The sequence below is a fragment of the Oryx dammah genome, unplaced genomic scaffold (assembly GCF_014754425.2).
Source record: "Oryx dammah isolate SB20612 unplaced genomic scaffold, SCBI_Odam_1.1 HiC_scaffold_6, whole genome shotgun sequence".
NCBI classification, from domain to species: domain Eukaryota; kingdom Metazoa; phylum Chordata; class Mammalia; order Artiodactyla; family Bovidae; genus Oryx; species Oryx dammah.
The window spans coordinates 33,156,291-33,217,238 of NW_024070190.1; the positions used below are offsets into that span (position 1 = coordinate 33,156,291).

General features: G+C 47.1%; 2 protein-coding genes and 1 non-coding gene across 3 annotated transcripts; 1 reads left to right on the top strand and 2 right to left on the bottom strand.

Annotated features, from left to right (window-relative positions):
• The first annotated feature begins 17,135 nt into the window (after positions 1-17,135).
• NODAL (nodal growth differentiation factor) lies at positions 17,136-24,558 on the top strand. The gene is made up of 3 exons (XM_040242140.1): positions 17,136-17,331; positions 21,629-22,320; positions 23,931-24,558. Exons 1-3 carry the CDS (start codon positions 17,136-17,138, stop codon positions 24,081-24,083), a joined length of 1,041 nt encoding a protein of 346 aa, XP_040098074.1. The 3' UTR covers positions 24,084-24,558.
• A 2,735-nt stretch (positions 24,559-27,293) lies between these two features.
• EIF4EBP2 (eukaryotic translation initiation factor 4E binding protein 2) lies at positions 27,294-52,291 on the bottom strand. Its single transcript, XM_040242179.1, has 3 exons — positions 51,855-52,291; positions 34,718-34,903; positions 27,294-33,749 (listed from the first exon to the last, which is right to left on the bottom strand). The coding sequence occupies exons 1-3, from the start codon at positions 51,997-51,999 to the stop codon at positions 33,718-33,720; spliced, it is 363 nt and encodes a 120-aa protein (XP_040098113.1). The 5' UTR covers positions 52,000-52,291; the 3' UTR covers positions 27,294-33,717.
• An 8,092-nt stretch (positions 52,292-60,383) lies between these two features.
• TRNAD-GUC lies at positions 60,384-60,458 on the bottom strand. The gene has a single exon. It is a non-coding gene; the product is annotated as a tRNA-Asp (tRNA).
• Positions 60,459-60,948: the final 490 nt, after the last annotated feature.

Genomic DNA, 60,948 nt, shown 5'->3' on the forward strand with positions numbered 1-60,948 from the left:
GGCACTGACAGAAGGAACCCTACGGTCCTCTTTCCACAGAAAAGCGGGGCTAATGGGCTCTTCGTAGGGATTAACCCAACTCCCCACCTCACCCACAAGTGCTCCCCACAATACTCCAGTCCTTCACTGGCTGCTAAGTGCTAGGTACTGTATTGGACTTCAGAGCCACAATCCCACACCTCACTTTGGAAAAGCATATTCCACTACCATCCTCATTTTTTGAATGTAGCAACTGAGGCACAGAGAGGCTGACGAACTTGCCCAGTGTCCCCCAGCCATCGCTGACTCCAGAGCCCTTGAATTCAGCCTGCTGACTTTAATTGTCCCAGGGACGGGAGCGCAGTCTCGGGAGACTTCTCTGCAGAGCTCTGCTGACCTTAGTGCATCCCTCCTCCTCCTCCTGACATGAATCTGACCTCCACCTCCCAGCCAGTCCCCAGCTGGCCCTGTCTCCCCAACCCTGGGACACAGGTACATAGCTCTTCCTTTCAAATATTTGGGAAATGCCATCTCAGACCCTGATCACAGACTTCTCCAGCTAAACAACCCCAGGGCTTTCAAAGGTCCTGGGAACTTCCGAGACCCAAAAAGGCCTTGGCTATTATTCTGTCTCCATCCCCCACCCCAGGGCTTTTTCCCAAGGGAGTCCAGAAGAGAATGAAACCCTTCTCTCTCTCATCACTCAGCACCTCCCATCGCCACCCCCCACCCCCACACCTAAGCTGGTTTCCCGGCTCTGACTTCGCACCCAGCTGACATCTGCGGGCAGAAACCTGCTGACAAGTCTCCTTCTGGAGCCTGCCCTTCCCCGCATCTCCCAGCCTGTGACCGCCTCATCCTTCAAATCTCTGAAGGGGGTGCAGCCTGAGCTGCTGCTGGCAGGAAGCAGTGAAGCAGTTAAAAATGCCCACTATCTGCAGAGAGAGAGGGAGAGGCCAGGATGGGGGTGGTGCAGGCAGCTAGAGGCTGGTGGGAACAGGACAGCAGGATCAGGACAGGGCAGGGTCTGCTCAGGCAGGCACCCCAGTTTCTGCCACAAATCCCTGCCTTCCTCGTTCATTTGTTCCACATTCTCTTTCTTCCTCTCACAGCTTCTCCCTGGTCACTCAGAGACGCTAACCTCCCAACTCCCCTCCAAAACCCACTACTCAAAATGTTAGTGTTTAACGAGTACAGAATTTCACTTGAAAGTGAGGTATTAGTCGATCTGTTGTGTCCGATTCTTTGCAACTCCATGAACTGTAGCTCATCAGACTCCATGCTTCTGTGAAATGAACATTTCTCCTCCCATATCAATATACAGGAAATGTTGTGTTCCATCCCTGGTCAGGGAACTAAGATCCTACATGCAGCATGGCCAACAAACAGTGGTTAAAATGGTTATTTTTATGTTATGTATACTTTACCACAATAATAATAAATACAGAATGGGGAAAATGACTGCCCCATCCCACCCCTTCCCCCGCAACACACGAAAGGGCTCCCCAAGAAGCTCGAGGTCATGATCTGAGTAGGAAGACCACTGTGTGGAGACAGAAACCCCCTGGAAAAAAGGGCACCTGTCAGGCTAGTGAAAGTCTGGAAATCCTGAGTCCCAACCCCCGGGCAGAGTTGGACGTAACCAGAGGCACCAAGAGGCAGTGCCTGGCCCAAGGTCACTCGGTAACCTTGAAGTTGGGGCTTGAGGTCCGGTGATCTGCCCTAACCCTGAGCTGTCCTCAGCAAGGAAATGCAGACCAGCTGGGGTCTGGAGGGGGTTTAAAACAGAAGGCCCTAGGCTATTTCTCCCCACTGCTTCCCATCCAGCCTGGCACATCCTGTTGATGTGAGGAGCTCCCCAAGTTTCTCATTTCTGCAGGTTCTGCACTTGGCCTTTGCAGCCCTGCCCAGCACATAGAGCTTTCACCACCCTGAGTGGTGGCATGCCATGGAGGATTAGGGATTCAGCATCAGACAAACCTGCCCAAGTCCTGATTCTACCTGTATATATATGCTTCTAGACTAGGCCCCTCGTCTGTGAAATGGGCACAATAATGTCTAATTTGTAAGGTTCTTTTGAGAATTAGAATAGATGATATAATACATTTGAAAGGCCTAAAACACAGTAGGTGCTTAAAAAATATTTTTTCTCTCCTCTTCCCCACCAGGGGCCCAGAACCTTCTGCCTAGAACAAGTGGTACAAAAACGGTCAGCAGTAGGACTTCCCTGGTGGGCCAGTGGCTAAGACTCTGTGCTGCCAATGCAGGGAGCCTGGGTTCAATCCCTGGTTAGAGAACTAGATTCCACATGCTGCAACTAAGAGTTTACATGCCAACTAAAATCCAGTGCAGCCAAATAAATATTTTATAAATAAATAAAGCTACCCTTTAAAAAAAAATGGTCAGCAGCCTTCCCCACCTACCCACCCTCCCACTGATTGCCTGGGTAACTTGGCAAGTCCATTCCCTTCTCTAGGCCTGTTCTTCCACCTGCAAAATGAAAGAGTTCGTTGACCCTTCACCAGTGTATATAACACCCCAAAAGGATGTATATAATACTGGGTTGGGCATGCCATTTACAAGAATGTTCTTAGCAGCATTATTCAGGATAGCCCCAAAATATTCATATGTAGACAACTCCAATGTCCATCAAGAGAAGAGTGGATGAATTGTGGTGTGATGGCATAATGAAGACTTCCTAACAAATAAGATGAATGACCTACAGATACAGCAGCGGGATGGACGAACATCAGACTTGAGAGTGAAAAGAGCTAGATCAAATGAAAAACGTAACGTAAGATTCCATTGTTTGGAGAAACTCCTGGGACAGGCAAAACCAGCCTATGATGATCAAGGGCAGAGGGGTGGCCACCTCTGGGTAAAGGCCAGCAGTGACTGGGTGGGGGCCTGTGGGAACCTTCTAGGGTGCTGGGGATGTTCCATGTCTTGATCTGGATAGGGGTTACCCAGATGGGTACCTCTGTGAAAACTCATCCAGTTATAACTTCAAATCAGTGCACTTTATGTATTATGTTTCATCATCCCCTTCACCCACTAAGTTCCAGCCGAACTTCTTTCAGTTCCTCAGACTAGCCAGCTGTGGTCCCTCCTCCGGGTCTTTGCACACACTGATCCCTCTTCCTAGGATGTTCTTCCTCCCAATTTTCCTTCCTTCCACTTAGGCCTTTGCTCACCTGTCATCTCTTTGGAAAGGCTGCCCCTGTTGCCTGCACCTAGAGCAACCACCCATTCTCTTGCTATTTCATCCCCCTGTTAAAATTCTCAGCACAGCACCCATCACTGATGCTTTCCTTGTTCTGGCTGTTTGTTTATTGGCTTTCTCTCCCTACTAGGATGTCAGCCCCTGACAGTGAGAACGTGTCTATCTGGGTTCAAATCTTGGTTCCATCCAGAGCAATGGCTGGCACACAGTAGATACTAAAATTTGTGGGATGAACAGGCCATTTTTAGAGAAGGTCAGATTATGTCTCAAAAATTTACCCTTCAAGGTGGTGAGAGGGAATTCATTTTTGTGTGTTTTCATTCACCCCACAAACAGACAGAAGTCAATGAGGCGCTGGCACGACCCTCCGGGACTTCTGAGGGAAGACCCAGAGCGAGCGGCTGGCTCAGCCTCCCGGTTCCCAGGGCAGGGAGACTGGTGGGCTCTGGGTGTGGCCACGGCTGCTCATGCCAGCTGAATGTCTGAGCAGCAGGAGAGCCTGTGCCTTGGCAGGAAGCTACCCCCTTTAAAGAGCCAGACAGCTCAGCCAAAGCCCAGCCACTGTCCCTTCCTGCAGGCCTAGTCACCCGCTGCCATGGCAACTGTCCTGCCAAGCCACTGGCACTGAATGCAGGAGGCAGAGTGCCAGGAAGGCGACAGGGCATCTGCTGGGCTCCCCTGTCCTGGCAAAGGAGGCACCGTGGCCTGCCTGAGCCCGCAGCTGCAAGAGGTGTGTGTTGCTATTGTATTTTTCCCTGCATGTGTGTGTGTGTGTGTGTGTGTGTGCGCTATGTGTATTTTTCCCTGCATGTGTGTGTGTGTGTGTGTGTGTGTGTGTATGCTATGCACAAGCACAGGTAGTCTCTCCCACATCTGAAATGGGGATTCCGTAGTGGGTAAAGAATTGTTCAATAGTAAAAAACTGTCATTCACTGATCATTTACTACACACAGGTACCATCCTAAATACTTGCCATGTATTTCCTCATTCTAGTCTCAAAACACCCTATGAGGCAGGAACTATTCCCGTTTTTACAGAGGAAAAAAATAAGGCACAAAGCGGTTAAGTAATCCACCCAAAGTCTCACACTAGTAAGCAGTAGAGCAAGCACTGGAACCCAGAAATCAGGTGCCCAAAACCTTAACTTCCCAGCTGGCACTAATGGTAAAGAACCAGCCTGCCAATGCAAGAGGCATAAGAGATGTGGGTTCACTTCCTAAGTCGGGAAGATCCCCTGGAGGAAGGCATGGCCACCCACCCCATTATTCTTGCCTGGAGAATCCCATGGACAGAGGAGCCTGGCAGGCTACAGCCCACAGGGTCGACTGAAGCAACTTGGAATGGCCTGCAATCAGTCTCCGAGCGTTAATGTTCACCTCCAGGGGCACCCTCTCTCCATGAGATTGAGTCATTTGCTTTTCCCACTGGTCATTCTGTTTCCCGAGTTCTGCACAGGCACCAAGGAAAAAGAAAGGGGTTTGATCTGGCCTCTGCAGGAGAGGCCTCTAGCAGGAGAGTTGCCACTAGCCCCCTGTAGGAGATGAGGGTAAACATAACCATGATGTACAACCTCAAGACTCAAAGAAGTGAGCAGAGTGCAGAGGGCTCCGGGGCAGGGGCTGGGAGGAGGTTGGAGAATGGAAGGAGGGGAGCCCTCCTGGAGTCAGGGGACTGATGAAGTTCGGCCCTGGAACGCCACCTGCTGGAAAGATGGCAGCAGGACAGCCTCCGCCGCTGGCCTCTTTTCACAAGTTATTTCTCTAGCAGCATGCTAAGTGCAGGGATGCAGAATAACCCAGAAGTTAAACCCAACACCCTTGGTGGTGCTTTCAGTCTTCTGAGAGAGGCAGACATGAACCAACAGCCCCCCAAGTAAAGGTGTAACCATAGCTGACAATAAGCACCCTGAAGGAAAAATACAGGGCGCTCCGAGGAAGTGTGAGGAGGTCACCTTTAGACAGGGTGGCAGGGGAAGGTTTCTCCAAGGAGGTTGTATTTAAGCAGAGACTTGAAGGCTATTCGGTGTTTGCCAGGCAGAGTGGGAGAAAGGGCATTAAGGCAGAGGGGATGGTGAGGGCAAAGGCTCATCAGATTCTAGGAACTCAAAGAGGGCTGAAGGCAGCTCAGGTTGAGGGCAAGGGGGGGCCTGAGACCCAGGCTTCAGGAGCTTGTATCGGATCCCGAGGCAGCAGGAGCTCTGGGGGTTTTATTGACAGAAGTGCTGCAGTCCTGTACGCACCGCTGCCCTGCCGCTCCTGGGAGGAGTGGACCTTGGGAACCAGCCAGGGGGCCCAGGCGCGAGATGAGCCCAGCAGCAGGAATCCTCCACCCCCACCGCCCTGGGCAGTGTGGCAAAAGAAGCAGACAGACCAGGTGCCAGGAAAGACCGCTTGTTAAGGGGCCTGAACCTTAAACGGTCAGGGGAGGGAGTTTTGAAGGAAAGAACACAAAAATACAAATGCAACTGAGGCCTGGGGACCTTGGAAGGGTGTGCAACTTACTCTTCCTTAGCGTCAAGGTAACTGAACTCCAGCTGCCTTCACCTCTCAGTACTCGTACCTGCCCTGCACTAAATGAGATAACTGTACCAAGTGTTCTGTTGGTGGGTTTTCAGGTGAGCTCTGACAAACTGTGGTGGTATCTACTGTTAACTGGGCTCCTCTGGGGTCGGGAGTCTCAGACACACTGTGGAGGACAAGAAGGTGGTGGCGACCTACCCCACCCCAGAGCCAGCCTGGCACCAAGTAGGGGCTGTGCAGACGTCTCTGAGCCATAACTTCCTTCCAGGGACCCCAGCTTAGAGAGTGGGCACATGCCCCCCGACCCCAATCCCCACCCGCAAAGCAGGCGAATTGGGCCCAGAGAGGGGACGGGATAGATGGGAAGAGGACACATCCCGCTGACCCCCGAGCCTCGACCACTCGCCCAGGTCGGGGCTCACTCCGGAGGGTCCCTCTTTCGCGGGGCTCCTGTCCGGGACCCCAGGATGCACAGAGCCGCGGAGCTGCCCGAGAAGCGGCGCCAGGTGGTGGACCCGAGGCACTCAGATCCGGGCCTAGGGAGGGGGCGCCCCGCTGCTCGGCTCACCTCCGCTCACTCACCGCTGTCTCCTTTCTCTTCCCTCAAGCCACAGCCTCCTCTGCCGCTCTGCTCACTGGCTGCTGAGCCCTCCTCCCAGTCGCCTCCGCCGGCTTTCCCACGAGGGCGGGCGCAGCGGCCAGACTCGCCGGCAAGACTGGGCACCGCCCCGCACACATCCCTTTAGGACCGTCCTCCACGAACAAGAGAGCAAAACCAGAGGCAGGCACCCACGGTAAAGGGCACGGCTTCGAACCCAAGTCCAGTGCTCCTTTCCTTTGCCTCAGCCACCTCCCCGGGACAGCAAGCAACCTGTCTGGGAAAGCAAGTTCTGTTAAGAAAAGTACTCTTTTTCAGTCCCATCTATTAGCACCTGTTGTACCCCGGGCACTGAACGCAGTGGTCCAGAGGAGACTTCTCTTCCCTAGACGCTCATAATCTAAGAGGAAGTGGGTAATAGGGGGCCTGATATGAGGGTCCTGAGAGAGGGCTGATCTGACTGGAGAAATCTCAGCTGGCTTCCTGGTGGAGGCAGTCTTTTAAAATGAGCAATATTTATTTCTAGATAGTGGTGAAGGATGCCTATTGACCTGAAAACACGTTCAGGTTACATGAAAGAAGCTGTTTACAGAACAGTTCACACAGTGGATTGTTCTAAGTAAAAGATATATGTACACATAAATGCCTGAGGTGGGGGTGGGGTGAAGCAGGACCGGAAGGACATACCCAGAATACTAACCCTGGGTTACATGTGGATTGCCGAATAAGAGAGGGTTTTTCTTTTTCTCTATGTACTGTTATGTAGTAAATTTTCTTCAGTGAATATACATTACATTAATGTATATTACAAGCACAATATATAAGAACTAAGGGGAAAATTTTTGTTAACATTTCATCAACTGGTTAGGATGAAGAGAGGAGGAAGAAGCTGCAAAGCCCACCTGGGCAGGACCTGAATGTCAGGAAACACTTTCACCCACGGGGCTCAGAGCTCCACCAAGTCCAGGATGGCCAAGTGGGGGACAGAGCCAGGGGCCATCCCAGATGTAGAAAGTGAGGCCACCTGGCCATGCTGGTGCGGCTTGAGCTGAGAGGAGGACCTAGTCCCCCCTCCCCCCGCCACACACACCCTCTTGTCAAGTCTAACTGGTACTGACTTAGACCAACACCCTCTCCCCGTCCCACCCTCCTCTTTGGGAGTTTTCTTGACTGATCTTCCAGTCTGGGCAGGGCCCTCTTACCAGTGGGAAGGAACATGGTTCTGAGGGGTACAGTCCACAGGGAGGATGGAAAGGGGAGCCAAGGGCTGGGGTGGGAGTGGGGAGGGCAAAGTGCTGGGAGCCAGGAGTAGGCTGGGAAGGGGCATTGGGCCAGGGTCTCCCTGGGAGGGGAATCAGTGTGGCCAAGACTGGATCTGGGGAAGCAGAGCCTCCCTCAAGCCACATGACCCTGGTCCTCAGGCTCTGACACAGCAGGAGGGGTTGTCAGCTCTCTGTCGAGGGTGACTGGGGTATGAAGGATGGAGGGAAGAGCCACAGGATAAGGTAGGGGCATGGGGGGGGATCGGGGAGCTTGTGGACATAACATCTCAAATCATGGGCACACTCTGTCAGCACTGGATTGCCCAGTGAGTCCCTGTTCTCGAGATGTGAGTGTGGTAAGTGGGCAAACCAAGAGCACTCTCTACACCTCCTGCCCTCACACTAGAGGGGAGGAAAGGTGAGAAGAACACCTGGGGCCACAGCTATTTGTTCTCCTCTGAATGACAGGGAGGAGAATGAAGGTTAACGTCAAAGCAGATCTGGACTCCAATTCCAGCTCAGCTGCTTGGCACCAACTTGACCCTAGGCACGTGTTTAAGCTGGGCTTCCCAGGTGGCACTGGTGGTAAAGAACCTGCCTGCCAGTGCAGGAGACATAAGAGACTTGGGTTCGATCCCTGGGTCAGGAAGATCCCCCGGAGATTCCCACGGACAGAGGAGGCTGGCGGGCTATAGTCCTTAGGGTCAAAAAGTAGGACACGACTGAAGCAACTTGGAATGCACACAAATGTTTAAGCAATTCAGGCCTCAGTTTTCTCATCAGTAAAATGGGAATCAATATACCTATAGAATCCACTTACAATGCAAGAGACCTGAGTTCAACTCCTGGGTCAGGAAGATCCCCTAGAGAAGGAAATGGCAACCCAGTCCAGTATTCTTGCCTGGAGAATTCCATGGACAGAGGAGCCTGGCGGGCTACAGCCCATCCATGGGGTTGCAAGAGTCGGATACGACTTAGAGAGTAAACCACCACCATACCTGCAGAACACAGTGTGAAAGGAATTCCTCAGGCGTGGGTCGACAGCTTTAGCACTATGCCAGCAACAAAGGTAACTGCTGGCTTTCAATGTGGTTTTCCCTCTATGAAATGGACACATATTTGGCACAGTCCCCAGTTCAGTTCAGTCGCTCAGTTGTGTCCGACTCTTTGCAACCCCATAAATCACAGCACACCAGGCCTCCCTGTCCATCACCAACTCCTGGAATTCACTCAAACTCACGTCCATCGAGTCAGTGATGCCATCCAGCCTTCTCATCCTCTGTCGTCCCCTCTTCCTCCCGCCCCCAATCCCTCCCAGCATCAGTCTTTTCCAATGAGTCAACTCTTCGCATGAGGTGGCCAAAGTATTGGAGTTTCAGCTTTAGCATCATTCCCTCCAAAGAACACCCAGGGCTGATCTCCTTTAGAATGGACTGGTTGGATCTCCTTGCAGTCCAAGGGACTCTCAAGAGTCTTCTCCAACACCACAGTTCAAAAGCATCAATTCTTCGGCGCTCAGCTTTCTTCACAGTCCAACTCTTACATCCATACGTGACCACTGGAAAATTCCCAGGTGTCTGGAGGTTCTGTCAGTAACCGTAGAATGAAAGGCTTGAGGGTGAGAATGGATTCAAACTGCTTCCATTGAATTATCTGCTTTGTGAAAATTCATCCTGCCCCATTGGGGCTCTAGTTAATCATATTAGCTCTCTGGGGCTCCCCTGCATGCCCAGCCAGGTATGTGCATCTCCCTCCAAGCTGCCTTTGAAGTCTGAGGTTCTTTGATGTGAATGGGGGATGGACCAGCCTTGGATCCCTCCAACCCTGAGGTCAGTGGCTAAATGATTCCTTATACTCAGTCATATATACAACTACCACTCTAATCAAGATGATGATTATATGATTGGAATCGTTTCAATTAAAAATATATCACTAAATTCACAAAACTAAGTAAGTGTAAAAGGAATTTTTTTAATTATACTATCAATGGATGGTTTTTATAAGTTTCTATCATTTAGACTTTTGAGACTATTACAGCTTAAAAGAGCACTAACAAATAGTACAAGATGCCTTTTGGACTCCCTTTACTTTTAATAAGTGCCCCAGGGGATTATTATGGTCAAGTGATTTGGAGAGACCCTGAGCTCACAGTACACATAAATGCTTGAGCAGAATCAGTACTTAGCCTGCTCTAAGCACTCCCCAAGCACTCCTTACTCCCACAGTAAGCACTCCCTGTTTGTTCTTAGTTGTGATTCTTTTCCTTGCCCTCTACACACACACACACACACACACACACACACACACACACATGCACATAGGCACAGAGCCTTCTCCCAGCACAGGCTCAGCTGGGTCAGCAAAGTCAGTAGCCTTGAGTAGCCATGGAAGGGCAATCGGGCGGTGGGAAGGCAGGGGCAGGGGTGGCGGACTGTGCTGTGGGAATCTCTGAGAAGCTCCTGGTGGTCTCTCTGTTTGTTTCCCAGGGCAGGCTGAGCCTTCACCTCCTGACCCTGTGGGAAGCACTTGTTGGGCCTGGGCTCCACCCAGGAAGGGGCCTCCAGGAAGGGGCCAGGGACGAGAGTCTGGTCACGGGAGCTGAGGGAGCAGGAGATTCAGGCCTGGCCCCTACCTGCTCCACCATGTACAGCCAGTCACTCTCAGAGGGTTAGACCAGCCTGCAAGGATCAGGGGAAAGGATGGAGGCCAAAGGGCAGCATGAGCAATGCACACAAAAGGTGTAATGATGTGAGTTGCGTTCATAAGGAGCCCGGAGCGCTAGGGAAGCGTTCTCTTGCTGATGTCAAGACATCTGCATGCCAGAGCAGGTGGACTGAGCACTTATTGAGCACCTACTATGTACCCACAGGCGTACAGGAGAGTGAAGAACTTGAAACCAGAGAAAACTGGTAACCTGCGGGGCTCACATTGTCTTGGTGGCCACTGGATGGAGAAAGAACTCTCCTTTGCACCTCCATGTCCTTCAGTCCAGGGACTGGGTTAAAAGTGTTCATTCAGCAAATACATACCGAGTTCTTGTATTGAGAACTGAGCTAAGCATTGGGAGTTCAGTGTTGAACTGGACAGACAGGAGTCTGGCTGAAAGCCCAGTGCGGGGGGAGGGGAACAGACAAAAAATCAACAAACAGTACCAAAATAAACAATGTAATTTCCAGCCAGGGAAGTGCTGTGAAGGAAATGAGCAGGGTGACGTGACAGAGGGCAGGAGGTCCGTTTAGACAGGGGAAAGGCCTCACCGTGCGAGGCAGGTGATAAACGACATGTTGGGACATGGTAACATCCTGTCTGGCTTCCAAAGTCAGAATGACTTAGTTTCCACCACAGCCTTACCGTTTGCAAGGCACTCCATCCTGGGCAAGGTGCCAAACTCCTCAGAGCCTCAGTTTTCACACCTGTAAAATGGGAGTAATTATCCAATCTGCTTAGTGGGAGTGATAGGAAGGGTAAATTAGATAATTCAAACAAGTATGGGAAATACTTTTAAGTAATAGATTATTTCTATTTCATCCAGCTTGGGCCAGGTGACCACAATCCATGGGTTAGTCAATGTGGAAAAGGACAATGAGGTGGACTACTCCCGAGTCTGAAATTCCAAACTGATTCTGGACTGTCTTTCCCTCATCCAACATATAGCAGGGGTCTCAAAGTAATTTGTCTTTAGGCCAGGCACATGGGTGCAGTATGTCAAGGAATGGTGGGGACACTTCTCTGGTGGTCCAGTGGTGAAGAATCTGCCTGCCAGTGCAAGGGACATGGTTTGATCCCTAGTCCAGGAAGATTCCACATGCCATGGGGCAACTAAGCCCATGTGCCACAGCTACTGAAATCCATGCACTCTCTGCACACCGCAATGAAGACCCAGCACAGCCTAAATAAATAAATGAAATTATAAGAAAAGAAAACAGGCGTGGTGGGGACTGTGGTACTCTTTAGAGAACAGACCCTGCCTAAATGAAGTAGCTCCTATTCTACTTAAGGGAATACTTGCCTTGATCAAATGAGGGCCTAGACCTTTCCATTTTTTAAATGATGAAAACAAACTATTGGGTTGGTCAAAAAACTCGTTTGGGTTTTTCCCTAAGATGTAATGGGCAAACTCGAACAAGCTTTTTGGCTAACTCAATATTATTATTATTATTATTATTTTGCAAAATCTTATGAACTTTCAGCATTGGTAATTTAAATAAAAAACTTTTCAGGGCTTCCCTGATGGTCCATTGGTTAAGAATCAACCTTGCAATGCAAGGGACATAGGTTCAATCCCTGGTCCGGGAAGATCCCACATGCCTATAGCAACTAAGCCCAATATGCCACAACCACTGAAGCCCGGGCACCTGCAGCCTGTGCTCTGCAGCAAGAGATGCCAGCACAATGAGGAGCCTGCACATCGCAATGAAGAGTAGCCCCTGCTTGCCACAACTAGAGAAAGCCCACATGTAGCAAGGAAGACCCACCACAGCCAAAAAGTAAATAAAATTTTAAAACTAAATAAAAACCTTTCAAAACACTCTTATGAGCAGGTAAAACACTGCAGATCAACCAAGGTGGTTTGGTGGCAGATTTACAAGCTCCGTCTACCGAGGCCAGGCCCTTGGCTGAGCACTGCAGAATTCAGAGCCAGCTTACAGCAGGTTCCTGGTGGGAAACTCCTAGGGCCTCCAGGAACCAGAGCCTAAAGGGGGAAGAAGACCATGTAGAAGAGGAGACCCTTGAGCTGGATTCTCTGGGATAACTAGGTGTGCCTTGTGTGAAGGAAGAGGAGGTGGAAGCATCCTGGGCAGAGGAAGAACAGCTTTGAACTTAGGAGAAGGGCAGGCATTTCCATGGGGCCAGGGTGCTCTTGGGGTACAAGGGAATTGTAGCAGAGAGCTGAGGTCTTCAGATCACAGAGAGACAGCCAAGTGTGCCCACAGAGGCACCTAGACAGTCCCTCCAAGACCAGCAGTGTGGGGTCCAGAAAGTACCGGAGACAAGTGCTAGAGGTGGAGGCCAGGGACCTGTGCTTAGTCCCACCTCCACCATTTGCAGGACTCCATCCATTCATTTAAGCCGAGGATCACAGCAAGCAACGGTCAATTAGGAACCAGGAACCGGAGCTTCAGAGAGTCAGGAGTCATCCTGCTCACAGAAGCTCAGGCTGGTGGCAGCTACTCACGAGAGCTTGGACAACTGCTCTATGAAGTTAGAAGAGGACTCTGCCAAAACCTAGGGAGCTAGTGACAGGTTTGTAGAGGAGGTGACAATGTTTAAGCCCTGTCTTGATAGGTGAGAAGGAGTTTATCAGGGAGATAACAGTGGAAACAGCAGGAGGTTGCATGGAGAAGGAGCACATGAAAGGCAGAGGTGTGATTCGGGAACCTGTTTCGGGAATCTGGACCTCCTTCAGTCATATGACAAATCCTTACTGATTTCTGTGTAGCAGGGGCTGCGCCTGGCATGGGAGGTGCATAATAAAGCAGATACCCTCCACCTTCAAAATGATGATGCTATTTAATTCCTCTGTACTTCACCTTCCCCATCTCTGAAATACCTTATATGCCTCAGAGCTTCAGGGAGGGGTGATTAGGATTACATGGGCTTCTATAGGCTACATATATGCCAAGACAGCCAGGGTCATGCTGGCATATAGGAAATGCTCATTAAATATGTGCAGAGGGACTCCCCTGGTAGCACAGTGAATAAGAATCTGCCTTCCAATGCAGGGGACGTGGGTTCAATCTCTAGTCTAGGAAGATCCCACACGCTGCAGAGCATGGGCCCATGTGCCTCAACCACTGAAGCCTGCACCCTAGAGCCTGTGCTCTGCAACAAGGGAGTAGTCCCTCTTCACAGCAACTGGAGAAAGCCCACGTGCAGCAATGAATACCCAGCGCAGCCAAAAATAAATAAATGGGGAAAAAATATGTGCAGAACCGAAAGGTCTTCCTGTCTTGACTTCCTGAGAACCTAACACCTGCAGCTATCTTGCTGAGACTCCTAGATAAGCAGGTTTGTTCAATGAATGAATAAACAAATGACCAATCGCCACTTTACACACATTTACTGCTTACAGCATTCCTGTCGAGTAAATACTATTCTTTGTTTCCATTTTGCAGCTGATGAGCAAAATCTTCAAGGTGGTAACGATCTAATATGTCCAGGATTTTGCCTCCTGGTGGCCTGACCTCAAAGCTCCAGCACTTAACCTGGCACACTGTCGCTCACAGGGAGGAAGGGTCTAGAAGGCCCGATGGAAAGCATTCAAGAACTTCGAGGTCTTGGCTCCTCACCCTCCAGTTAGCTGGGCTGACCCTCAAAGGTTATCTCCCAGGTCAGGTGATCTGCCGGTCAGTTCGTCTGGGGCAGGGGAAGCGAGAAGGTGTCATTCCTCTCCTGGGAAGAAAGCACTTCTGGTCCTTCTTGCAGGAAACAGGTTCTGGATGAACAAATACCTCTTACAAATGAGAATGACTGTTAACCTCTGTCCTGAAGAGTGCCCCAGCTGGAAAAATCCAGTGATGAACGGGCTTTGACAGAATCCCTCTTGCAGGTCCCCACACAGTTTTGGGCCAATACACATCAGAAATGAGCTCTGTCTGCAGCTCCCAGACTCTGGGAAAACAAAACTTTGAGAGGTTTTCTTTCTTTTTAAGTCTTAGTACAAGGCCGGAGGAGGGCATGGCAACCCATTCCAGTATTCTTGCCTGGAGAATCCCATGGACAGAGGAGCCTGGCAGGTTACAGTTCCTAGTGTCGCAAAGAGTCAGACAAGACTGAAGTGACTGAAGACACACACACACACACACACACATGCCCATGTCCACCTTGTCATCTTTGGGGAAGCCAGAGGGCTGAAAGCATGGGTTTGGGTAACCGCCCTTCACAGACTGGCTGTTTTCATTTGTAATCGTGTGACCTTGAGCAAGTCACCTGGTTCCCTCTGAGCCTCCCTTTTCTCATCTCTGAAGTGAGGATGAGAATAAAATCAATGCAGTGTTTATCAGGATGCCTACTGTATTTGGTGCTCAGTAAGTGTTAGCTATTATTATTATCATTTATTTTAACTGAAGTATTCACCGAGCACCTACTAGGTACCACATAGTATGAGGGGACACGGAATGAATAAAGCTTAATAAAAGATCATCTGTTTTGTTCCTTCCCAATCCTGGTGCTGAATGCCCCTGTTTAATCCAGGGACCCCCTGGATTCTAGGACACGTGGGTTTTGAGGCAGGCTGACCGCTATACCTCTGTGTAACCACAATCTCTTTTTTTTTTTTTCTCCAGCCATGCGGGATCTTAGTTCCCCAGCCAGGGATAGAACCTGTGCTGTCTGCACCAGAAAGTCCCTCATTGCTTTTTATGTATTCATCACTTGGGTGAGAGCATCTTTTGCCTCTGGGGACAGGTCTGATGCAGAGGGACAGGACAGACAATCCCCATCCTGCAAGCCCCCAGGCTGGGGAAGTTGAATGACAACCACAGAGCACCCATAATAATATCTGTGCTTAAGGCTTTACAAAAACACCAGGTTTTAAGGGCTTGCAAAAGATTTTACCATTTGCTTTATTGAATCTGCATGGAAGGAGGTACCCCCAGTCACAGTTTATAGATGAGGAAACTGAATGCAGAGAGGTCGGTTCCAAACTGCAACAAGATCCTAGACTCATCCAGGTTCTCAAAGTTGTCTGGTAAGAATCAAGGGAATGTTTGTTAAATATGTAGGTTACCAAGGTCTCTCTCCAAGTTCTAATTCTGAAGGCCTAGTTGGGACTCAGGAATCAGTAGTTTACACACACCCCAGGTGATACTTATCTTCAGGAGAGTCTGGACACTGTGCCATTCACTAATTAATTTACTCAGCTAAGATTCTTTTCTCAAATATGACATGTACTATAAGGAGATCATGATGAACAAGACATTCTCTAGCTCTGAAAGGAACTAACAGGCATCTGGTTAAGGAGACTGTCCTGTCCCAAAGTCAGCAAGGGTCTACAGCCCACGTCTCTCCTGGGTGAGACCCTTTCCTGCTGGCTAGGCCGGCTTCCACCAGACTTGGGTTTAGAACTCCTGGCTGGGCCTGCTGGGCCTCCTTCCACTGTTTAATACCTGCTCAGCGCAGAGCCTGTGGCTCTTTGGATGGAGGCATCTTGTGAAAGAAGCCTAGGTGTGCCTGGCATGTGTGCCGTGCTGTGCTTAGTCGTGTCCAACTCTTTGCGACCCCAGGGACTAGAGGCCCACAGGCTCCTCTGTCCATGGGGATTCTCTAGGCAAGAATACTGGAGTGGGTCACCATGCCCTCCTCCAGGGGATCTTCCCAACCCAGGGATCGAACCCAGGTCTCCCGAATTGCAGGCGGGTCCTTTACTGGCTGAGCCACCAGGGAAGCCCCGTGTAGTTTCAATAAACGCACATCAGGCCTAGGAAAAGACCAGGGGCACAGGGCAGGTGGGGGAGGGGAGGGTGGGGAAGGCTTCCGGTGTAGAGAACAGCTGGGTGCAGAGATTTACATTTCTTTACAGGTAATTCCAGCTGAACAGAGGCCAGGCAAGGACTACTGTAGTGTAGAGGAGGAAAGCAGGGCCCAGAGAGAAACAAGTGAGCGTCCCTGAGCTGAAATCCAGGTCTCTGGGCTAACTGAGTCCCCAGGGGAGGCAGAGACTGCGGGATGTTGACAACACAAGCAACACCTTTTTCCTGAGATCCCTGGGGTGAAGTGCATCTCGGAAGATCCTGATGCCATCACAGACACTCCCCTCGAGCGGGCCAGGATCACCCTGTTAGCTGTGCCCTGGGCTCCGGCTTCCGAACACTTCCTTTTCCATCCTTCATCCTGGTCACTCCTGCCCTCTGTCTTCTCCAGGAGGGAGCTTCAGTCTTTGAAGCAGTTCCCCTTGGACTTCCACTGGCACTCATCTTTTTTGTTCCAGCAATTCCCGGTACCCAGTACTTTTTCAGAGGCTAACTCTCCAGACAGGCCCTGCCAGATAAAGCCAGGGGTGCTCCCAGAAGCCATCTGGACAGTATCCTGGAAGTTTGCACAGGGCCAGGCTGGGCTGAAGTCTCCTGGGCCAGTGTGGGGTCGCACCCTGCCTGGGAGCCGCTGGTATCCACAGCTTCCTTTCTCCACTGCTCCTGGTTGAGATAGATGTCTATTTGGTACCTGGAGGAAGAGGAAAGGGGAGGGATCCCAGGTCGGGCAGAGTAAGGAAGCTATAATTCTGACCTGGGAGTTTGGACAAGCCAGCTGTATCTGGGAAACAAAGCCTGGAGTAGCTCCGTGCCAGCGTGCCCAGACTAGGCAAACTAGACAGACCCTGAACCTAACAACTCCTACAGATTTGGAGTCTCCTCCCTACCAGGCTCAGGTCTCACCCGCCCTCAGCAGGTGGTCCCTGTGGGGGGGACCACCCCGGGTGACGGTGTGGGGGGGTTGGGTAGGGGTGTTATATGATCTCAAAGCTTCCCCCCAGGGAGGAAGGGCAGGGGCGGGGCGGCTGCGAAGGCCCAGGATATAAGAGGAGGAGGCTGCCTTTGGGGCTCGGCCAGCCTACCATGCACGCCCACCGCCTGTGGTTGTTCCTCTTGCACGCCTGGTGGGCTCTCCTCCAGGCGGGCGCCGCGATGGTGGCCCCGGTGCCCCTTCGACCGTGGGGGCAGCCCTCGTCTCCATCCCCCCTCGCTTATATGCTGAGCCTATACCGCGAACCCCTGCCCCGGGCGGACATCATCCGTAGCCTGCAGGCGCAAGGTAGGCAGCCCCGCCCCGCCCTGCTCCCTTCAACACCCGGGGCGCCTCGGGCACTCCCTCCCCCAGACTCCGGGAGGGCGCTGGAGCAGCAGGGCCTGCGGCTCGGTGCCGTTGCCGGGGACTTGCCATTTGAGGACGTACCCGCACGCTTGAAGGGCACGTCCAGGGGCTGGGTTTGAGGGTCTCTCGGCGTCCACGTTGTCTCGAGGCGCAGGGTTGGTGGTATCCGGGGTGTGTCCCGGACCGAGAGCTCAGCGTTCGGGTCTTGTTTAGGGCGGCCTGAGTGCGGACTATAGGGTGGAAGCCTGATTGTGCCACTTCTTATCTGTGCGGTCTTCAAACGATTGAAATCTCTGGGCACCTCGGTTTGCACATCTGTAGAACAGGGATAGGGTTTCCCAGGTGGCTCAGAGATAAATAATGCGCCTGCCAGGGCAGGAGACATCCCTGGGTGGGGAAGATCCCCTGGAGGAGGAAATGGCAACCCTCTCCAGTATCCTTGCTTGGGAAATCCCATGCACAGAGGAGCCTGACTGGTCGCGAAAGCGTCGAACACCCCTGAGGGACTAAGCAACAACACAGAATAGGAATGATAGTGCCCCCTTTATAGGACTGCGAGGGCTACTGACAATGCACATAAAATGCTTAACACGTAACCAGGCACAGTAACACATCGTCCTTATTGTTGCTACAATTATTTTGTTGAATTTTTTTTTTTTTCCTTTTCACTAGTGAAGGTGAATGCGCCCCTGGGTCTGCCGTGGAGAGTTTCTCAGGCTGAGACCGAGTTTCGAAACAGGATGTCAAGCATGAACATCAGGGATTAGGTTTCAGAAGTTAGGGATTAGAAATGAGGTGCCCCGAAATCGAGAACTGAGGCAGGCTTGGTAGGTAGGTGTCAGTATCCCAGGAGATACAGAGCTCAGGGCCTAGATTTGGAGGGATTGAGGTCATTTCCCACGGTGATTTTGGGAATATGGCACTCGGAGATGGGGCAGCGTGCCTTCTGCCCACTGGATGAGGGTAGATGTTGAGAATAGGGAGCCATTCCCGCGGGGTTCTTCTACGCTGGGCAATCCACATCCTAGCGCGGGAGTGGGGGTGGGGGTGGGGGGGTGGCCCCTGCCTCCCTGCACCTCGCTCTGCCTGCTGGAGCCAGACGGCCCTCCCCAGAGTTCCGGCGAAATCCACATCCGATAATCTGATTTGACGGCCACCCGCCGGCCCTCTGTGATCCGAGGATGGGGACTCCTAGTTCGCTGGGCTGCCGCGTCCGGGGTCAGACGGCCAGTGACCCTCTCTAGAAGGGTCGTCTGGGGACCAGCCAGACTGGGGACACCCCGGGGGTGGAGCAGTTTGAAAATTACTGGCGTGTTCCACCCCGGCAGAAAGGTGGGGGTGAGGTGGGGGTGGGGTTGGTGGCCGCAGAGAGAGAGGTGCGCTTTTCCCATCTCTCCCTCCTTCCAGAGTTCCAGATTTGCAGTAATGTGACAATCTGGGAGTCTAGAAAACTAGATCTGGTCCCACAAACGCTGCTTCCCCACTTACCCCTGTGTCCCTGGCCTATCAGTTGACTTTTCTAGTTTATCCTTTTGTAAAAATAAAGGGCCTGACTTTCTTTCTACCTCATTTGTATGAGTGTGGTGTAAAATACATAAAAAGGGTTAAATTGCAAATTTTATACGGTGTCCTTAAGTATATACACATTGTTGTGAATTGGCTTGTTTTTCAAAAGCAGCAAGAGCCTGCCTGGAGGGAGCCTGATGGAGAAGGGATGTCCCACACTGGCTCCTTTCCATCTTGGGTTTATTTGTAAGCTGCACAGGATAAGGGGAAATGGGTGTTGGAGTCTAACTAAATTAGGTCTTTCACTGTTTAACCATCTTCACCTTGGACCTTAGTTTCTTCATCTGCAAAATGGAGATAATGGTGGGGTGGATTTAAAGAGACAATGCTAGTAAAATACTTGGCATGAGGGAAGCAGTTAATAGTAATTGGTCTCACAATTTATAATAATGTAGGGTGGGAACTTGGTGTCACACCCACCCTCTTTTTCTACAGAGCCCTTAAGTCTAACTCAACACCCAAGGTTATGAACCCAACCACTTCTTTCTGTAGAATTGGAAATGGGTCAAGATTTCCAATTCCAAGGAACTGGAGCTCATGTAGCCAAGTCTGCATTCAATTTCAAGGTGTCCATGAACCCCTTCTTTATAATCACCCTCCAATCACATTTATTGTGTAAGTAGGAAATACAGTTTGTTCTGGGGACAGCATTCTTAGCTTTTATCAGGCATTGGTGATCCTCAAAGATTAGACACCCCATTCTTCTAAGATGAACCAAAACCAGATCTAAGAGAACCGGCTAGCTTTGTGTCCTGGGGGGCCCTTGGCTGCGGGTAGGGTTGTGAGGTTGCAGACTCTTCCAGCAGGAAGGAATATGCTCCTTCCCACCCCTGCATCTGCACTACAACCCCAGCAATAGATGATTTTGTTCCCCTGCCCTGGCCCCTCACTGCCTGGACACTTTCATTTCCAACCTGGACCTGAGTAATGAGATAGGTGATGATGGCTATTTATTGCACTTTTCTGGTTGCACTGGGCAGAGCACTTTACACACATTATCTCAGTAAATCTCAACACTCCTGTGAGGTGGATACTGTCACCATCTCCCTTTTACCCAGAGGGAAACCGAGGCCCAAAGATTGCATCCCAGTCTTAAACAGCAAGTGGCAGAATTTAATCCATCATGGGAGACACCAGGCCCCTGCTCTTAAACACTGAGCTGGAATACCTTCCTCTAGAAAGCCATTTGTGGGTACTTGAGATAATAAGTTTTAAATCCTGGTGTAGGTGGAGTTGTAGAGGAGTTGCTACCTGTCCCACCTAATCCCCAGGTGGCCAGGTGGTGCTGAGATGGGCAGTGGGTAATGTCAGCCTCCCGCCACACCTCTGGGGAGTTGCTAGTCAGGGGCTGGTTATTGTCCCCTGTAGGTGCTAATGAGAAGGGAAGTGGAGATTAAGTGAAAAAGAACAGCTAGGGATGGGCTGGGAGAAGCTTCAGGAGGCTGAAGCTGAGAATTACCTCCTTCTAAGACAGGCTGGACTAACCAGAGAAATCCACTTACTGACTAAAGATGTCCTATGAAACAACTAAAAAAAAAAAGAAGAAACAACTGTTACGTGGTCTTCCCAGAGTGGACCTAACTCAGAGATCACTACCTTCAGGACTGATTCACGAAAGGGTTTCTGTTTTTATTTCTAATGAATAGCCTTTGCCTTTTATTTAACAATCGACTTTGAAACATCATTTCCCTGGGTCCTCATGCCATGCAGGGAAAGGCAGGACATTACTGTTCCCGTTGCAAAGAAGAAACTGGGCTCGAAAGAAGTCAAAGATCACTCTCAGGTGACCCCAAAGATGCACCCATGTGTGCTGTTCCCAGACATCAGACCAACTCGATCCAGGACTAAAATGAATGGACTGTGCTTCCCCATTCCATTCCTTTTCATTCACTTGGGGTTTCACTGAGCTGGGTGTGTGACTGCTGTCTGTTCCAGATGCACAGAGGACCTGGAAGGAGTGAGCGCCCTGCTGGGTAGGAGAGACCACTGGGTGGAAAAATACAAGATCAGTGCACAGTCAAGCTTAGAAATGTATTTGTAAGGTTGCCGAGAACTCTTGGAGTGTCTGCCTCTGTCTTTAGGAATTGGTGGGGGAAGGGTGGCCAGTCTTTGGCTTCTGTTGCCTGTGCCTTCCTGGGGGTTCCAGTCCTTTCCATGATCTGCGTAGCAACCTCATTGTGCCTGTGAAATAGGCCACCTTTCCAGTGAGAAGACAGAGCCAGAAAAGCTGACCTGCTCCAGAGACACAGGGTGGGTGGAAGCCCAGGGTTTCTGTCTGAAAGCTCAGGGTTTGGCCTTAGACTGCACGTGTGAGGGGAGAAAGGAGGAGACGAACTCATCCAGTTTTTACCAATTGTTCTCTGGAGTGTCTGAAGCGGGAGTGGCAGAACTGTGATTTGGAGATTAGGCTTTGCAGTTGGGCTTATTCTTGGCTTTGTGACCTTCCAACAATTGACACCTTGGGCAGGTGATTTAATCTCTCTGAGCCTCAATTTTCCTCGTCTTAAAAATGGATTCAATACTATTCCCAGCTCATAGGGTTGGGGTGAGGATTAAGAGAGACGATACATATAAGGTAAGGGCTCAGTCATGAACTATGGTGGTTGTTACACCAACTCAGGCTGCAGGAGGCCCCCGCTCACAAGCTTTCTTCTGGCTTTTTCTCACCCAGATATGCAGGTGGATGGGCAGAACTGGACCTTTGCTTTTGACTTCTCCTTCCTGAGCCAAGAAGAGGATCTGGAGTGGGCCGAGCTCCGGCTGCAGCTGTCCAGCCCCGTGGCCCTTCCTCCAAACATCCCGCTCTCCATTGAGATTTTCCACCAGCGGAAGCTGGATAAAAACCCACTCGACTGCCTGGAACGTTTTCAGATGGACCTGTTCACTGTCAGTCTGTCCCAGGTTACCTTCTCCTTGGGCAGCATGGTCCTAGAGGTGACCAGGCCACTCTCCAAGTGGCTGAAGCGCCCGGGGGGCCTGCGGGAGCAGATGTCCAGCTTGGCTGGAGAGTGCTGGCGGCGGCCTCCCACCCCACCTGTCACCGACGTGCTCCTCCTGCTCTATTCCAACCTCTCCCCGGAGCAGAGGCGGCTGGGTGTCTCCACCCTGCTGTGGGAAGCAGAGAGCTCCTGGCGGGCCCAGGAAGGACAGCTCTCCCGGGAGAGGGGCACGAGGCACCGTCGGTATCACGTGCAGGACAGAAGCCAGCTTTGTCGGAAGGTCAAGTTCCAGGTGGACTTCAACCTGATCGGGTGGGGCTCCTGGATCATCTACCCCAAGCAGTACAATGCCTATCGCTGCGAGGGCGAGTGTCCTAACCCCGTGGGGGAAGAGTTCCACCCGACCAACCATGCATACATCCAGGTATGCAGCCGAGGCCCGGGGAGGGGCGGCAGTAAGCTGTGGGGGTCAAGTGTCCTTTCTTCAACATCAAGGGGACAGGACTCCAGCTTCAAATGGCTAAGTTCCCATGTTCTTTCACTCACAGTTATTCGAGCACCTATAAGGTTCTGTGCTAGGTTTTAAGGACAGAGAGATGACCAGCGACAACATCCTCAGAGAGCCTACGAGGAGTCATGCCCCGTTGGGTGGCCTTGAACACCTAGCTTTTCTGGGGCTTTTTCCTTCTTTCATAAAATTACGGGTGGGGCATGCAGATTGGAGTGTCTTAGCTCCTTCCCCTGCCCTGACATTCCAGGAAAGGAAGTTTAGGATTTGGCGTTTGGGTATAGATAGGTTTGAATCCTACTCATTGGCTATGTGATATTGATCAAGTTGCTTACTCTGTCTGAGCCTGTTTTCTCGCCTGTACAATGGGGATAGCAGTGCCATATTCTGTAGGGCTGTTGTGGGGTCACATGAGATGATATGTATACGGCACGTGTAAGTTAGTGGGTAACAGGTATGATGTTGTATGATCATTATTAGAAGTCTGTAATTCATTGATGCAATGGGGCCATGATTATGAGGCCAAGTTAGAGATAATACTGTTCCAGCCACTGTACTTTGCTGCCTAAAAACAGGAGCTGACCACCCATTTTGCAGGAGTAGTAAAGCCAGAGGCTACCACCAGGTGCCACTAATCAGCCTATATGGTCTAGAAGGTGGTGGAGGGGGAGGAATGGAAGGAAAACGAGATGAAAAAAGCAGAGTAGAGCCTAATGTGGTGGTCCTGACCCACTCTCAAAGGTCATATGGGACCAAAGTGTTTTTATTTTACTCTATGAACCCTAGACTGAGACTCTTAGACCTGTAATACATCCTCCATACCAAGCCTCAGGCAGAGTTCAGAGGCGCAGCATGTGAGCTGAGTTCATTCGAGGGAGGCAGTGGTGGGGGCCACTGCCCTAGAGGACCTGTCCTGGGCACAGGCCCTCCCAAGCCTCTCTTAGGACCCCCTGCAGCCCACCAGTCTACCTGCAGCAAGGTCAGAGGAAACTAGAGACTCAGATAACCGCCAAGTCACCAAATCTTAATGCTGATCTGAAAAGCCACCGCTGGACCCGAGAAAGGGCCCAGTTCCAGAATGCCAAGAACTTATTACTTTTTCTCCTGTTGATTCTGTTTGCCCTTCTCTAGGCAACAAAGCAAGTCCCCTGTGAATTTCCGCATGCCTCCCTTCTGCTTCATATTTCTGGAACTAAACCAGAAGTTTCGTAGAATATTTTTAAAGCTGGTATTCACTCTAGACTAGAACAATAGAACATACAAGTTAGCTACTGCTTCATCCAGACACAGCTTTCAGAGTCTTCTGTGTAAAGACTGTTTTAAAAGAATTATTTTAACAAAAAGAAAAAGTTATTTTAGATATTAGAGCTGATGATGTATTGGCATTCTGATTCCTTTATGAAAAGAATTTTCTATTTTTGCACATAGAAACTGGTTTTAACTCTGTAACTTCACACTTTACCCAGAAATGACTGTGTTGACCTGACCACTGGGATGTGAATTGACCTTCCTCTCCTGCCTTTCAGAGTCTCCTGAAGCGGTACCAGCCCCACCGGGTCCCTGCCACCTGCTGTGCCCCGGTGAAGACCAAACCCTTGAGTATGCTGTATGTGGACAATGGCAGAGTGCTTCTCGACCATCATAAAGACATGATTGTGGAGGAATGTGGGTGCCTTTGAGGAGCTCCTGGAGGGGTGTTGTGTTTGCCTGTACGCTGGAAGGTTGGGAAGCTCCTGGAAGACCTAGTAACCATCTAATCTAATGAGGAGAAACAGAGAGGAGGAATAGTTGCTCTGTCCACCAGACCTGAGGAGGAATGGCTGCCGCCCTGTCCATGAAGGCTCTGTGGAGTCTGGGTGAGCACAGAGTGGGAGGAGGAAGCCCGTGAAGCAGCCTTGCTGGGTTTTCTCTCTGCTGAACAGATGGTGACACGCGACGGTACTAGTGCAGGAGTCCTTTAGCGGATTTTTTTCAACCTCTGAACCCTCAGAAACTGTATGCAAGAGTTGAAGCATATGTGCATTTATTTTTGAGGTGGGACAAGTTGTCTGTAACTTTTGTGTATTCTCAAACGTAGCCTTTGACATACACCCGCCCTCACCGCCCAAATATTAAGTATCACTGTGTAAAATTGAAAAGAGTCCGTTGGCTCTGGCTGCCTAAGGCTGGGTCAGGGAACCCCTGCAGCTTTCTGGCTGGCCTGTAGCAATCTTGTCCAGAGGCTCTCTGGAGTGGATCTCTGCTAATGAGTTATACAAACAATAGAGCCATTGTATAGTCCTCCTAGGCCAGCTGGTGCCTTTGAAGGGCGAGGCAGGAACTCGTCCAAGAAAACTGGCCACGCTGGACTACAGAAGCTGGAGCCCTGGGGTGTTCCCAAGTTAGTCTGCTTTGGCAGGCACAATCCAAGTCTATTAAAGTTGGTGACAGTTCACCTCAAGTCTGGTCAATGCGTGTTATTAACAAGGGCCCTGAGTTTCCTATCCATAGAGGCGAGGACCCTGCCCTGGGTGGCAAAGACTTGGGGTATGGTCGCAGCTTAGCCGCTGAGCAGCTGTGACCTCAGGTGAGTAATTCATTGCTCAGCCCCGTCTGGTGACATGAAAGCAGGTGGATCCTAGTGTGTCCCTGTGATTCCACTTTTCCCTTAACAGTTGGCCTCACTGAGCACTGCCGAAACAGGGGCTCAATTTTTCTTTTGTTGGCAGGGTGAAGGGGCCATTTTATCGGAAATATCAGTCCACAGTAAACCTAGTCTGCTTTCCAAAGAAGCTGATTGACTAATGCTTCAGCCTTAGGAGAATGATTCCCATCATGTGGGAATACGTGTTGGGTTCAGAGGTGACTCAAATTTGACTTGGTTGAGTCAAGGTAGTCACCCTGGTTCAGGCAGGGCTGTCTAGGTTTGAGCCAGGCCTGGGCTTGAGAAACCTCAATGCCCTGATTCAGCAAGACTGATCTGGTTGCTCATTCCCTGGAGTGGAAATAGCCCCTCTCCCCACAATTCAGAATCACAACAGGATTCTGCATTGGACTCTACTTAGAAAACAGTAGAGGTGGGAGTCCTCACGAGGTCAACTTTTGTCCCATCCTCTTTCCTAAATGAGAGCCCAGTGAGGCCTAGTGGCATGATGCCACAGCTAGGAGTGGCAAGGCTGAGAGCTGAGCTCTGGTCTCTGGAGCCCCGGAGGCGCCATCCTTCATAGTGTCTAGGGGTCTTTGCTCCCTGAGCTTGGGTCAAGGCCTTAGCCTTTAGAACAGGACGTTTGAAATCCTGGTTCCACTACCAAACTTAGATTCTTGGGAGTGAAAATCCCATCCCAGGGCTTTAGGGCATCCCTTTTACCAAGTGGGTTCCTAACTCGTCTTCTGTGGGGCCAGGAAAGTGAAAGGTCAAGCTATTTGTGGCTACAGCTTGTGGGAGTGTTTACAGTTAGCAGCTCCACCAACTCAGAACAAACCCCATTGACGAGAGGACAGTGCCTCATATCAAGCAGAAGGTGTAGGCACAAAGGCGTGAAAGGACATTTTGCTGACCTCTGATGAAAGCTCAGTGTGTCAGCAGCACGGGCAATCTCCTGCCTGGTCAGAGGTATCTGGGGCCCAGCCTGGCAGCACAGCTGTGTTCTGGACCCTGCGCACTGGTGCAGGCTTTAAGTCTGAGAAAATGCTGCCTTTGGGCACGGAGTCCTGCCCTACACTGAGGGTCAGGAAAGGGCTTTCAGAGGCCAGTCAGATGTATTTTAACTCGCTCTCTAGGTAGAGGTCTCCTCCTGTTCCTGTAGCAGTGCCAAGTCAGTAGCCAACTGGCGGAAATTGGATGCATTATTCCTTGGCCTGGGAAGTGGGGGCGCCTGGCCCAGGAATGAGTGGAGAAAAGATAAAAGCAGAAACTGGGGAGCAGTTGTGACTCACACAGCAGCAGTCAGGCTAGTCTTCATTTTGTCATCTCCCCTTTACCAGCAGTAAAGCCTTATCCCTCTAGCCTAAACTGCCTTTTAAGTTGATATCCTATTTGGCTATGGGGCAAAGTAAAGGCTGTATGAAAGGACTTTCCAAATTATTTGCCCCAACTTCCCATGAAGAGATAACTTAGTCCTAGGGGTTGCAAGAACATGCTCCACCCCAAACTTGCACATCCTGGGGAATACAGACCCACCTCTGCTTGTCACACCACCTGAGCTGTTACTGAGCTCTAGACCTACCAGCCACTGGGTTAAGTGCTTTCCATAACTACACCTGAGCTTCACAACCACCTCGGTCCCTACTTATCTTAACCCTATTTTAGAGAAGGAAACCAAAGCTTAGAGACTGAGAATCCTGTTGGAGAGAATGTGGCTGCTATTAAGCAGCAGAGCAGGAATGCAAGCCTATCTTACTCCAAAGCCTGAGCCCTGAACTTCTGTTTTGTTCTGTGATCTTCTGTTGACAACATCTGAGACATGAAAGGACAGGATTCTTGCTCTCAATACTAATATGTGGGCCTCACTGGATTAATAATAGCAAGGAATGTGATGCTCACGCAGCACAGAGTAGTTTCGTTTAAGACATCAGCTATGATGGATTTCTAACAAGTGTTCCTGAGGGGCAGAGGCAGCCCTCACCAGGAAAGCTGTGGGCTGGACTCCCTGCAGGCCTAGTGAAGGGCCTTCTCGGGTGCATCTGGCCCCAGCATGTACATGTTCACTTCCAAGCTCCTTGGGGAAGGGATACATCACCTCCTGGCACATACAGGGCCAGACGGACAAAGGAAGTGCTTTGTAAACAATGGAACTGAGACGTGAAGTGGCCAACTGCCTTTGCCCATCTTCCTTATCAGCCAAGGTGCCCAAAATCTGTCAATAGGATTTCACCTGAAATTTAAAAAAACAAACAATTAAAGCACCAAGTTGATACTCAAGATCTTTATTGATTCAACTGTAACAGCAACCGTTGGTGAAAATTTAATTTTTTCCGTAATTTCCAAACACTTGCTGGTTTGTAAGGACAGTTAGGAAAATCAGAAACGAAAACCTGACCATGGAGTCACACAGGGCTGCCTCAGGACTGCATGGTGCCCTCTGCTCTCCATCCACAACAGTGAGACGGACAGAGGGGAAAGGGGACACCCACATCGAGGGAGACGGAGGGAAGACCAAGGAGAGTACTGGCAGTCTCCACTTTTCCACTCAGAATGGATAGAACCAGGCCACTGGTGGCACAAAGACAGGGAAGGGCATTTCATTTTAATATATAAAATATTTTAAAGATGCTTAAAATGGACACCCGAACATGTGGGTGTCGGTTTACCCCTGGGTAATAGAGGGTCTCCTCACCCAGGTGAGAAGAGATGGGTTCCATCTCCAGGTGAAGGAAAGGCACTGGCTCACAGTCTTCATGGACTGAAACAGACACCAGGAGCAGGACACCTCACCACACAGCTCACTCCTCAGCTCTAGTGTTCCTCCCCACCTCTCCTGGTTTCAAGTAAAAATGACCCTTGGCCTAGGCTTGGTTTTTTTTTTTTTTTAAGATTAAGATGGGAGAGGAAAACAGTACACTGCAGGCAAGAAGAGATACCCTGCTAGATTCACGCAATCTCAGGATGTCTAGAGATTTTGGTTTTAAGCACCGGCAAGAGCTCCCTTTGGAAATTCCAATGTGGCCAAATTTCAAGCACTGCAGCATCTCTCTGCCCGCCTCCCACTCGTTGGAAGGTGGCAGAGTGAAAGTTTAAATACCCCAAGAATGTGTTTCATCTCAGTACTATTTTCCATTCAGGATCCAGGCAGTATGGTCTGCCAGGGCTGCAAGCTGAAGAAGCAAAGAGACACCACAGATCACCTGAAAAGGGACTTGAAAGACTTCTCCTAAATCCAAGCTTTGCCAAAAGGTATCAACTTCCAGGCCCATCCAGAGAAAGAAACGTCAATTCCGCAGGGTGGGCAAGGTGACATGAACTGCTCTCATTCCTTAGACTCCAGTCAGAAACGTCACGAGCTAGGTTCAGGAGAACTCCAACTCTCAACTGGGAAAACACGACTAGAACAAGAAATGTGCCTGGGGTGTAAGCACTCTAAATAATTGTGACCCAGCTGCCTCAAGATTTAATGTCATCTCTTATTTAAAGTGGGGAGGTAAAGAAGTTGGAGTGGTAGGGGTACCACCGTAGGGTCACTATGCCCCCTGTGAAGTCCAGACAGAAACTGCCCTCCCAAGTAAACACTGCTTCTTTAAAACAGACACTAACCCCTCCTAGATGCCATGCATAGGTAAAGAGATTGGGTTTCGCAGATTAATAAATAGCTGCCCATGTGCATACAGTCCAGAGACATGCTGGGTAAGACGGGTAAGTTCTGACCCAGAGAGACAAGCACTGGGATACTGATTCCCCATCAAGTGTCCAAGATGAGAACAGAAAAGGGCTGTTTCTGGAATACTGCCACCAATACAATGAACACCTTACACCAGGTGCCTTGATGCAAAGCAGGCACTGGACGAGCTACAGCCTCTGGGGTAAAGCCCATACATCTAGCAGGAAATGTCTGAACTGGGAAGTTGAGGTCTGAGAGATGCAAAGAGCTGGTAACCCAGACAGCAAAAATAAAGACCATCTATTTTGAATCCACCTTAAAATCAGAAGTAAAAAATTTCATTTGAAGGTGCTTTAAAGACAAGTTCCTTACTTCTAGAAGTACCTTTTCTTCTTTTTTTTAAATGGCTGCCTTAGCAGCATTGCTTTTTATTCAAGTATACTCTAAAGCAAGCAGGGCTATTGATAAGAAAATGCTGGGAAGCGTCAGAGTGTAAATCTAAAGAATTTGCATCAAGATGTCTGAAATCCCCAAAATCTTGGCATCGGTGCCAGGGACACAGAACAGACATTCACTAAAAATGTGCCAAACCAACAAAGCTTCATCGAAGCTTCCCTCAAGGGTGAAGATAGGATTGGTTCTTTTTAAGAACCTGCTTCCATTAAGAAGCCCAGGGTGAGGCAGGTGTGCAGTTAACTTTTACTGGATGTAAAGATCAAGCACAGACAGATATCTCTTATTTCCAGATGTTCCCCCCATTTCCTGAGGTGGATTTTTGGGTGGGAGACCTGACCCCAGTCTGCTTTAGATGGCGTGGTTTGAGAGAGCAGGTGCCAAGCATCAACTGGTGGGGACCTGGCTTCTGGATACTATGAGCTTTGTTACTCTGAATCTGAATGGTTAGCTGTTCTTCAGCCCAGTAACCCACCATCTAATTCATGTTTGCTCCCTTTGTTTGACAACCCCGACTGATCCATTTGAATGGCTCAACAAGAAGGATCCAATGCCCTTTGTCAATTCCTGACTAAAGGAGAAAGCGAGCAAGCAGTATTGTCTTTTAGAGGTATCAAGTCAAGGACTTAAGCATCCTTGGGCCACTGGTAGTATACAACAGGAAAATGTTTAAATATTACCCTGGGAATTGCCATTTCTTGCCAACTCTCTCAAAACTGGCAGATGGTTATGGACAGTCCATTTTTCATCTGTTTGTTGATGTGCGTCTTAGAGAACTATTTTCAGCAACAACACCTCTCTCAGTATAGCATCTAGTTTAAACCTAGCCCTTCCTGCTGATCTAGTTTCACCCTGTTGGGGGAGGAGTCGTGTTAAGGTATATCCACAAATTCTTTGACACTGCTCCATTCACTAGGTGGGGTGTAACCCCAGTTCCCTTGAGTGTAGCTGGGCTTAGTGGCTTGCTTCTAAGGAATGGGATAGGAAGGTATGATGATTTGCTTTCAAAGACTGACGTAAAAGGCACTGCAGATTCCTCCTTGCCCTCTCTGGGATCGTGTGCTCAGGCAACGCCAACTGCCATGCTGTGAGGACACTCGTGCTGCCCTAGAGACCCCCACACAGGGAGAGACTGAAGCATCTTACTCAGAGAGAGAGCCCGGTAGTGGATTCTCAAGGCCCAAGTGACTGCAGACCCTGCTGAAGTCTTGACTGCAACTTCCTATGGTGCCAATACCACCATGCTAAGCTGCTTCCCAGGTCCTAACCATAGAAACTGACCGATAATTGCCCTAAAAAGATTTTAAGTTTGGGGATAACCTGTTAAATAGCAATAGCTAACAAAGATGAAGGATAAAACCCTTGGCTTGGAAGCCTAATAGCTAGAAGTCGGCTTCTCTACAACTGTGCTTTAGAGAACACAGTAGCTATTTACACAGGATTCGAGAGAGTGGTGAACTCAAGTCACCACACTATGAAGGAGGTAGAACCATGAGAATGCACATCTCCTGCTTGAATTTGGAGGGAGGAGGCCATTTCTCATTAAGATGGATTGTCCCCAGAAGTATAGAAACATGGTTTTCCCCTAAGGAGAAAAGTACAAATAATTAGTAAGATTTTAAGAACCGTCTCACTCACATGATACCCTAAGGGTGTTCCCTCTCCAAGAAAAGGCCCAGATAGATTAGGGCTTTAACTGTAGATGATTCCTTCCAAACACTCAGGAGGCTTCCCAGGTGGCTCAGTGGTAAAGAATCCACCTGCTAATGCAGAAGACACAAGTGACGGGGGTTCAATCCCTGGGTAGGAAAGATCCCCTGGAGTGGGAAATGGCAACCCTCTCCAGTACTCTTGCCTGGGAAATCCCATGGATAGCGGAGTCTGGTGGGGTCACAAAGAGTCAGACATAATTGAGCTACTGAGCACACAAACCCACCCAGGAGCAGACCACCTACCAGATTCTGGCTTGCCCTGAAAAATGATTTTATGAGGCATGGCACAAAGGTTTCATCTGTTGAAAGTTTATCTATTGCCTTGTGAGATTATCTTTAAAAGGCCGATTTATGGAGGCCAAGGTAAATCTAGTGGCCTCCAGGAAAGAACTGCACCGAGCGCTATGGAGACTCTTACAGAGATGCCTACAGGATGAGCAGCTGCTATATTATACAGCTGATGCTCCCAAGACATACTAGAAATACAGCCTCTGATTAGGAGGCCAAGGGCAGACTCCTCAAGATAGCAACAAAGGGGATCAAAGCGTCTTGAGACTACTCAAGCTGGTGTTTTAATTTCCCACTATTCAATGAGGGAGCCGAGTTTTCACACACAGCAGTAAAGACCCAACAGGGCACGCACTCTGCTCACTGACAGACTGACTACTCGCTGTAGTGGAGTCACGTTCCAGGTGATGTGGAGAAGGAAAGCTTCATTCCCAAAGAATCAAGCTCCCAGGGGACAATGAAGTCCTGTGCAAGCTTGTCATGCAAATTACCAACACACCTTAAGTTTTTCCAAGAGTAAGTATAGTGAAATCTGGAGTTTAATAAAAATCAGAACAGAGATACATTAAAAAAGCAAGAAATATTTTTCTGATCATCAATTCTGAGACTGAAAGCATCTCCAAAACCGTGGAGATCCAGCTTATTCCTGAGACATCAACCATCACAAAAGGTTTCACTCTTTAAACAATTCACATTTTGTAGCAGAAAACAGAACAAAGTTCCTCAGACATCCTTCCTCTCTTCTAAAATGTATTCGCAAACAGGGTCTTTTCAGAGTTCAAAAGAAAAACAGCTTTCCATCTTAGCCAGTTGGCCTGGTACTCTCACCCTGGTATCTCATCTCTTAAAAAGATGGTTTGGAGCACCAAATCCAACCAGAAATTCCCAGACACCAGTGGCTATTTTACTTGTCTTTCCGTGAGGGGAGTCACTCTCCCAGGATTCCCATGCCAGTCAACAGTCAGGACCACGGGGTGGGGAACGAAGCAGCAGAGGGTAAAGGGAGAGAATGAGGCTACCATGAACAACCCAGGGAAGGCAGAATGGTCCAGTCTCACAGTCCACCCACTACAAACTCCAAACATGCACAGCCAACACTAGAGCGAGAGGAACAAGTTCATAAGGGACCGGGGGAGACAAGGGCTAGTGACATGGAACAGCAGACTCACCAAGGAACAGTTCTCACCTTCCTTACACTGGAAGATGTATAATTAAAAAGTTGCTGTTCAAAATTGTACTGAAAACATATCTAAAAATAGGTCTGTACTCATCTTAAAAATAAAAGGTCACTCCTCAGATAAGAGGAGAGACAGATCTTATCAGATACCAACAGGTGAGGTATCTTGGATGTACATTTGAAAAATGGCCTGGCAGAGAAAAGGGAAGGAGGTAGGGAAAGACAGGGGAATTCAGAGTACCATGGGAAGGGCAAGAAAACGGAAGGAACACATTTTTAAGCCCATGCTTATCTATCTCAGCAGCCAAACAAAGCAGGTCCACAAAGGAAAAAAGTAGTTCTTTGCTAAGAACACTCTTAAAGTCAACTTTAAACTCAGAAATCGGAGACAATAAATAGCACAATGCTCATTGGACTAAGAAACAATGACTACTGAGCCTGGGTAGGGTACGCAAGTGGTTCAGTGTCTTCCGAGGTCATTCTTGGGTATCATCCTGCAGAGTATACTGTTAGGCCTTATCCAAAGTGCTTCTGTCCCGTGGAAGGGACCTGCTCAGGAGCAGGAGAAACCACCTGGATAGCTCAGGGTACAAAAGGACCACAGGCAACAAGATGCAAGCAGGGAGGGATGGGAGAAGGGGAGCAAAGAACAACTGGTGACACAGGACTCCCTTCTGATGTAGAATTAGAAAATGTCTGCACAACTGTGCGAAGTAACGGAACGGGAAGATGAACTATAATACTAAAGACAGAATACATTCCTCCCAGAAGGAGGGGAAGTGGACCTCAAAACAGTGCCCCAGGGTAATGCTACTAGAGTTGTACAAACTGTGTACTTTCCCCAAGGACAAACACCGCAAAGTAAAAGGGAAAGCAGCTCTCTTCCTGTTTACCATTTCCCTCCGATGGTTTTCAAGACCCCCAAACCTAGGCTCTTGCAAGACTGAAACCTGGGCAGGACAGTGAGGAGAGAGAGTAAGAACAGGAATGATGCTGAACCCATCAAACCTCTGTATCACTTCCCCAGACTCCCCAGCCAGTCAGTTATTAGTAGGTTGATACTGGATTTGGGATTAAAAAAAAAATGGGGGGAGGGAGGGGAACCAGAGTTTAACTGTTTTCCTCTATGGGCTGCTTAGTTCTACAGAAATATGTCAAGAGTCTTCAATCTAACTGTCTAACCGGGAAGGGGAACAGCAAACAGGGAGAAGCAATGGTCAGATGCAGCTCATCTTTGCATCCTTTGGCACAAGGGGAAGGAGGAGGGGGAGGAGACAGCAACGGGGATTGCTGGTACTGCCTCTTCTGTTTTCATCGATGATCCTATCAGCCAAATCAGGTACACATGTGTATCAGTGTTGCTGCTATTCTTCTGATCCTCGAAGGACAATCAGATGTCCATCTCAAACTGAGCATCATCCCCTGGTTAGAATGAAGAAGAGGAAAAGTTGGGCACAAAAAGGAAAAGGAAAATAATTTTAACTAACATTCCCTCTGCACAAGAGTCAAAAAAGAATCCAAACTGTCCCACTCTCTGTAGCCTCGAAACAACTATTCTTCTGTGCCTTGGCTGGTCTTTTCAATCTGGGGGGCAAAAGAGTGGCAGTCACATTACCCACGGGCAGGAGCAATTACAGGAAAGGATACAAGTGAAAACTTTCCAGGTTTCACTCTCCTTTGTCCGAGGTTGACCAAACAGGAGCTCCTAGAGAACTCCTGGCCATTTATCGAGTCAGCACACTCTTCTGGAAGCTCTGAACTTTTAGCCCTGCTCGGAATGACACTATGTCCATCAAAAACTCCTTTGGAATTTGAGAAAGTAGAGAGTTGGCTCATGTACAGGGGCCATGGAGTGCAGCCCAAGGCGTGCTTCAGGAGCTGGCCATTTCCACAGACATGGACAGGACTTACTATTAATGCTAAACGTGTGTGTGTGTGCAGGGAGGGGGAGGGGTCTGTGTTTACTGAAAGAGGCTATCATGAAAATGGGGTGAAAAACAATACTGCTTTTCCCTACACCATAAAAAAAGACATTCTCTTTATAAGAAGCAAGGTCTATTTCCTGAGGGTGATGGAAATGGGAGTTACTAAATTCTGCTTTGTGTGTGTGTTATCCCTAGTCCAACAAAGCCCAGGTTCAAGAAGTCATCTTTGGGATTTACCATCCCCTGATTTTGGATTCTTCCTCACCCCCACCCCTCTCCTAGATTAGATTTGGCTATGGTTTAAAACTCGGGTTTCCAGAACATCTCAGTAAGTCTTGGCAAGGGCAGTGGGGGAACCTCAGAGATGTATGACTGAACATCAGTTGTAACTGAAGCATCACCATGTTTTCAGACTGACTCGAATCCCAGGGCTATCTCTTGGTCCCTAACACCAGCATCTCTTACCAACTGCATGCTTCCTGTCATGATTGTTCAAGTTGTTCAAATTGTTGACTTCTACTTTGGAGTCTTCAATTAAGGTGCCAGGGCTGGTGACTCCTGGGATATTGGGCAGATGGCAGGGCGGGGTCTGAGCCATAGGAGAGTTGCGACGATCCAACAAAAACTTTCGATCATAAATGATTCGAGTTCCTGGAAAACAGGGTTTAAAGACGGAAGTTTTATATCCTGTTTCAAATATAATTTTACACCAATGAAAGTAGAAAATTACCTTCCCTTTCTTTGCTTTGAAAAATAAGAACTAGTAACAGTTCAAAAAGGCAGCTGAAATTATGAAGAATGAACCATTCTGGAGAGCAGAAAATTTAGGTCAAGTTTGAATTATTTAGGATGGAAAGTTTTCTAATACAAATTTTACAACTTTTTACCACCTTAAACAGGGAACAATCCAGCCCTTTCTCGATGAATCAGGGTGAGTATGAAATTCATTTATTATACTATGTTGTGACCTAGGAAGTCTCAGGGCCTATTCAGCTGATGATCTGTATTCTCCTTACACCGAACAGGATTTAGAAAGCCGAGGCTGTGCTTGTGGCCCTCCCCACCAGTTTCCTTGTCTCCTCCCTCACTGTTTGGCTAAAAACCATCTTTTTCCATGTCTTAAGTCATTCTGGCTGCCATAATCAAATACCACACATGGAACTGGGTGTCTTACACAGAAATGTATTTCCTAACAGTTCTTGAGATTTCCAAGACAAAGACACCAGTTTAGTGTGTCTCTGCTGAGCACTCTCTTCCAAACACGTTGACACCTTCCCACCGTGTCCTCTCATGAAGGAGAGGGAAGCAAGTGTCTCTTCTGCTGGGGCATTAATCCCACTGTGAGAGCCCCACCCTCAGGACTTCACCTGAACCTAATTACCTCCCAAGGCCCCATTCCTTGGAGAAGGAAATGGCAACCCACTCCGGCGTTGCTGCCTGGAGAATCCTATAGACAGAGAAGCCTGGCGGGCTACAGTCCATGGGATCACAGAGAGTCGGACATGACTGAAATGACTTAGCAAGCAAGCCCCATTTCTAAATATCACTGTGGGGGTCAGTGTGTCAATATATGAATGGGGAGAGCACAAGTCAATCTACAGGACATGCTTTACACTCATTCTAACTTACTGTGTCTAATCCGTGGGGTTTGGAAATTGGTGATCTGATTCCAACACTATGTAAAATAAGAGCCAACAGGCTGGGAAGGAGCCTGATGGTTTTCCCATGATCTAAGGGGAGCAGCTTCAGTGGATGGATTTTGTTCTGTCACCAGCAACTCCCCCCTGCCCCCCGCCCACCTTTTATTCATGGCTAGGTTTCAGAAGGGTAAGATTTTTACTGTGAGATGTTCTTACTAACATTCATGCTGCAAGTCAGAACAAGATTATTCTTATTTCTGCAGTATGCTAAACTCAGAAACTCTTGGGGTGAGATGGTGAAAAAACAGCACAGGATAAAAGCAAGCTTTCTATTTCTAAATTATAGATCAGCAACAGCATAAACATTAAAGCACTGTAAATGAATCAGGCAGAAAATAAGTAGTAGATTCAACCTAAACATGTCAGGTATACCAGGAAGTTTGACAAACTCCTATTACTGTGCAGAGGCAATAAGAAATATTTTTTACTGCCTTGAGATATAATTCACGTACAATTCAAAGTGTGTAATTCAACAGATTTTAGTATACTCCTGGAATGGTGCAACCATCCCCACAGTCTTTTTCTTTTTTGCTTTTGACTGCAACACATTGACTTGTGGGATCTTAGTTCCTCAAGCAGGAACTGAATCCAGGCCACAGCAGTGAAAAAGCCAAATCTAACTACTGGACCACTAGAGAATTCCCACCACAACCTTAGAACACTGTCATCCTCTCCAAAAGATAACCCATATACATTTAGCAGCCCCTCCCCACTTTCCTCCACCCTCGGCAGCCTAGGCAACCAGTAATCTGTTTTCTGTCTCTACAGAGCTGCCTATGCTAGGCATTTCAGTTCAGTCGCACAGTTGTGTCCGACTCTTTGCGACCCCATGAATCGCAGCACGCCAGGCCTCCCTGTCCATCACCAACTCCCAGAGTTCACTCAGACTCACATCCATCGAGTCCGTGATGCCATCCAGCCATCTCATCCTCTGTCGTCCCCTTCTCCTCCTGCCCCCAATCCCTCCCAGCATCAGAGTCTTCCAATGAGTCAACTCTTCACAGGAGGTGGCATAGGTGCAATTATGTAATTAATATGTGACCTTTCGTGACTGCTCCTTTCACTTGCAGGTTTTTAGGATTCACTCATGTTTGGCATTTATCAGTACAGCTGATCCCTGAACAATGCAAGTTAGCACTTTTTCAATTGTAAGTACTACAGCACTATACAGTCCGTGTTGGCTGAATCCATGGATGCCGAGGGCCAATGATACGTAACACGTGGATTAACCCCCATGTTGTTCAAGGATCAATTGTACTTAATTTATATTTACTGACAAGTAATGTTCTGTATTAATGTATATCACATTTTATCAGTCTGTCCATTGAAGGACATCTGGGTTTTTTCCACTTTGAATAATGCTGCTGTAAACATTCATGTACAAGTTTTTGTGTGAATTCCTGGGTATATAAGACAGACTTGCTGGATTATATGGCTTACCTTTTGAGGAACTACCAGGCTTGTTTTCCAAAGTGGTGGCACCATTTTCCATTCTCATCAGCAGTATATACATTGTTGGAAAAGCCAACACTTTTCCTTTTTTATTTTTCACTTTGCCTTTTGGCAGTTCCCCAGGGCATGAAGGATCTTAGTTTCCCAAACAGGTACGAAACCCCAGCCCTCAGCAGTGAGAGCATGGAGTCTTCCTAAGCACTGGTCTGTCAAAGAATTCCCTTTTCATCTTTATTACAGCCATCCGAGTGGGTGTGAAGTGGTTCTCATGGTGTTTTAATTTGCATTTCCCTGATAGCTAAAGGTGCTGAGCATCTTTTCATATATGCCTATTGGCCACTCCAACAAATATCTTCTTTGGAGAAATGTCTTTAGTCCATTTTTTAAAGGGTTGTCTTTTTACCACTGCACTATATGGGTTCTTTATATATTATGAATACAAGCTTTAAAAAAAAAATTTTATCTTATATTGGAGTATGGCTGATTAACAATGTTGTGTTAGTTTCGGGTGTATAGCAAAATGACTCAGTTACATATATACATGTATAAAAGCTTCGTATTCATAGACAAATCAGAAATATTTTCTCCTGTGAGGTGGCTTTTCAATTTTTTTCAAAGTTTTAAATTTTAATAAAGTTCAATTTATGTCTTTTTCTTTAGTTGCTTGTGATTTTGGTGTCATATCTAAGAAACTTGCCTAACCAAGGTCACAAAGATTTGTGCCTGTGTTTTCTTCTCAGAGTTTTACAGCATTAGTGCTCACATTTAGGTCCTGGAGTCATGGGGTCCAACTCTGGTTTTTGTGTGTGGACATCCAGTTGCACCACCATAATTTGTTGAAAAGACTATTATTGAATATTTCACATTTAAATGTCTTAGTATCCTTGTCAAAGACCAATTGGCTGTAATTGTGAGGGTTTATTTCTGGGCTTCCATTGATCGATGTGTATCTTTATGACAGTAATACACTCTTTAGATCTGTAACAACTTTTGAAATCAGGTGAGTCTCCTAACATTGTTTTTCTTTTTCAAGATTGCTTGAGGTTATTTTAGGTATCTTAAAGTTCCATATATGCATTTTAGGGTCAGCCTGTAAACTTCTGCAAAGAAGCCAGTGGGGATTTTGATGGGTACTGTACTTTGAATAGATAAATCTGGGGAGTAGTACCATCTTAACAATATTGAGTCTTCCAATCCATGAACATGGACCATCTATTTATATAGACATTTATAGATAACATTTCAAGAATGTTATAACATTTCAAGAATGTTATACAGTTTCCATAGTATAAGTTCCATGCTTTTTTTGGGTTAAATTTATACCTGTTTTATTATTTTTATGATATTATAAGTGGAATTATTTTATTTCATTTTTGGATTGTTCATTGAAAGATACAAACACAACTGGGTTTTGTATACCAATCTTGTATTCTGAAGCCTTACTAAACTCACTTATTAATTAATTTTAACAGTTTTTTAGTGAATTTTTAAGTTACCTTTGGTTTTAAATGGACACACAAAGTAAACAACTGAGAAGAGAAGCCATTCTGAAGAATTACGACTTTAATGATGCTGTTAATGTTCTCAAATATGGCCAGGGAAAATACGGATACAAAACCACAGTATTTCATGTGTTTGAATTTTAGATCACTGGAAGCTAAAAAAAACTGCTGCAGATATATGGCAAAAAAAAGGAATCAACCCGTCAGTGACTAAGGAGTCTATGGTGTAATTCAAAAGCATTTAATATCCAAAAAACCAAAACTATCAAAAGAAAAACGTTAAGACTTGACTATAAATAAAATGCTAGGAAAAAACTCTTTTTTTCCCTTTTTTGATACTGTGTTTACTGTCAAATTATATAAATTCCAAGACAATTAAAAACCTAAAATATTCAGGGTCTCTTAAAAATGTGCATGCATAGACACATCTTATGAAGCAAAAACTCCAGTAATTCCATTTCAACTGCCAGTCACATCTATGTTAGCCCAATTCAATGTCAACCAATGCATCCATAACTAACTAGAGAAAAGTTAACCGTAAATCTCTAATGGAAAGGTAGACGTACCAGGGAAGTAGAGGCAGGACAGGTAGACAGTATAATCTCATACGCTGCTGCTGCTTAGTTGCTTCAGTCGAGTCTGACTCTATGCGATCCTATGGACTGCACTGCAGCCTGCCAGGCTCCTCCATCCTTGGGATTCTTCAGGCAAGAACACTGGGGTGGGTTGCTATGGCCTCCTCCAGAGGGTCTTCCCCACCCAAGGATCGAACCCAGTCTCCTGCACTGCAGGCAGATTCTTTACTGCCGAGCCACCAGGGAAGCCCCATAATCTCACACGGTGGAGAGCTAAAACTGGCAGACTGAGACACAGAGGCTTAACTAAGTATAGTGCTTTAAAGGTAACTGCCCAGGGCCTTCCTGGTGGCTCAGTGGTGAAGGATCTACCTGCCAATGCAGGAAACATGGGTTCCATCTCCGATCTGGAAAGACCCCACATGCTGCAGACCAACTAATCTCATGTGCCGCAAGAATTGAGCCTGTGCTCTAGAGCCCAGGAACCACAACTGAGCCCACGTGCCTCAACTACTGAAGCCCAAGCGCCCCAGAGCCCAGGCTCCACGATCAGAGAAACCACTGCAAGGAGAAGCTCACGTACAACTAGAGAGCAGCCCCCACTTGCTGCAACTAGAGAAAGCCCACACAGCAATGGAGACCAAGCACGGCCAAAAATACATAAATACTAAAAATAAATAAATAAAGGTAACTACTCAGAAGAACCAAAAACAATACAACAATTTATAGAAATTGGTAAATGGAGAGGGGGGGAGGAAATAAGAAGTACAGAAAGTAATGAAAGTGTCCCATATCCCTCATTTTCGTAACAGGGAGTCAACAGTATCCTCTAATGTTAAGAAAGCAAGAAATTGTGGTATAAATATATATTATTTATAGCAACAGTGGCTAACCAGTAAAATCACTACAAACAGGAACTGTAAAAGCAGCAGTCTACTGGCATTTTACTTTGCATTTCAGGTGCTTCTGTTCAGTTTTCCTTTTTCTATTTTGTTTTTAAAACATGCATATTTTAGCCTTCACGTTTGGATTTCAAAACAAATAGGAATCTTTAGATCTAGGTTAACATCAGATATCTAGACACATTCTTCATTCCTTGGTGACCAGTTATTTGGATAAATCTAGTACCCTGACCTAGCATTTTCTAAATGCTGACATTACTAGGAAAACATGAGAGTAAAATTGAGTCCTTTTGATGGAGAACAGAGTAAGGAGAAAAAGCTTCTACTTTTTGATCTAAAAATTAGTGATTTTCAGATGGCAAGGAAAAAGAGGCAAATAAATGAGATCCAAAATTATGCCTGCCAAGATGGTAGTACAGAAAAAAGGTCATTCAAGTCTAAGGGCCTCTTTCAAGACCAAGAAGCTTAGTTTAAATGATAATCCATAATTAAGCTATATACACTCAAGAAATTGTATAACGTGATACAAAACTGCCTAGACAAAGTTCCCTGTAACACAGTTAACTGACAAGGGTAGTAGTTATTATACTTTTACAGAGCCCAGACCATAGAACTGTTTAAGGCTGCTTCCAGAACTAGAATTAAGCAGCCAATAGTGTAAATAAACATCTTAGAATAAGAAACAGTAAGTAACTTGCCCACTCGAACAGGTGGTGACAAAACCCTCCAAGAAGGCTGAGATTAACCTGCGCCTTCCCAACAACATCCCAGGCAAGAAGGGAGAGTGTGGAGTCGAACAGGCTTCCCTCAGGGGACCTTCCTCATCAAAGAGGAAAACTGTTTCTCATAAAACCGTAGTGGACTCCCCGCTATGATCATCAGGCCCGAGCCGAATCAGATGCCCACCATCCCAGACACGGGGGAAGCCACAGCGTAGTCAGGGTATATTTTCTGGGGCTTGGCACACTACTACTTTTAAAATAATGAGGAAATCCCGGGTAGCATGGAAGAGAGAACAGCTGTTGGGCTAGAAACCAATAGTGTCAGTCACATCCATATTTAATATTTACCTAAATTTAAATCCTCATTTTCCATAGTAGAAAACTGTTAGTATCTAAAACTGAGAAATAGCATTAAATCATGTTATTCAGAAATCCAGAGGTAAATGCTAGAAGAAATAGCTGAAAGAGTTTAAAATGGTTCTTCCAGGAATGGAACTAGAGATGAGATGGGACGTGAGACTTGTTTTTTGTTATTAGCCTAATAATACTATATGCAGAGTACATCATGAGAAACGCTGTGCTGGATGAAGCACAAGCTGGAATCAAGATTGCTGGGAGAAATATCAATAACCTCAGATATGCAGATAACACCACCCTTTTGGCAGAAAGTAAAGAACTAAAGAGCCTCTTGATGAAAGTGAAAGAGGAGAGTGAAAAAGTTGCCTTAAAGCTCAACATTCAGAAAACTAAGATCATGGCATCTGGTCCCATTATTTCATGGCAAACAGACAGAGAAACAGTAGAAACAGTTTATTTTGGGGGGCTCCAAAATTACTGCAGATGGTGGCTGCAGCCATGAAATTAAAAGACTCTTACGCCTTGGAAGAAAAGCTATGATCAACCTAGACAGCATATTAAAAAGCAGAGACATTACTTTGTCAACAAAGGTCCGTCTAGTCAAGGATATGGTTTTTCCAGTAGTCACGTATGGATGTGAGTTGGACTATGAAGTGCTGAAGAATTGATGCTTTTGAACTGTGATGCTGGAGAAGACTCTTGAGAGTACCTTGGACTGCAAGGAGGTCCAACCGGTCCATCCTAAAGGAATTCAGTCCTGAATATTCATTGGAAGGACTGATGTTGAAGCTGAAACTCCAATACTTTGGCCACCTGATGCGAACAACTGATTCACTGGAAAAGACCCTGATGCTGGGAAAGACTGAAGGCATGAGGAGAAGTGGACGACAGAGGATGAGATGGTTAGATGGCATCACCAACTCAATGGACGTGAGTTTGAGTAAACTTCGGGAGTTGGTGATGGACAAGGAGGCCTGGCGTGCTGCGGCCCATGTGATCGCAAAGAGTTGGACACGACTGAGCGACTGAACTGAACTGAACTGAACTGACTAAGAATACTATATGACTTTTAAACCTTACTTTCATAGGTAGAAAAACAACAGGGTGACTGCATGAATACTGAAGGCATTTTGCTAAGTCAAACAAGTCAGTCACAAAAGACAAGTATCTTTTGATCCCATGTATATGAGGTACCTGGACTAGTCAAATTCACAGAAAGCAGAATGACGGTTGCCAGTGGCTGGAGGTAAGCAAGTAATAGGGAGTTAGTGTCTAATGAGTATAAAGTTTCAGTTTGGGAAAATGAAAAAAGTCCTGGAGATGGATGGTGGTGACAGTTGCACAACAATGTGAATGTACTTACTGCCATGGAACTGTATACTTAAACACGGTTAAAATGGTAAACTTTACGTTTTTAACACAATAAGAAATATACATGATTTCAGACTTCTAGCCTCCAGAAGCACAAGAAAATAAATTTGTTTAAAGCCTCCCCACACACAATTATCGTTTTAATATCAAGAGAAAGTGTTTTAGAAATAAAAAGCAAACCCCATTATAAGCAATTGGGGGCAGTGAGTGACTCAAAAAAGTATTTGTAAGTATTTATATATATATATATATTTGTGTGTGTATATATATATAAAACAGACTAACACTAGAGCCATGAGGAAATCTAGAAATTTAAAAAACAACAAAGCACTTGGCAAGTAACCTCAGTATTCCATTAGGAATTTTTAACATCCTCCATCTGTGCCTCATATAAAGGCTCACCAAGAGATCAGAAACAGACACAAGATGAACAAGCAGCATAAGTGCATATGTGCCAAGTCTCTCAGCCATGTCCAACTCCCCACAACCCCAGGGACTGTAGCATGCCAGGCTCCCCCGTCTATGGGATTCTCCAGGCAGTAATACTGAAGTGGATTGCCATTTCCTTCTCCGAACAAGCAACAAGTGTTTCCAATACACTCAGAAAGGTAGTCTGCCTCTTTCCCTCTCCCCACCTCCATCCCAACAGTGAGAAGAGAACATAAGAAGCGAAAAATGCAGAAAGAACTGACAAAGAAAGTGGTTTTCTCTGTTTTTTATTCTACCAGCTTAGGAGGGTAATTAACAAGGTCTGTGTTTCACTATGTTAGAGAACATTTTAAATGCATTTCAGTTTTAAACATCTGTTCTTCATGGAGGCTCCGGATGGAACAGACTCCTAAAAGCTCTATGCCAGATAACCCAGAGGAGGGTAAAAGGTGCTTGACCCAGTATCACGTTCAGTGTGTACAATCATCAAATCTCTAAAGTGCTAATAAAACCAAGAGAGGGACAATTTTTACATCAGCAAAAGGCACAATTAGAGCCAGAGGATATTATAACTTAGTATGGGTAATTATGGCAAATGGAAGACATCCAAGGTTTGTGAAAAGTCAATTCTACTGTCCTTTGAGTTAACTCCAATTCTCATAACCAGGAGCAAAGATTTCCAAGACATTAATGTCAAAGGATGGCTCCCTACCCAATCACACAGGACTCTGCAAGAATAGAACATACACCCAGGCTGAAAGGGAAATTGATAATGACCATGCTCCTATTCAGAAGGTTCTGTGTTAGAAGAGGCCTTAGACAGCATCTGGTGGAAGCCTGTCACTTTACAGATGGAGAAAACAACATTCAAAGATCACACAGTGAGTGACACAGGAGTCAGGAGACCAACACAAATAAGCAAGGCAGTCTAAGCATACCTGCCCTTCTTGAGTCTGGCCACAAAATGATTTGAAACAAATGACTTTTTAAGTTAGTACCAGGTACAGAGTGGTATACAAACCACAAATTAATCTCAAATAAATGCCAACTGATTTTAAGACTATCAAAATAAAGTATGGCAAATATGTCCACGTCTGTTTGGGTTTGAATACTTGTCTTGAAATAAATCTTCTTCACAATAACTACCTGGTTCTGGTTCCAGGAAAATGCTGGTTGGATGTGCCAGATTGTTGACAGCAATCTGGATCAACTCTTTGGATTAGATGTCACACATGTTGTGGTTCAGCCTCTGTAATGCTAGTAATTAATGAGGGCTCATTGATTTGGTATGGGGAGAACACTCAGATTCAAGCCTGGCCTTCATTCCCACTTCTTGTTTTCCTCCCAGTTCACTCCTCTTGGGCACTTAAAAGAACAAAAATAAAAACAATGCAAAATACATATCTACCAATATCTTCTACTTACTGTAAGGAACCTGAACTCATCAATAAACTCCCTAAGAGGCAAAAGCCTACTGAACATCACTGGTCTAGGTCACTTTATTTATGTGCTGCCTCTTCATTATGGTTGAGGAACTTATCAGACCAGAGAGTGGTTTCATTTCAATGTAAAAGCAGTTCAACTCTAACATAAACATTCGCTGGTGATGAGATGAGCACCTCTCTGAGGCCCAAAGAATTAATTATAACATCTTAAAAATGAATCACAAGCCTAGCAAACTTTTGATAGGTACCTCTTAGAATGGACTTCCCAGGTGGTGCAATGGAAAAGCATCTGCCTGCCATGCAGGAGACATGGGTTTGATCCCTGGGTCGGGAAGATCCCGTGGAGTAGGAAATGGCAACCCACTCCAGTATTCTTGCCCGGCAAATCCCATGGATAGGAGCCTGGCCTTAGAACCTAGGGAGCAATCAATGGTCTATCTTCACCAGTCCTCACCTGCTATAAACATCAGGCCATTTCTTTAAAAAAATTAAAATTGAATGAAGTATTACACTGATACTAAAACCAAAGATACCACAAGAAGAATCGACAGGTATCTCTTAGGAATATAGATGCAAAAATCCTCAACCAAATATTAGCAAACAGAATTCAGCAACATATAAAAAGGATTATATACCACAATCAATGGTACTTACTCCAGGAATGAGAGGTTGGTTCAACATCTGAAAATAATTAACATCATACATCATAGCAACAGAATAAAAAACAAAAATCATAGGATCATTACAAAAGATACAAAAGAAAAAAACTGCCTTTGATAAAATCCAACACCCTTTCATAATAAAAATAATCAACAAACTAGGAATAATAGGGAACTTCCTGAACCTGATAAAGAGCATCGATGAAAAACCACAGCTACCATTTTACCTAACGATAAAAGACTGGAGGTTTTCCCCTGATACCGAGCACAGGTCAATGGTATCTGTGCTCATTCTCTTGCCATGTTTGTTCAACACTGTACTGAAGGTTCCAGTTCTAGCCAGGGCAATTAGGCAAGAAAACAAACAAAAAAGGTACCTAGATCAATGAGGAAGAAGTAAAACTATCTTTATGCATAGATGACTGTGGTCTTGTATATAGACAATACCAAGGAATCTATAAAATTTGTATTTTCCAGTTACTGATTCTTGTTTATTAAGCATTTTACTTTTTAAAACGACTCAATGACATGAACAGCTTTAGTTCATCAGGGCATTTGTCCTCAAGATCTAAAAGACCATTTATTTAGCACAAATACAAATTTCTGAGCTTTTGGCTTCAAACTGTGGCCTGAGAATCAGGTGAAAAGGGCCTTTAAAAACTAGTCCTGTATCACATAAATCAAAGTAAAATCCTCTATGACCCACCTCCAGGGTAACAGAAATAAAAACAAAAGTAAACAAGTGGGACCTGATTAAACCTAAAAGCTTTTGCACAGCAAAGGAAACTATAAGCAAGGTGAAAAGACAACCCTCAGAATGGGAGAAAATAACAGCAAATGAAACAACTGACAAAGGATTAATTTCCAAAATATACAAGCAGCTCATACAACTCAATGCCAGAAAAACAAACAACCCAATCAGAAAGTGGGGAAAAGACCTAAACAGACATTTCTCCAAAGAAGACTTACAGATGGCTAACACACACATGAAAAGATCATTGCTGATTATTAGAGAAATGCAAATCAAAACCACAATCAAAAGTCTACAGACAATAAATGCTGGAGAGGGTGTGGAGAAAAGGGAACACTCTTGCACTGTTGGTGGGAATGTAAATTGATACAGCCACTATGGAAGACGGTATGGAGACTCCTTAAAAAACTAGGAATAAAACTACCATATGACCCAGCAATCCCACTCCTAGGCATGTACCCGAGGAAACCAAAACTGAAAAAGACACATGTATCCCATTATTCACTACAGCACTAGTTACAATAGCCAGAACATGGAAGCAACCTAGATGTCCAATGACAGATGCATGGATAAAGCAGTTGTGGCACATACACACAATGGAAACATTACTCAGCCATAAAATGGAACCCGTTTCAGTCAGTTCTGATGAGGTGGATGAACCTAGAACCTATTATACAGAGTGACCTAAGTCAGAAACAGAAATATTGTATTCTAACACACATACACAGAACCTAGAAAAATGTACTGAAGAATTTTTCAGGGCAGCAATGGAGAAACAGACATACAGAATAGACTTCTGGTCATGTGGAGAGGGGAGGAGAGGATGAGCTATATGGAAAGAGTAACAGGAAAACTTACATTACCATATGTAAAACAGATAGCCTACGGGAATTTGCTGTATGGCTCAGGAAACTCAAACAGGGGCTCTGTATCAACCTAGAGGGGTGGGATGGGGCGGGAGATGGGAGGGAGCTTCAAAAGGGAGGGGATATATGTATACCTATGGATGGCTGATTCATGTTGAGGTTTCACAGAAAACAACAAAATTCTGTAAAGCAATTATCCTTCAATTGCTCTCTGCTTTCCAACCAGGTGAACTAGTTTTCCCACGTTAACTTTACCCTGTCTGATCAGCAAATCTTATTTTTTTTCATCACATCACAGTCTTTACCGCTGATTGGCAGTGAAGAATCTCCAATATTCATTACTGTAGCTATTTGAGTTCCCAAAATTATTTTGGCTGAGTCCATATAAAAACAGAAAATCTGACAGTCCTTAGTTATTGATTATGACATGTCCACATACCAAAATATTTTTTGTCCATACAAACCCATGAAGCCTGAATTTTACTCAAGACAGAATATCAAAAAATTGAAAGGACATGATCTGCAACTCTTTACACACACACATAGTCAAGCCTACAGTTGTCTCCAAACCATGCAAGACCCCTCCCATAAAATCATTTTTAAGACATCAGTCCTCAAAAAGTCCTTGCAGAACGCTAGCAGTGCCAGCTTACAGATGCACGTTTCACCCACAGGCCTTGGGAGAGCAGAAGGGAGCTGCGCACTGCCGGCCTGGATGAGCTCCGTCTTCCCTCATCAGGTTGTGTCTCACCTGGAGCAGGCAGAGGCGCTCGCTCCACACAATCCACTGCTGCCCGCCCTGCGGCCGAGGGCTGCGGCCTTCTCAGCGGCAAACACGAACCCAGCACAAATGTGCACCCGCCACAAAACTGAACTACATCTGCTGGTACATACTTTGGTAGCTGACGAATATGAGACTAAAGCCAAATCTCCTCTGGAATGACAACACATGTTAATTTTTGTTACCCTGAGGTAAGTAAATGCCATCTTCTTGAACACAAGGCAAAGTGACTGAACAAATTTCAACGTGCTTTTCATCATGCACGTCAGTTAAAAACTGAAACTAGAGAGCCAAACAAGTACCTTTGCTGGTTCAAAAATTTTTGGCTGGAATAAACTCAGGTCACTGTATTCGACATTTTATAACAGTGAGAAACTGGTCTTCCTTCCCCATATCTACAGAGCTCTATTCACTTCTCCCAACAAAGGAACTAGATTAACACTCAGGACTCTCCCCAATACTCTTACTTTATTATGGCTCACACCAAGTGGATTCTTTTCCCTTCTTCCTGTCTTCTCCTTTATCCCCAGACCCTTCCAATGGCCTTTAGGGGAACCAACCAATTAGAGCAACTCTTCAGCTGGCAGACAGGATGCGCAAGGGTGTGAACAAGATTTCAGACTAACAGTTCCCTCTGGCGCTCTTGTTACAGCAACAGCATACTTTTCCAGAGCTGAGGAGGATGTTACGCAGGAAAAGGCAAGAAAGGCTCAAAGAGGTCTCTGTTCATTCCCCAGAGCGCAACCCTCTCAACAAGGAGACAGTTCAAAACTGATTGAAAAAATAAATAAATAATAAGGTAGCAAAAAGTATCACATTATCTGGCATTCCAGAGGCAGAAGAGTCTTCTTAAATGTTTGCAAACTTCCTTTCCTAAGAAAATGTGCATCTTAAGACAGCAGAGGAAAAACCTGGAACAGGAATCAGGACACTAAGTTTGAGACTACCAACTGACATTAATTAGCTGTATGACACTAACAAGTTACTCAATTTCTCTCAATTATAGAAGGAAAGCATTAGGTCCTTTCCAGCTAACCAGATTGTTACAAAAGTGAAGCAGACTGTAATAACTTTACCTTTCATTGAGGCTAGAAGCAGCTTCTCAAAGGATGAGCCAAATGTCATCCCTATTCCTCCAGAGGCAGATAAAACAAAACAAAATAAAAACCCAAGGGCGTTTTGTTTCGAACTTGGTCAAAAATTTTATAATTGGTCAAAAATTTAATAATGAGAAAAGGGTACACTTCTAAAAATATGGGAAATATAAGAGGTTACAGAAAGTTTTCATTTCCCAACTCTCATTTTCCAACCACAGAAGGCAATTTTGAGAAGTCTTTTCCAGGGTAAGTTGTATCCTCTGTGGGGAGATGGCAAGTTCATTATGTCGTCAACGTCTCTGCCCAGTCTGATCATACAGGGCATTCGGCACATCAGTGGTTATCTGGAATGCTCTGACCTGTGCATGACACTCTAGAAGCAGGAAATTCTAATCCCCTTCCTTCCTACTAAATAGAGATTTCCAATACAAGCCTACTATCACTTTCTAAATGTTTTCAAGTCTGAAACACGTAACTTAGCACTTGACTCTGTAAGTTTTTCATTTCAGAACTAAAAAGCTTTTCTACCACCAAGATTTTAAGACCACTGAGAGCGAAGACTGCATTTCCTACTTTTGTCTGTGGTCCCCTTTTGTGCAAAGCACTGCCCTGGACCCACAAAACTCACTGAAGATACATACCTAACCACATCACTTCAGGTGCCTAAAGGTGACCAATAACAACCATGATTCAGGGAAAGAAAATTACATAGGAGAGAGGGAAATGTAACAAAAGAAATGAACAAATCATTAGAAAATTGGAAATTTTCCAAAGGGAGGGGAAATTAAATCAGTAAGTACTGCATATCTAGGTGGCACTGAGGTAACTGCTATAAAACGGTGTTTAAATCCAACCACAACAGTGCTATATCTTATAAACATATTAGGCAAGTCTTTGTGTTAAAAATTTAAAGATGACAGTGTGCTCTACTAATAAATAACAGCTCTGTGTAATAGATGAGCTAAGATCTAAGTATTTAAATCTGCAATTAAAAAGCAGGAACCATCTGGAGACAGGGCAGGTGATATCTGAGAAGGTAGATGAGGACTATGTATGTAGGGAGGAAGGGTAAATGATTCAGTATTTCCGGCAGAATCTTTCCCAAACACTGTAGGAACTAATTCAGACTATCAGATAGGCTTGGATCTTTAAGGCATACTTAAAGACTATGCCCTTACTTTAAAAGCATAGAAGCTCGGGTGTTTCAAATTTGCCTCAAGGTGCCCCTGCGGTTTTCCCCTCAGAGGAATAATGATTAATATACAGCTAAAAGTTTAGCTCCTTCCGCAAATAAATAATTATCTGCTACTATGACATTGGTTCTAAACTGCTGGAAGCACAGGCATTACAGAATTCACAAGGAATTCTGGAAGAAGTTATAAATTTATTTCCATCACCTAGGAAAACAATATCCATTTCTTAAAAGCTGTCAGTTCAAGTTCAAGACAACCTACGGAGAGCAGATCCTGGTTTGCCAAATCTTTCACGATTAAAAGGCAAGATTTCAGCATGCTCAAAGGCTGGCCTTGACGAGATGAGGTCAGGAGGGAGGTTTCTCCAATGAGGTAAGCCACCTCACTAGAAACTCCACTGTTCCACAAAGTTACAACTTCCTTAAGCCCAGTTCTCCACATGTATCAATGAACGTCTCCTGCCTGGATCATTTAAAAGTATTCCAAGGCAGCCACGCCACCCCTAGAGTCGCCTGGGTGGATTCCTCTGTAGAGCTCTCTCCACAGATTTCTTATCCCTCGTTTGCAAGATCTTCTTACTCTACCGTCTTGATATTGTGCAATGATTAAAAAATGGCTCAGGCCTAACAGCAAGGGATTGGTTGGAGCACAAATGGTGAGCCCAGCCCACAGGAACCAAGCTAGCAATCCCGTAGACAGCAAGGGCTGCCAGCAAAGTCCCAACCCTCTAGCCAGAGGCCGCCATCAAAAAGCTAAGTAACCAAGTTAAAAACGAAGCACCATTCCCTTCGTGAGGTCCCTCAAGATCGCTCTCCAGTCTTCTCCCTCTGGAGAAAGCCCAGTCAGGGGACAGGCAACCTTTGAGCTCCCTTTTCCCGTGACCAATTAATTCCATGCTCTTCACCTCTACCCCAGTGTTCTTCCTTGTAAACAGTCTTGGTCGCACTTTGAAAAGCAGTGCTCAGGGACCCCGTTCTGCACGACCCCTTCCCCCGGATGAAGCAGTCCCGCCGGGGAGGGTCCCGTCTTCCACCTACCTCCACAGGCGTCGCCGCCAAAACTCTACCCTCAAGGCTGCCAGCGCTCCTTTCCCTGGGCTATTACTTGAGCATGATTTTATCACTCCTCCGCCAGCCTGGGGACTCCCCCCACCCGTGGGGCCTCGTCCAGCAAAGTAAACAATGCTGTCAAAGCAGGATAACACTGGGCGAGGCTTCCAAACTCCGCATTCCAGCCTCCCTCTCCTGGAGTTCTAGAAGCAGCAAAACAAGTCATCGTAGGGTCCCAGGGGCAAACTACTCGCTCCAACTTCCTTTCTAAAAAGGCCGGGAGACAGCTCCAAAATCAAGCTTCAGTGTGCACAAAGACACTATACTTAAGAGGCAGAGGGAATGCGGAGCGAGGGCAAAGCCAAGTGTAGACGAATTTGCCCTAGAGTAGGGGCGGCGGAAGGAGAAAACTGGGTCGAGTGCGTAAACCCGCCACGAAGCTGGAACAGGGGCTTTTTTTTTTCACCAGAGGAGAGCCAGCCACGTTCCCAGAGTGGGCACGCACTAAATAGAGTTGCGGGAGAGAGAATGCGAAGTTAAGGTTCTCGAAAGCAGTCTCAAGGGGGTTTCGGGGGAAGCCCCAAGAAAGGGGCTTTGGTGGAGCCGGGGTGGCCTGAGCGGCCCAGACTGGATACGCCCTGAGTTAAAGGACCGTGGCGGGAAAGTGCGGGGACACCGCGGAGGTTAGCGCGGGCGCGCTCGGGTGCGGGCAGCGGGCTCGGGCTCGGGCTGCGCGGGCGCCGACGCTCACCTCCCGGTGTGGTGGAGAAGAGCGTCCCCCCGGGCGTGGTGCAACAGTCATGAGGTAGCTGCGCGGCGTCGCTGATGGGCACGGTGCGGGTGGGGATGGCGCGGCTCTGGCTGGGCTGGTGGCCGCTGCCGGCGGACGAGGACATGGCTCTGGGCGCGGGCTCTCGGGCTTTGTCCGGCGGGCGGGCAGGCGGGCGGCGGCGGCGGCTGAGGGCCCGGGCTGCTCCAGCTGCTCAGGCGGGCTGAAGGGCGGGCGGGGCTAGGCGCGCTCCGCTCGCTCCTCGCTCGCTTCCTCTGGCTCCCTCGTCCCGCTCCGCTCCCGCCGCCGCCCTCTCAGCCGCCGCCGCCGCCGCCGCCCTATCCTCCGGCCTCCGCCAGCAGCCTCAGCAGCAGGAGCAGCGGCAGCAGCGGCGACGACGACGACGACCGGAAGCGGGCGAAGGCGGGAGCCAGAGGGAGGTCGGGGTAGCTGCTCGGCCGGACGTGACGTCACATGGGCGGGTCTTGAGCGGCCAGGCTGCTGGGGGGGCGGGGCTTATGCCCCGAGGGTGGGACGCGAACCGGTCTGAACCTACGCTAAGTGTTTGTGAACTGAGCGTAGGTGTGCTTGGAAAACTTGTGTGGGCTTATTATTATTATTATTATTATTGTTGTCAATCAACACTACTTGAGTTGACTTCTGTTTCCTATATCGAGGCAAAAGTGTTATTTTACTTTTAATTGTTCGTTATTAAATGAAAGGAATGTGTGCATGTATTAAAAGACGATCAGAATGGTTTATGGTGCCACCGTGCTCAAAGGGTAACAAATTTTTTCGATAAAAAGTCGGAGAGTAAATACTTTAGGCTTTACAGGCCTTATGGTCTCTGTGGCAAGTTTTCAACTTTTGTTGCTCTAGCGAGAAAGCAGCATTCGACAACATGTAAATAAATGCGCGTGGATCCAGTAAGACTTTATTGACAAAAACAGGTGACCAGTTGGATTTGTCCTGTTGGCCATGGTTTGCAGCTCCTGTCTTTGTTTTTGTTTTTATCTGGTCCAGGTACACGTCTTGTGGTATCTTAGCTCCCCGACCAGGGACTAAACTTGGACCTAGGCAGTGAAAGCACCCAGTCCTAACCAGTGGACCACCAGGGACTTTTCCTGTCTTTGCTCATATTATACATTAATTCGACAAATCTTTAATAAGCACCTACTGTGTGTGTCAGGAACTTTCTAGGGGAGAAGGTATAAAGTAAACAAGTAAGTAAACAAGACAGAGGCCCCCTGGTTCAGTGGAGTGAACGTTCTCCTTGGAGCAACGGGGACTCTCCTCCCCACCTTCCCTTCACTACATAACCCAGACTGCTATTTAATACTTGGTGTGGGTGGCATTGGGCTTTCCAGGTGGCTCAATAGTAAAGAGCCTGCCTGCCAATGGAAGAGACATAAGACATGTGGGTTTGATCCTGGAGTCGGGAAGATCCCCTGGAGGAGGGCATGGCAACCCACTCCAGTCTTCTTGCCGAGAATCCCATGGACATAGGAGCCTGGCAGGCTACAGCCCACAGGGTTGCAAAGAGTCCCACATGACTGAAGCAACTTAGCACGCATACCTGTGGCTTGGCCTGCTTTGACTTCCCTTGTGCTGTCAGAGCTGGCTCTTTGCCCTAGGAGCTCCCACAGTGCCCTGAGCACACTGATGTCACTTGTACCAACCTTGTGCTTGAGTGTTATCTACTTATGCCTCTGGTTCCCTTCAAGACTGAACACTTCAAAGGCAAGGACTGGGCCCATCCTCCCCTCACAGTTCAGAGCCTAGCTCAGAATCAGCCTGTGGTCTGCGGTATTGAATTGACCTTGAGAAGTCTTTGTGGAGACTGAGAAAGAAACATTAGACATCGTTGTGGGCAGTTCGGCAGTGGAGGGACCTATTCAGCTGAGAAGTTGTGTTTATCAGCTGGGTTGTGTGTACCTCTTTCAAGAGTGCCTGTCCTCGAATTTTGACAAATGTTTATTTTACATCCTCGTAAACACCACCACACTGAAAATCTGCAACATTTCCTCACACCCAACGTTCCCTTTGTAGTCATCACTTCACACCCCAGGCCTCAGCCTGAGAGACTCACTGACCTGCTGTCTATCACTGCAGGTTAGTTTTGCCTGTCCTAAAACTTTATAGAAATGAAATCACACTGTGTGTATTGTTTTACACTTGGCTTCTTCACAGAGCACAGTGTGTTGCTATATCAGTAATCCACTCCTTCTTATGGCTAGTAGTCCATTTATGGATATACCACAGTTTATCAGATGAGAATTTAGAGGAAAAATATCTGTTTTTTCCCTTTCCCAGAACCTACCATGGGGAATTAAGAGAGTCTTGGGTGGCGGCCTCAACTGTACAGGCTGTGTATTATCTCTTATATTAAGAATATTGTGGTTTATATTAGGAAATATGTATTTGTCCTCAGTCCCTGTTCCTAGCACAGAGCTCCTAAGACCATTAAGACTTCCTGAGGGATGAGAGTGATCTAGGTGTCTTTTGTGATGTCAAGGTGACTTTCGAAACGCCCTTAGGTCACCCAAGAAGGAGAACTGGTCACCAGTGAAACCAGCCAGGTGATTTGGAGCGCTAGAACTTTCATTGTCACCCCTCTGACCTCTGGGGAGGGAAAGGGCTGGAGAGTGAGTTCAATCACCAATGGCCAATGAGCTAATCAATTATACCTGTGTAATGAAGCTTCCATAAAGATCTAAAAACGATGGACAGAGAGAGGCTCAAAGAGCTTCCAGGTTGGTGAACATATGGAGATTTGAGGAGAGTGATGTGCCCAGAAAAAGCATGGAAGCTCCACTTCCTTTCCTCATACTTTGCCCTATACATCTCTTCCATCTGGCTATTCTTTTTTTAATAGTGTATTTTTTTTTTCTTATTGGAGGATACTTGCTTCACAGTGCTGTGGTGGTCTCTGCTGTACATCAGTGCAAGTCAGTCCTGATTATATACACCCCGTCCTTGTTCAGCCTCCCTCCTACCTCCCTCCACTCCTCTAGTTCACCACAGATTGCCAGGCTGGGTTCCCTGCGTTTCACAGCAGCTTCTCACTAGTTATACACCTGGCTGTTCTGAGCTACGTCCTTTTACAGTAAACCAGTGTTCTAGTAAATAGCAAGTTTCTCTGAGTTCTGTGAGCCACTCTAGCAAATTAATCAAACCCAAGGAGCGGGTAACTGGAACTGCTGATCTACAGTCAGCTGGTCAGAAACACAGGTGACAGCCGAGACTTTAGATTGGCATCTCAAGCTTGGGGGCAGGGAGCCCTTAATCTGTGGCATCTGATGCCATCTCCAGGTAGTGTTAGAATTAAGTTGAATTATAGGGTACCAACCAAAACAAAAAACAAGTGTAAAAAAAATAGGGACTTGCTTGGTGGTCTAGTGGTTAAGACTCCATGCTCCCAATGCTAGGGGCAGGGGTATGATCCCTAGTTGGGGAACTAAGATCCCACGTGCTGTGGGGTACAGCTAAACAAAACAAAACAAGACCAAGTGTACAGGGCACTCAGTTGGTCTTGGAGAATTGCCTGGTGGTGAGGTGGAAAAAAATTTCGGAATTGGGGGCAAAATCTTGTCTCTGAATGAGGTTAGATGGTTGGTGATTTGAAAGCTGCTGATGCAATTGGGACCTCTGGATCCATACCTGATGTACTGCCAGGATAGAGTGTCCAATGTATACCACATCTGGAGAGCCCTTTCTTGGAAATTTTAATGTTAACTAATATAACTTGGGTTTCAAATAACAGAAGTGACCTGGGTGTCCCCAAATTAGGGGTTCTCCTTCTTTTGCCAATTATTCCAGTGTTTAGCTAGCAGGACTTCCCCAAATTCGTTCCTTTTAATGCCCCTGTACCTACCTGCTACCACCTTTCTCTCTGGTTTCATCTTTCCCGGGGCAGAGGGAGGCTCTTGCCCCCGCCCTCTGTATTGAGGCCACCCACACTCGATCTGTATCATCATAAGGATAATAGCCCCTTATCTTTAGATAACACTTTTCCACTTTAACAAGCACTTTCAGACCATTATCTCACTTAAGCTGAGCCACAGCCTTGTGATGGAGGCAGCCTGCTTATTATTCTTTTCATTATTATTATCTATATTATTCTTCTTACATTTCACAGATAAAGAAACTGTGACTGAAAGAGGTTATGACTTCTTGAGCTTCTGGTTGGCCATTCTATGTGCTTCTTACTGTGCTCACAGGCCTCCTGCATCATAAAGAGGGTAAGGTGCCTCCTGGCTGAAGTGAAGTCCCTCAGTCGTGTCCGACTTTTTGCGACCCCGTTGACTGTAGCCCACCAGGCTCCTCCATCCATGGGATTCTCCAGGCAAGAATACTGGAGTGGGTTGCCATTTCCTTCTCCAGGGGATCTTCCCAACCCAGGGATCGAACCCAGGTCTCCCACATTGCAGGCAGACACTTTAACCTCTGAGCCACCAAGGAAGCCCCTGGGTACCTGTTCTTTATTGTCATATTTGCTGAACTCATGGGGGGATGAGCAGTAGTTGTTCTTGAGCTCCTGACCCATAAAAGACCAAGTGTGTTCAAATGGTGATAATAATCATAAATAACTTTTATAGACAGTGAGGCTGAATCACCTGCTGTTCTAGGCCTTCTAGAGATCTTATCTCTAATACTGCCAACTTCTGTACAAGGTGGATATTATTATGCCTGTTTTACAGATAAGGAAATAGCCTCAGAATCCACCTGCCAACGTAGGAGACAAGAGATGCGGGTTGGATCCCAGGGTTGGGAAGAACCCCATAGGAATACATGGCAACCCACTCCAGTATTTTTGCCTGGGAAATCCAACAGACAGAGGAGCCCAGCAGGCTACAGTCCATGGGGTCACAAAGAGTCAGACACGACTTAGGGACTGAGCCCACACAGGCACATTCAGTGAGGCTAACTTGCTTGGCGTCACCTGTGTCTCTGAAAATTCTCTAGCCTCTCGTTGTGGTTGGGAACCCTCCACTGTGGCCTCACGTGTACACTGGTTCAAGTGCTGGGTCTCCCACCTGCTTGCCATGTGACCATGAGTCTCAACGTGTTCCCTCATCTGAAAAACAGGAGGGGTCCCTCATTCACAGAGTGCTCTTCTGAGGATTAAATGTCAGGCCCAGCCCAGTTTGGCAGATAGGAATGATGATTAGGCACCAATCCCGGTCCAAGAAGATGATGGGGGCCCAGAGGCCAGAGGGCAGCGTGTCTGACTGTCAGGGTCTGTGTTTCAGTCTACGTATGTCCTCCTTTAGAGGCTGTGTCAGCTGATGCCAACAGAAGTCTGCAGTTGTAGACGTCATGAGGTAGGGTTTCTTCAAAGTTATTAGGTATCATAAAGTCCTCTGTTGAAGCTGGTTTATTATATGCCTGTTTACTATAATTCAGCACCTGTATTCATCATTTTCTTTCCATCTCAAAGTTTAGTAGAAGATTCTTCATGAACACAGTCCTTCCTCTATCACCCCTGGCTTGCAGGGTGAAAGTGGACAGTTCGCTTAAAGCCACATCACATCCAATGGTGTGTTCTGGATTGGATGACTTGAACTCCAACCAGAGAGAGAACTTGTAAAATGGAAATGCACTGTCTTCCAGAATGAATGGTGTGCCAGGCTCTGTGCCAGCCACAGCCCAAAGGCAAGGCACACAGTGTTAGGAGCCTGGGAGCTAAGAGTGGGTGCTCACTAAGTTGAGTCAAGAGGCACTTCTGCCCTCTCTTGGGTGGAGGCTAGGGTTTCCAATGGGAATCATTTAGCAATCATTGGGTGGTGCTGTCGGATTCAGAGTGGATGACTTAACTCAGTTAGGTGATCTGATTCTCCATGAGGGCTCTGGACAAGTTGCCTGGCTTCCATGTCCCCATCAACTCTGGGTTTGGGGTGAACAGGGCAGACCTCATGCAGCTTCCATGGGAGTCATTCAAGTCCTTGCATCCAGGTCTTCTGGCTGGATTTAGACGGGGCCATTCATCTTTCCACACTGAGTTAGCGTCAGAAACCCTGAGTAGCAATGACCGGCAGTGTATGTCGTATTGTCAGTTCAGTTCAGTGCAGTTCCTTAGTCATGTTCGACTTTGTGACCACGTGGACTGCCGCATCCCAGGCTTCCCTCTCCATCACCAACTTCTGGAGCTTGCTCAAACTTATGCGCATCAAGTCGGTGATGCCATCCAACCATCTCATCCTCTGCCATCCCCTTCTCCTCCTGCCTTCAATCTTTCCTAGCATTGGGGTCTTTTCAAATGAATCAGTTCTTCACATCAGGTGGCCAAAGTATTGGAGCTTTAGCTTCAGCATCAGTTCTTCCAATGAATATTCAAGACTGATTTCCTTTGGGATTGACTGGTTGGACCTCCTTGCAGTCCAAGGGACTCTCAAGAGTCTTCTCCAACACCACAGTTCAAAAGCATCAATTCTTCGGCACTCAGCTTTCTTTATGGTCCAACTCTCACATCTCTACATGACTACTGGAAAAATCATAGCTTTGAGTAGACGGACCTTTGTTGGCAAAGGTCTCTGCTTTTTATTATGCTGTCTAGTTTGGTCATAGTTTTTCTTCTAAGGAGCAAGTGTCTTTTAATTTCATGGCTGCAGTCACCATCTTCAGTGATTTTGGAGCCCAAGAAAATAGTCTGTCACTGTTTCTATTGTTTCCCCATCTATTTGCCATGAAGTGATGGGGCCAGATGCCATGATCTTCGTTTTTTGAATGTTGAGTTTTAAGCCAGCTTTTTCACTCTCCTCTTTCACTTTCATCAAGAGACTCTTTAGCTCCTCTTCACTTTCTGCCATAAGGGTGGTGTTATCTGCATATCTGAGGTTATTGATATTTCTCCCGGCAATCTGTACCACCACCCTGTGGCTTCCCATACCTCTTCAGTTCAGTTCAGTTGCTCAGTTGTGTCCGACTCTCTGCGGCCCCATGAATTGCAGCACACCAGGCCTCTCTGTCCATCACCAACTCCCGGAGTTCACTCAGACTCACGTCCATCGAGTCAGTGATGCCATCCAGCCATCGCATCCTCTGTCGTCCCCTTCTCCTCTTGCCCCCAATCCCTCCCAGAATCAGTCTTTTCCAATGAGTCAACTCTTTGCATGAGCTGGCCAAAGTACTGGAGTTTCAGCTTTAGCATCATTCCTTCTAAAGAACACCCAGGACTGATCTCCTTTAGAATGGACTGGTTGGATCTCCTTGCAGTCCAAGGGACTCTCAAGAGTCTTCTCCAACACCGCAGTTCAAAGCATCAATTCTTCGGCGCTCAGCTTTCTTCACAGTCCAAGTCTCACATCCATACATGACCACTGGAAAAACCATAGCCTTGACTAGACGAACCTTTGTTGGCAAAGTCCAAGGAGCAGTGGCTGCGTGGGCGCAGGAGGGCCGAGAGGAGCTACTCCACGTTCAAGGTCAAGAGGGGCGGCAGTGAGGAGATACCCTTCGTCCAAGGTAAGGAGCAACAGCTGCGCTTTGCTGGAGCAGCCCAGAAGAGATACCCCACGTCCAAGGTAAGAGAAACCCAAGTAAGACGGTAGGTGTTGTGAGAGGGCATCAGAGGGCAGACACGCTGAAACCATAATCATAGACAACTAGTCAATCTAATCACACAGACCACAGCTTTGTCTAACTCAATGAAACTAAGCCATGCCGTGTAGGGCCACCCAAGACAGGCGGGTCATGGTGGAGAGGTCTGACAGAATGTGGTCCACTGGAGAAGGGAATGGCAAACCACTTCAGTATTCTTGCCTTGAGAACCCCATGAACAGTATGAAAACGCAAAATGATAGGATACTGAAAGAGGAACTCCCCAGGTCAGTAGGTGCCCAATATGCTAGTGGAGATCAGTGGAGAAATAACTCCCATACCTCTTGCTGCTGCTACTGCTGCTAAGTCGCTTCAGTTGTGTCCGACTCTGTGCGACCCCCTAGATGGCAGCCCACCAGGCTCCCCCATCCCTGGGATTCTCTAGGCAAGAATACTGGAGTGGGTTGCCATTTCCTTCTCCAATGCATGAAAGTGAAAAGTCAAAGTGAAGTCCCATACCTCTTAGGATCCTGAATAAGGCCCTCCATGGTCTGGCATCATCTCCTGTCTTTCTCTTCCCTTCCTGTGCTCCTGTTCCTCAAACAGACTGTTTCCTCCTATCACAGGGCCTTTGCAAATGCTTTTCCCCATGCCGGGTCGTTCTCTGTGATGAACAGACTTTAAGGTGACCCCCCCAACCCCACCCCACGATCCCTAACTCCTGGTGTTCACACCTTTGAGTGTGGGTGGGGCTTGTGACTTGCCTGTAACCAATAGAATATGGCAAAAGTGACAGAATGTCACTTTTGTGATTATATTATGTAAGATTCCATCTTGCTAGAGCCTCTGACCCTTCTCTAGTCAGGTCTCCATGTCAGAACACAGCCTTGCCTCACCCCCAAAGAAAATGTGAGATAGCAAAAATATTCTTTTTTTTGGGGGGGGGGCACTGCACAGTTTGCAGGATCTTAATTTCTCAACCAGGGATTGAACCTGGGCCCTCAGCAGTGACAGTGCTAAGTCCTAACCGCTGGACCTTTGAGGGAACTCCCTCAAAGGTATTCTTTTAAGTTATATTTGTTGTTTAAAAAGAAAAAGCTGGGTAAATGCATTACTATTTTCTATATGCAGCATAGAAAACCAATATATTCTCTACTATTCACCTGGTTTATGCCTACTCATCCCTTACCATTCCCACCCCACTGAGATTTCTCATCAGCCAAGATGCTAAGGCCGGTCTCCTTATTAGAGGTTTTCAGGCCACTGTGTGCCTTGCCACTGCATGACTCACGTAGTTAGAAGTGTGTGATTATTTAATTAAAAGCTGCCCCCCTCCCCCAGATTGTAAGTGCCAGGGAAGCAGCCTGTCATGGTCTCTGTATTTCCCAAGAGACTAGCACGGTGCCTAGCACAGGTAGGTGCTCAGTAGATATCTGTTGAATAAATAAGTGATTTGTAGAACATTCAGGGTCAAAAAGGCTTAGGGTATAGACAGGGGCTGGATTGTTCGGTGGCTAGAGGTTAAAGTGGCTTGGGT

What these genes read in the sequence shown, in the direction of transcription:
- EIF4EBP2 (XM_040242179.1), bottom strand. Translation starts at nt 51,999, where the DNA reads ATGTCCTCGTCCGCCGGCAGCGGCCACCAGCCCAGCCAGAGCCGCGCC. An exon ending in CTTCTCCACCACACCGGGAG is followed by an intron (nt 34,904 to 51,854) that starts GTGAGCGTCGGC and finishes CCTGTTTTCCAG; the next exon opens with GAACTCGAATCATTTATGAT. An exon ending in TGACAGGAAGCATGCAGTTG is followed by an intron (nt 33,750 to 34,717) that starts GTAAGAGATGCT and finishes CATTCTAACCAG; the next exon opens with GGGATGATGCTCAGTTTGAG.
- NODAL (XM_040242140.1), top strand. Translation starts at nt 17,136, where the DNA reads ATGCACGCCCACCGCCTGTGGTTGTTCCTCTTGCACGCCTGGTGGGCT. An exon ending in CCGTAGCCTGCAGGCGCAAG is followed by an intron (nt 17,332 to 21,628) that starts GTAGGCAGCCCC and finishes TTTCTCACCCAG; the next exon opens with ATATGCAGGTGGATGGGCAG. An exon ending in CCAACCATGCATACATCCAG is followed by an intron (nt 22,321 to 23,930) that starts GTATGCAGCCGA and finishes CCTGCCTTTCAG; the next exon opens with AGTCTCCTGAAGCGGTACCA.